Source organism: Nicotiana tabacum, chromosome 9 (assembly GCF_000715075.1).
Source record: "Nicotiana tabacum cultivar K326 chromosome 9, ASM71507v2, whole genome shotgun sequence".
NCBI classification, from domain to species: Eukaryota; Viridiplantae; Streptophyta; class Magnoliopsida; order Solanales; family Solanaceae; genus Nicotiana; species Nicotiana tabacum.
In genome coordinates, this window is record NC_134088.1 from 32,209,498 (window position 1) to 32,281,586 (window position 72,089).

The 72,089-nt window shown below is 37.5% G+C and overlaps 2 protein-coding genes across 4 annotated transcripts; one reads left to right on the plus strand and one right to left on the minus strand.

The window, feature by feature from the left end:
• The first annotated feature begins 13,819 nt into the window (after positions 1-13,819).
• On the plus strand, positions 13,820-21,680 carry LOC107832210 (auxin response factor 19). 2 transcript variants are annotated; one of them, XM_016660027.2, is made up of 13 exons: positions 13,820-14,523; positions 14,998-15,110; positions 16,829-16,927; positions 17,027-17,083; positions 17,232-17,387; positions 17,473-17,557; positions 17,656-17,746; positions 18,006-18,170; positions 18,273-18,471; positions 18,556-18,697; positions 18,791-20,586; positions 20,671-20,861; positions 21,118-21,680. In XM_016660027.2, the coding sequence occupies exons 1-13, from the start codon at positions 14,460-14,462 to the stop codon at positions 21,251-21,253; spliced, it is 3,294 nt and encodes a 1,097-aa protein (XP_016515513.2). In that variant the 5' UTR covers positions 13,820-14,459; the 3' UTR covers positions 21,254-21,680. The 2 variants fall into 2 exon arrangements, with proteins under 2 accessions (XP_016515513.2, XP_075077686.1); XM_075221585.1 differs by having other exon boundaries at positions 13,910-14,523; positions 16,829-16,893.
• Positions 21,681-21,785: 105 nt separating this feature from the next.
• LOC107832220 (L-arabinokinase) lies at positions 21,786-46,567 on the minus strand. Of its 2 annotated transcripts, XM_016660037.2 has the most exons (30): positions 46,521-46,567; positions 46,125-46,209; positions 42,853-42,960; positions 42,246-42,314; positions 42,041-42,124; positions 34,872-34,948; positions 33,806-33,872; positions 32,810-32,867; positions 32,540-32,607; positions 32,403-32,465; positions 31,937-31,990; positions 31,730-31,832; positions 31,535-31,644; positions 31,324-31,443; positions 29,688-29,744; positions 29,043-29,215; positions 28,773-28,935; positions 28,166-28,249; positions 27,673-27,792; positions 25,549-25,679; positions 25,388-25,469; positions 24,721-24,808; positions 24,255-24,298; positions 24,053-24,148; positions 23,891-23,967; positions 22,947-23,165; positions 22,698-22,863; positions 22,486-22,557; positions 22,215-22,403; positions 21,786-22,111 (listed from the first exon to the last, which is right to left on the minus strand). In XM_016660037.2, the coding sequence occupies exons 2-30, from the start codon at positions 46,206-46,208 to the stop codon at positions 21,992-21,994; spliced, it is 2,946 nt and encodes a 981-aa protein (XP_016515523.2). In that variant the 5' UTR covers position 46,209; positions 46,521-46,567; the 3' UTR covers positions 21,786-21,991. The 2 variants fall into 2 exon arrangements, with proteins under 2 accessions (XP_016515523.2, XP_075077687.1); XM_075221586.1 differs by lacking the exons at positions 46,125-46,209; positions 46,521-46,567 and having other exon boundaries at positions 42,246-42,322.
• Positions 46,568-72,089: the final 25,522 nt, after the last annotated feature.

A 72,089-nucleotide genomic window follows, 5' to 3' on the forward strand; every position in this document is an offset into this window, starting at 1 on the left:
ATGGTAACAGAGCCCTGCGGAAGACCCGAATTCAACAAAAAGAGAAGGTAGCCATTTTTCTTATACGCGAAGTAAAAATAAGATTAGCTCGAAAATTAACTTACCATGATTTTTGGCCTTCCACCGGTATTTGATGGCCAGTTCTTTCCACCGACGGGTCTTAGGTGTAGTAACATCCAAAATCTTTTGGACCCACTAGTCCAAGCCTTCAACCCTTGGTGGTATCCACCGAGTTGTTGAAATAATAAAAAGAGAAGGATCGGTAACATCATGAATTAGCCTTTAATTAGAGAAAAGACAGACGTTGAACTTACGTGTACAATTCCATGTTTCAGGAAAGGATGGAGTTGTGGCCGGGATGATATCTCTGGTGGCAACTACAACGAACCCATCCATCCATCCATGGTCGTTGTCGTCATCCATGCTGGTGAGCAAAGCATGATGACCACGTTTGCTAAAGTTTATCATTCCCCCACGGAAAAGCTTGGGGGAATAAATCAATCAAGCCAGAGTGAGCTCTTCCCTCGTCTCCTGCATAACCACCGAAGATAGGCTACTATCCGCCACACAAAAGGGCTCACCTGTGCCAAGCAGACTTGATAGCGGAAGCAAAACTCCAAGATTACAGAGTCAAGTCCACTGCTCAATGAGAACGGGCCCAAAGTGAAGGGGTACATGTAAACGTACGTAAAACCCTTCTTGGGGAAGGTTATCTGCTCATCTAGATCGGGAGCGATGATGTTCAAATCATAGCAACCACATTCTTCCTTCACATCAGGAATGCTAGAAGGACGGATGGAAGAAGGGTATGCACCGATAGCCCATGTGCGAGAGTTAGCATAAGGGGACTTCTTTTCAAAGTCCTTGTCTGTAATAAGTCTTCTAGGGATAATAGTGCTCATCGTAGGAGGATCGACATCATCAGTGCTTTCTTTGTTCTTTGAAGAGCTGGAGTTCTTGGAATAGGATGCCATGGTTAGCAGAAGGAAGTAAGAGTTTCTTTGAAGAAGAAGGTTAAAGAAAGTTAAAAGCAAGAGAGAGTTGAGTAAGAAAAGTTGAGAGAGTTCGAAAAATTGTAAAGTGTAAAAGGAGAAGAATGAAGCGTATAAGTAAAGGAATATGCGGCTAAAATCGTGGCTATGATTACCTCGAGAACCGGCAAAAGTATTGTTGAATCGTGGAGTGATGCGTGTTCGGAGCATTAAATGCAGAGAAACGTGAGTCTAATCAAGCGTCAGAAACTTTTCAGAAGGGATCAAAAAATTTTCCGCCAAGAAAGGTATCTTCACCAACTTCCCGATGACACAAAGATGTGCCACCGGGAAGCAGGGGGCTATATGTATAGGGTAAAATCGGTTCATATTAAAAACGTGCATAATAGAGCGATACGTGGAACCGGAGACAGATGGAAAGTGAGACAAGTGGAAACCAAGACCGGGGACAACAGCTTCGGTTAGTACCGAAAGAGCTGCTAGAGGGAATATTGCTAATAAAGACAAACGAATGCCTGTCACTCGATAGTATTTAATGAAGAATATTCTGTAATATTAAATACACAATCTGTTATAGAGAATTGTGGCATTCATAATCTGCCGTTACACATTCTTCAATGGCCCCCATAATTATCATTTAAGAGGGATTTGATCCTAGGACCTTGTTCCCTATGTACAACTATAAATAGTGATCTCAATAGCCATTGCAAGGGGACGAACTTTTTGACAAATTTATGCTATATACCATTTAAAAGCTCAATAACATTTCATTTCTTGCTTATTAAGATTCACATTGCTGCCTTCGGAAGCTCTGCTCACGGAGTCAAGCTATCTATTGTCTTACCTCAATTTCAACGCTAAGTCTTGCATTTTTATTTAATTTATTTATCATTTTGGGATCAAAACGATTCGCTCGTCTATAAACAACATATAAATTCAACTATACCATTTTACGGGTAAACAAATAGGCTTTTGTACAATATTTTGTTGAGTTGAAAAAAAATGAAGTTGAAGTTGACAAAAATATTAGATAGATGAAGATGTGTTTAACCAAAAAATTACTAGAATTTTTTTTTAAATATTTGTGAGTGATTTATTTTACTTGAAACACCCTTTAAATAATTTTACTGGAATTTTAATATTTATACATACTGATACTAAAATCAATATTTATAAATATTAAATTTAAGTATTGTTTATAGCCACAATTTCTCGAATTAAAAAAAAAAAAAGAGCTGTTAGCATTGCATCTTGAAAGGGGTCCAACAGCCGCCAACATGTCAGCCAGGTCAGCACACCAGATAATCTAAGCAAAATACACAAAGGAAAGCAATGCAGAAAATTTCCTTAGCAAAACGAATTTAAGAACTAAATTGAAAGAATTAAGAAAACACCGATCATTTTTAACATTATCATAAAGATTATTTTCCGTACACGTGACGTGAGCACAAAAAGTTAAAAGGAATTCCATCATTTTATTTATGGTCCATCCCAAAATACTTTTCTCATTAAATAGATAAGTTTTACCTCCATAATTAAAATTACTCATATAATATTACAATATTTGTTCGGAACTTCAATTTGACATGTTACCAATTGTGTGATTTTACCAAATTTCAAAATATTATTTTAAAACTTTCTTTACTATATGTAATGAAATAATCTAATTGAATATTTTAGTTCTAATATATGTGCCGATCACATTGAATCTACTTTATTTGCACTGAAGAATAAATAGTCTTTAGTTCTTAATCCTTTGAAAGGCTCTAACTACAATTGCAAAGGTATAATTCCAATTATTTTTCCCCAAGAAATTAAAATAGGAAGAAAATAAAAAGAAAGTCGAACTCTTCATCATAAACACCCAAAAAAAGAATAACAAAATAATCAGCTCAAAATTTCTAATTCGGACATCACTAGGTCTTTGCGTATGAAGTCGCATGATTATTTGCCATTAATTACCCTTTTGTTGGTATTGAAAATCAAAATTTAATGCGCAATTGACAACTATGAGTATATGATCTTAATTACCAAAATTGTCTTAATTAAGGCTGACTTTTTTCTCTTCACCTTGACTTAGTACAATCAATCTTAGGTCAAATGGCAGCTAAATGAACTAATAAAAAAAATTCTGTATTCATGTTGAGTTATTATATCATTATTAGTTAGTTAATTAACTTATTAAAAGAAGTGGCTATGTCTAAAATTCACATTGTTTACCCTAAAAGCAGATAACAATTGAATTTATATGTGTTTTTAAGAACACGTAATTTTACTTGGCATAAACTGAGAAAATATGCAAACTGATATTGAGATTGATTGTAAAGAAAAATAAAAGCAAACCAAACAAGATATGTAGCTTGGGCCCTCGAACCAAATAAAACAACAAAAGAAATATAAGCGAAGTAAGAGAGTATTGAGAACCTTGAGAAAAGACTATTATATTATTTTTTTACTGTCTGAGACCCCCTTTACAAATGATCAGACCCCATTTATATAGTAGGAGAGTCCTACTCTTGATACAATTCTAAATATAGCAAGGACTCTCATGATGGGCTAATTAATCGGCCTCTTCTTGATACGTGCCGTGATTTCCGCCGAGATTCTCTCCCTAATTGCGACCATAACGGCTTTTTGTTTCTTGGCTCGATCTTAATCCTGGCCAATCTCGATTTTAGCCTATTTCTATCTTGATCGGTCTCTGGGTCTTCGAGCTCGATCTTGACCGACCTCGATCTTGATCGGTCTCTGGGTCTCGAGCTCGACAACATATTTTTCGTACCATGGCTCGATATTACAATGATGAATCTTGAACCATCATATTCCAATCTCGATTAATCATACGATAGCTTTGATTTTATCGAGGTTGATCTCGATTCCCCGGTTGGACACCATGAAATCAAAAAACTTGCCCGAGCCAACTCCGAATGCACATTTTTCGGGGTTGAACTTCATATTGTACTTCCTTAATATATCGAAAGTTTCTTGCAAATGCTTTAAATAGTCCTCTGCTCGTAGGGACTTAATTAACATGTCATCAATATAAACTTCCATTTATTTTCCTATTTGTTCTTCGAATATTTGGTTTACTAGGCGTTGATAAGTTGCACCAGCATTTTTTAGACCGAATGGCATTACATTATAACAGTAGGTACTGTACTTAGTGATAAACGAGGTCTTTTCCTGATTCTCCGGGTTCATCTGTATCTGGTTATACCCGGAGTAGACATCGAGAAAACTGAGAGTCTCATAGCCGGCCATGGCATCGATCATACGATCGATATTTGGCAAAGAAAAAGAATCCATGGGACATGCTTTATTCAGGTCTTTATAATCTATACACATTCTAAGTTTGTTTCCCTTTTTAGGGACTACCACTATGATTGCTAACCATTCGGGTACTTTACTTCCCGAATGGATCCTATTTTGAGAAGTTTGGTTACCTCGTCCTTGATGAAGGCATGTTTGACCTCGGACTAGGGCCTTCTTTTTTGCTTTACTGGGCGAAATTTATGGTCCAGGCTTAGTTTGTGAGTGATAATTTCTGGTGGAATATCTGTCATATAGAGATGGGACCATGCAAAGCAATCCATGTTAGCTTTACGGAAATGAATAAGTTTTTTCCTGAGCTTGAGGGTTAGCCCCGTGCCCAGGTATACCTTTCGTTCAGATTGATGTTTGTCTAGTGTGATTTGTTCCAGCTCTTCGACCATTGACTTGGTGGCATCAGAGTCATCGGGAACTACAAAGGATCGAGGGATCCAGTAGTCATCATCTTCGTCGATCCCTTGCTCCTGCAATTGGGTCGAGCTGGTATATGTGGTTGCTATTTGGCCTCAAGTTTTCCCTTAGATCCCTTCGTTGATGAGAGTGCCGATACTGGTATCACTTCATCGTCTGAAAATATTTCCTTCACGGAGGGTTTCTCCCCGTACACTGTTTTGACTCCCTCCGACGTCGGGAACTTCAGAACTTGGTGAAGGATTGAGGGCACCGCCCTCATGTTATGGATCCAAGGCCTTCCGAGCAGGGCGTTGTACCTCATGTCACCATCGATCACATGGAACTTTGTTTCTTGGATGGTCCCGACCACGTTTATAGGCAAAGTAATTTCACCCTTGGTGGTTTCGCTTGCCATGTTGAAGCCGTTAAATACTCGAGCTGCGTGCACGATTTGATCTTGTCAAGCTGTTCTATGACCCTCGATCGAATAATGTTGGCCGAGCTACCTCGATCAATCAAAACACGTTTAACTTGAATTTTATTTATAAGGACATATATTATCAGTGCATCGTTGTGGGGTTGTAAGATCCCCTCTACATCCTCGTCGCTAAAAGATAAGGTCCCCTCTGGTACGTAATCTCGAGTCCGCTTTTCCCTCGTGATCAACACCTTGGTGCGTTTGAATACGACCCCCTGAGGAATATCAACCCCTCCAACAATTATGTGGATCACGTGTTGCGGCTCTTCTTGCTCATTCTGTCTGTTTAAATCTCTGTTCTTGAAATGGTTTTTAGCCCGATCGCTTAAGAATTCTCGAAAATGCCCTTCGTTGAACAAATGGGCTACCTCATCCCTCAGCTGTCTGCAATCTTCTGTTCTATGACCATGGGTGCCATGATATTTGCACATTTGATTAGGATTTCTCTGGGCCGGATCAGTCTATAGAGGTAGGGGACACCTCGTGTCTTTGATGCGCCCAATGGCCGATACAATAGCTGATGCATCAATGTTGACGTTGTATTCTGATAGTCGTGGTGCTTCTTTGGGTTCGACATTTCTGTCGAAACCTCTTTTACTCACGAGCCCTCGAGAGCTCTGTCTTTGATCAATTCTTCTATCAGTTCGACCGGGGTTGCGTCCAGGCCCACTGTTTCTCTGATCTCCACCGTATGGCTGATATCGATCTTTGTTTGACCGTGGTTCCCGGTCAATATCCTTTTAAACTCTGTCGATGGTCCTGTTTGGATAAACGGACCCGGAAGGAGTCCCTAACTAGTCATCCTCGACCCTAATCTTTGACTGGTACCGATTATGTGCGTCGGCCCATGTTACAACTGGATATTCGATCAAGTTCTGCTTCAACTATTGTGAGGCTACCGAACTTCGTATGTTTAGGCCTTGAGTGAAAGCCTGAACGGCCCAATCGTCGGCGACTGGGGGTAGATCCATGCGCTCTATTTGGAACTGAGATACAGACTCTTTGAGCATCTCGTTGTCTTTCTGTTTTACTTTGAAGAGGTCCGACTTTCGAGTCTCGACCTTTATCGCTCCGGCGTGCGCTTTGACGAAGGAATCTGTGAACATGGCCAAAGAATCAATGGAGTTAGGTGGTAAATTATGGTACCATATCATCGCCCCCTTTGATAAAGTTTCTACGAATTTCTTCAGTAGTACGGACTCAATCTCATCGTCCTCTAGGTCGTCCCCCTTTATTTCGCATGTGTAAGAAGTAACATGCTCTTTGGGGTCGGTAGTTCCATTATACTTGGGAATTTATGGCATGCGGAATTTTTTCGGAATGGGCTTAGGAGCTGCGCTCGGGGGAAGGGCTTTTGTACGAACTTCTTTGAATCCAAACCCTTCAGAATCAGTGGTGCTCCCAGAATTTGATCAACTCGGGTGTTATATGTTTTCACTTTTTTGTCATTCGCTTCAATCTTTTTCTCCCCTGATTCAATTTGCTTTGTCAGCTCCTCGAACATTTTTATGATAACGGGGTCGGTTTCTGACTCATTCCCATTTGACCTCCCAAGCGCTGGTTCGGCCCTGTGAACAATTTCCTGTGATGGCTCGAGTTCGACCCTACTTGGTGCGTGGTTCTGATTTTAAAGTTGTGCTATTGCAGCTTGTTGAGCTTGCAGCATTTCGAATATTATTCGAAGGCTGATTCCGCCTTCTTCGCCGCCTTGTGAGTTCTGACCGGCTGATCGAACGCTTCTGCAGATGCTGTTTTCGGGGGTCGATGCCCAGATTTGCATTCAGGGCAACATGGGAACTGACGTCGATGGGGTATGCAACTGGTACTCCCTCGGGGTCAACTGGAAGCGCTTCGTTTCCTGGGGCGGCTACATTGTCGTTTTCGTCATGAAAACCAAGGCCACTGTCGATGTGTGTGGGTACTGCTTGAGAGTTCGACATGCTGATCCTGGAATAAAAAATGCTTACAAGAACAAGTGTAAAGTAGTGTGTGTTATGAAAATTAGTACCAGGCAATCACTATTGTCTTTAGCCCCACGGTGGGCGCCAAATTGTTTACCCTTAAAGCAGATAACAATTAAATTTATATATGATTTTAAGGACACGTGATTTTATTTGGCATAAACTGAGAAAATATGTAAACTGATATTGAGATTGACTGTAAAGAAAAATAAAAGCAAACCAAATGAGATATGTAGCTTGGGTCCTCGAACCAAATGAAACAACAAAGGAAATATAAGCGAAGTAACATAGTATTGAGAACCTTGAGAAAAGAGTATCATATTGCTTTTTTACTGTCTGAGGTCCCCTTTACAAATGATTAGACCCTTTTACATAGTAGAGAAGTTCTACTCTTGATACAATTCTAAATATAGTAAGGACTCTCATGATGGGCAAATTAATCGGCCTCTTCTTGATACGTGCCGTGATTCTCCCTCTAATTGCGGCTGTAACGGCCTTTTGTTTCTTGGCTCGATCTTGATCCTGGTCGATCTCGATCTTAGCCGATCTCGATCTCGATATGTCTCTGGGTCTTCGAGCTCGATCTTGACCGACCTCGATCTTGATCGGTCTCTCGGTCTCGAGCTCGACAACATATTCTTCGTACCATGGCTCGATATTACAATAATGAACCTTGAATCATTATGTTCCAATCTCGATTAATCATACGAAGGGCAAAACTCGATTTTGATCGTATACACACGCTATTATAAGAAATGCAAGTATAATCGTCAAAATTTAAAGTTTTTGCTTATCGATACATATAGAAATTTCATGAAATTGTTAACAATTTCAATTAAAATTAGTTCTTTTTAATGAAATTTCAATTACTTTTCCCAAGGAAGAAGTCGAAAAATCAGCAGAGCAAATAATACGTAATTTTCATTGCAAAAAGAAAGAACATAATTTGAGTAGGTATACTCCCAAATGGTAAATCTTATAATTTCTACATATCATAAAGGCATTTTATTTTATTTGAGTTTTCCTATTCTATTTCTTTATACCTTATCTTGTTCAGGTGCCTTACTCTATTTCACCAACAACATTTGTTAGTTCTAATTTCTAAAGGATCATTCAGAACATATTCCATTTTAAAGATCATGAAATATATTCCCCATTTAGAAAGTTTATGTCCAATTATCAATAGTTTTCCGGTAAAAATTATTTACATCCCTCAATTTTGCTTTTAAAAATCAAACTCATCCCCCTATTTTGAACAATAATTATTTTCATCCTCCCATCCTAGCGCAATGTCTATTTTACCCTTCATACTTTTAATTTTTCATATATATAATAACTTTTTTATTATATATGATATTTTTAGTTCATGACATTATAAATAGAATAATTTTATAAATTTATGATAAAATCCATTACTACTTTGTTATGATTATTATTTTAATATTATGTGTATTAAGTATGCATATAATGTATGTCTATGTGCGTGTGTCTGTGAGACTTTAAGTGGGCGTTTGGACATAAGAATTATAAAATTTCAAAATAGGGAGAAAATATTTTTCAAGTGAAAATGGTATTTGAAATTTAGAGTTGTGTTTGGACATGAATATAATTTTGGATTGTTTTTGAAATTTTGTGAGTGATTTGAGTGAAAATTTTCAAGTGAAAATTAAAAATTTTATGAACAAACACTGATTTTGAAAAAAAGTAAAAAAAATTTGAAAAAAAAAAAATTTTCTTATGTCCAAACGGGCTCTAAATTCCTTTTCCCCCCTCTTATTCTCTACTGTGTATATAGACTTTTGAGTTTTAATTGTTATTAATAAAAATATTTCTAAATTGTAAAATAAAATTCATGTAAAGTATAAATAAATAGCTTTTAGGAATTTGTTATAAATTTTATTTTTTTTATTACATGCATGGACTAATTTACGGAAGTTTCACTTTCTTTTATTCTCAATTTTATAAATAGATTGTGTTTTGATTGTTATTAATAAAATTATTGATACGGGCAACTTATTTATTGTATTTTATTTTCTCAATTTCTTATTATCGAATACCATTATGCTTGATTACTACTTCTCATTTTTCTTTCCAAAATAATATTTATTTTTTACTGATAAGTTCATAATATAGATTAAAACAAAAAAGTATATTAAAAAGAAAGAGAAAAACATTGTAGAGGGTAAAATAGGCATTTTAAAAAGTTAACTTTAATGTGAGGATGATAATGATTATTGTTCAAAATTGAAGGATGTGTTTGATTTTCAATGCAAGCTTGGGGATGTAAATGATTTTCACCCATAGTTTTCCAATACCTTAAATCTAACTACCAATATTTGTTGAATATTTAATAAAGATTAAAAGTGTGAACTTTGGACAAACTTGAAAGATCAAAAATACTTAGGGGTATATTTAAGGGTCACTTTTAGACTTACTCCTAAATTTAAAGGCTTATTTTTATCATTAACTCTAAAGTTTAAACGTATATTAAAGACAATGTGGTGTCCTTGTGAAGTATACTTTAAAATTTATAAACATTTAAAATTTTGAATTGACAGGAGTGCACTAAACAATAAACCAACTATTTCGCTCTAGAGAAAAAAAAAAAAAGTTTCTTCCAGCTCTCATTGAGACGCTTATTCCACACCTGGATTTGGAATATTAATTGGATGTAATTTTATTTATTTATGGAAAAAACTTCGTTTTTAAATACTACTTTTTAGCAAATCTAACTTAGCCATACAAAATTACCTCAACATAGATATACTTGAAAGTGACAAATCCAAAAAAGTCCTTAAAAGTAGTATATGCAAAGTTGATAGTACTCTGCATTAACTTTCATTTTCCACATTACAAGAGCCAAAGTAGCATATGAATAAAAAGAGGACCACATTAACTAATGTTACAACCTTTTTTTATTTTATTTTATTTTTTACAAAAGAGCAAATATCCTATCATAAATTGATTATATACAATTACTCTGCATCACCTTTGAGTGTTTGACATGGATTTTTACATTACAATTGTTGCATTGACTTTACTCAGACTGTTAGACTAAAAATAAATCCGGCAATTTATTATGACTATATTCAATGAAGAATCAAACAATTCGTACCTGCAGTAGAAAAACATTTCTATCAAAGTTGTAGCTCAAAAATATGTCTTAGTGAATTTGTTTAGCATATATGTCATAAATAGCACAAATTAATAATAAAGGAGTACTTTGTAATAGCAAAAGTTGCAATGGACAAGTCGGAGTAACCAAATATACTCGGAGCACGTTTGGCCATGAAAATTTTTTCACTTTTTTTTGGAAAATTTTCAATTTTTTTTTTCAAAATAAGTGTTTGGCCATAATTTTTAATTTTCATTTGAAGGTGAATTTTAGAATTTTTCGAAAATTTAAAAAATTCTAAAAAATTATTTTTCAAAATTTTCACTCACATCACTCACAAAAAAATCAAAATTTTACAATTCTTATGTCCAAACGCCCAATTAGTATTCGTTGTGGAAATGCCATCAGGTAGTCACTTTTAAGCATATTGTTTAAAAAATATTCACAATTTATAATATATTTAAAGATTAGTCAATTTCGCTCAAACTTCAGGACACGACGTCCTAGAGTTTAAACCTCAAAGTTCAAACTTTAGGACATCGTGTCTTAAAATTCGAAAATTAACTCCACAAGTTCGAATCTTATGTCCTTAATTTTAAATTAGTAGTTCAAAAATTCAGTACACTTAGTCTTGAATTTCAAATTAGCAGCTCAAAAATCCAAGACACTAAGCGCCCGTTTGGCCATGAATTTTTTTTTCACTTTTTTCGATTTTTTTTATACTTTTTTTCGAAATCAGTGTTTGGCCATAAAATTTTCAATTTTCACTTGAAGATGAATTTTGAATTTTTCAAAATTTAAAAAATTACAAAAAGCTGTTTTTCAAAATTTCACTCAAATCACTCACAAAAACTCAAACAAAATTATATTCATGTCCAAACATAACTCTAATTTTCAAATACCATTTTCACTTGAAAAAGATTTTTTTTTTTTTTTGAAATTTTACAATTCTCATGTCCAAATGCCTACTAAGTCCTGAATTTTTCAAATTCAGGATATTTATTAGTCCTGAAGTTTGGGTGAATTTGGCTAATCTTTGAATACATTGTAAATTATGGATATATTTTAAATAGCGGGCTTAAAAGTGGCTATTGCTGCCTTCGCCCGTATTCGTTTGGTTCGTTTGGTTCCGGGATTAAGATATTAATTTAAGTATTAAATTTGAGATTGTATTTATTTCCTTTTAGTTATTCAAATAATTAATATCTTTATAAATTTATATCAAAATCTTAATATTAACTATTTCACTAGGATGCGAGATTATAATTCTGGAATAACCTCATTTCGAATTAAACAAACCCTTAGGTGTCATTTGACATGATGGATAAACAAAATTAATTTTGGGATAAAAATTTAGTAGCGCCTTATTCCTTGTTTGGTTACTAATCCTATGATAAATTATCCCAAGATTAAAAAAATAGAAGAATTAACCCAAATAGCCGCTCACCCAACCGTTTAAAAAAAAAAGCCGGTGGATGTATAATATATGCATAATTTATGTATTATATGTGAATAATTATGTATAATCAATGTATAACTATGTATATGGCTAGAAAGAGTAAATGATAAATGTGGCTGGCTATTTGGGTAAAAATCCCATAAAAATAGTACTAGATAACTTATACATGCCAGATGTGAAAAGTAATCCTAGGATAAAATACTCTCCCCGTCTCATATTAACAGTCGTGGTTACTAAAAATAGTTGTCTCAAATTATTTGTCACTTTAGAAGTTCAAGACAAAATTAATTATCTTTTTTTTTTACCCTTAGTAATAATTATTTTTGAAGACTACAAACACCTAACTTTATTCAAATACCAATGAAGAAAAATTAAATATTAAGACATGAATAAGGATAAAATAATCAAAATTTTATCCTAATTAATTTTTCTTAAAGGGCGTATACAAGATAATCATGACAAATAATATAAAACGGGGGAGTAGTAAAATTAACGATCTTAGAATTAATATAACTTACCAAATAATCAATAATTAATAATTCAAAGATAACTAATCATGACATAACTAATCTCAATACAAACTTGTCTTCTAACCAAATAACCCCTCAATATACTTAACATGTCAATTGTTGCCGAAAACTGTCGCTTATCAAATGAACATCAATACAGCTAATCCATAAAGTCAAAGAATGAAACTTTAAATTCTTTTTATACAGAAATTACCAATAAATATGTAAAAGAAATGAACTCCACATTTTTTATCTTGTGAGTTTGTGACATATAATTCTCTAATTTTCTTCTACTCAATAGTCATTGTCGTCATTAATGAGGGCAATAAGGTTAAAAATATAGCAGTGATAGTGATGGTCTACAGTCCATGAAGGGTCAATCGGACGAGAGTTGTTCATATCCGTTATTTTTGTAATTTTAATAAATTTTTATAAATAAATTTTTAAACCGTGTCGAAAGTTATGAGTTCAGTTAAACTCGTTAGTTGTTCACTACATTCGCCTCTGATTATACTTCTCGTCCTATTTTTTTGTGATAATCTTTGGCTTGGTACAAAGTTTTAATTCTTTTTTTTGAAATTAGTAGTCTAAAACAATTCTTATATATTTGTGTGGTTATAAATCATCTCATTAAAGAGTCGATTGGTTGGGAAACAAGTTATCCCATGATTAATTGTCCATCCTTCCATAGGGATAAAAATAACATTGCAATTCCGGGATAACTAATTCCAAAATTAGTTATACCGTAATTTTATCATAACCAATCATGGGATAAACTCTTTAATCCTCAACTCAATTATCATTTATCCCTCGTACCAAACGAGTATATAATAGAAACGAGCCCTAAGGGTATCATTTGATCATATTAACGGTTCCTAAGATAAACCCCTTTCCTCGCTAGCAGAAGAAGGTTAAAAAGAACAATAGCCTGTTTGGCCAAACTTGTAAAATATGCTTATTTTGAGAAGTATTTTTTACAAAATTACTTTTCAAAAAAGTATTTTTGGTGAGAATCGATTTGTGTTTGGCTAATTAATTTAAAAATCACTTTTGAACAGTAATTAGTGTTTGGCCAAACTGTTGAAAACTGCTTCTAAGTGTATTTTTCTCAAAAGTATTTCTGAAAAAAGTATTTTAGGACACAAGTTATATTTTCTATTTCTCAAAAACGGCTTATGCTTCTTCTCAAAATTACTTTTTTTTCCTTCTAAAAGCTTTGTCATACACCTTAATTTTTGGCCAAAAGTATTTTTGGTCCAAAAAAAGTTGGTCAAATAGGCTAAAATAGTAGAATTTTTTTTTTTGGTAAGAGGAAAAAATCGCAACCGCTACAATCTCTGCCACAACTTCTGTCCTTCGGGTGAGCACTGATAAATCTCCCCTGTGTAATAGCTTGCAAACCACACAGGAAATATAAACCGCACTAAATAAATCTTTTGCGACAGGCTCAACCAAGAATACATCGAGAGGGAAATGATCGTAAGTCAAAATCAACCAGACAACCCGAAGGGTTGAAAAAAAAAAAACCCAAAGAAAAGTTAATAGTATGTATATTAATCATAAGTACATACTCCTATTAAGCACCCATTTTAAGTTTCACCTCAATGGTCAACTTTGCTAGGCCACAGCCACAGACAGAGAATATAAAACCCAAGAAAAGGAAAAACACATTATATACATAAAATATTATTTATCCACCAAAGAGAGAGAGAAGGAATAAACAAGAGAGAGAAACAAAAGGCCATTTCTGAAAAAGGTTCTTTGTAAAGAGAGCTAAAAGAAAGAGCACATTAGAGTTGTTTACATATAGAGTGAAAGAAAGATATAGTGTGTGTGTGTGTGTCTGGGAGGTGTAGTGTAGAAGAGGGGGCAATTTAAAGTAAAATTGCAGCATTTGGTCTCTCCCTTCCTTAACATCCCCTTCTTTTTCCAAAGCTTCCTTTGTCCCCCCAACTAAACCCACCCCACCCCCTTTTTTCTCTTTCTTCCTCTTTTTCCGGCCACCCCTTTTCGCCGGAAAACACACTCCCTTCTTCCCGCCGGCCACCACCACTCTTTTTCTTCTTACCTCAGAGAAGCATAGTATAGTGCAAAAAGATTCTGTTTTTGATCTATTTTTGTGTTGCCGGAGTTTGGTGAAGTGCAGCTCCGATGAATCTCCGGTGAGCATATCTGGGCACTTTTTATGTTTTTAAGCTGAAGAAAATAAGCATAAAGGGAAAATGAAAACGCCGGGGAATACAGCCGGAGCTCAGCAGGCTGCTGCCAACGTTAATCCTGCCGAAGGTCTGTCACTATCTTTACATATTATACATATTAATAAATATACTATTATTTATATATTTATATAGAGAGAGCGACATACAAAAATATACGTACGTATATACCTTTCTCTAGTAGTAATAAGCAGATATTGTTAGAATAAAAAAGACAAGGCTATATCTCTTTCTGGGCTTTTGTCTATTCTTTTCTTCCATCCCAATGAAATTTTCCTGGAAAATATTTTTTTCCTTTCGGTTTTATTATATGCTTTTTCCCTCAATGACATCCAAACTATGCATTACACCTCTGTTGAAGAAAGCAAATGGTATTTTCTTGGAAAAGTTTGATTCTGGGTGAGAAAGTGATAAAAATCTTTACTTTTTCCATAGTCTTTCAATCTAGCAAGAATATAAAGGGTTGAATTTTATGGAAATAAAGGTGTATTGATTAACAATTAATGGTGGGGCAATATAATAATTTTTTTTATTTTTTTTGCAGGTGAAAAGAAGAGCATAAACCCAGAGCTATGGCAGGCCTGCGCCGGACCTCTGGTTAACTTACCGGCCGCCGGGACCCACGTCGTCTATTTTCCTCAAGGCCACAGTGAACAGGTCTCCTACTTTTTATATCCAAGTGACTGGCTTAATAATTTTTTTTTTTAATTAAAGCTCATAGAAGGATGTGGTTTAATATCAGTAGAGGCAAAAAAGAAAGTTGGTGATTTCTTTTTATTTATCTAAGTATTAATGATAATAAAGTTATATTTGCTAATAAAAGATATTATGAATAGTTGAGGTGCGCATAAAAAAGTTCTGTATGCGGCTATTTGCTAACGTGAACCAATATGGTGCACGTTATTGCCCTTCACCTTACTTATGTCAGGCTGCAGATGTGTATGGGGTAACATTATTGTTGATTTTGATAGTAGAATGCATTGTATTTATTTATTTATTTATTTTTCTTGTCCATGTTCTAGTAGGAGTAATTTACTTTTTTTATTTGTGGATCACATCTTATTTTTTCTTTCCACCTCTATTATGGTATCTCTGGAGTAACATGCACCTTGTGTCAGTATGTGTAGTTGTGATCTTTATCAAAAATTTGTTATTTGTTGTTTGTTTTGTTGGCTTATGCATATGCTTACATGTGCACGTGCATATATATATATATATATATATATATTTGCCACACGGTTTTTAGAAAAAGAACAAAGATGAAAAGATTGGAAAGGCATCATCTTTAGTACCTTTGACTATCATTTTGCCTATTAGCAGTTAGTGGGGTTGTTATGAGGAAAAAAGGGAATAAAAAATGTAACCTTTATGGCTGGGTTAAAGTGGCGTTTGCTTTAAAAAGGGAGAAATTTAAAAATAGACAGATTTACAAGTGATAATTGAAAAATAGCCACAGTTTCAAAAGTAATCGAAATTTAGCCACTTTTCATGTAAAGATAAATTTGAACGATAATAATGTTCAAAATCCGAAAAATATTCTAGCATAATATACTGGAATTCCAGTATAATATACCCGTCCAGCATAATATGCTGGAAGTTCATACACAGGTGCTCCAATCTCAAGTATATTATGCTGTAACTTTCCGCGTGTTGGAGTTCCAGCATACTATGCTGGAAGTTCATACACAGGTGCACCGATCTCCAGTATATTATGCTGGACCGGTCCGTGTTTCAGCAAAATAGAGGCTATTTTTCAATGACTTTGCAAACGGTGGCTATTTTTGAATTACCAGTCCGAAAACTGGCTAGCCCGTGCTATTTTTTACCTTTAAAAAAGTTTGAAGAAAATTTTCCTTATCTAAAAAATATTTCATAAATTCTTTTTAGACCTTAATGATGAGGAAGAAAATGATCCAAGTTTGTGGTCTAGCGGTAATGAAATGGAAAAAAAAAATCATGGGTGACCAAGATTTAAATTCCGGAGAGACAAAAAATGCTTGGATTTCTTCATATTTGACTCAGTTTTGGTAGACAGAGTTACCCAATACTCGTTCCTATGGAACAATTGAGGTACGCGCAAGCTCGTCCGGACGTGACCGTTATTGAAACAAAAGATTATGTGGAAGAGAACAAGAAGGAAAATTGGAAAATAGTAAGAAAGAAATGAAAAGTTAGCACTAATTGGAGTGCAGCAATGGTGAAGTGCCTTTTCCTTTTATTCAAGTTTTGATTACTTTCAAGAAATTCTTTTGTGCTGGAACTGAAGTAGTTGCCATATTTTAGCTAGTGTAGTATGGTTATATGGTTAAGATTAGTGGGTAAGATTAGAGTTAGTCATGGACCTAATTTGTTTCTCTTGCACTTAAAATTTTCAGGTTGCAGCATCTATGAAGAAAGATGTAGATGCCCAAATACCAAACTACCCAAATCTTCCATCAAAGTTAGTTTGTCTCCTTCACAATGTTACCCTACATGTATGTATTTTCAGACTTCACTTGCCTTAATGCAAACTTGTTTTTTCTTTTGAAGTCTCTGCTGCTCAACAATAATCAAATGTATTTTTTTGTCACTAGGCTGATCCGGAAACAGATGAAGTTTATGCACAAATGACACTGCAGCCAGTTCCTTCAGTATGTCCCTTCCTTGCTGTGTCTACATTTAAAGGCGATTATTTCGTATACTCAACAAATTCTTCTTTCTTTTGAGAATGAGGGTCTCATTTATAGTATATTCCAATTGAATGTAACACTGATTTAGTTAACCTTTGGTCTTGTGCAGTTTGACAAGGAGGCACTGTTGAGATCAGATTTGTCTATGAAAACGAATAAACCGCAAACAGAATTTTTCTGCAAGACCTTAACTGCCAGTGATACGAGCACACATGGAGGCTTTTCTGTGCCTCGACGTGCTGCAGAGAAAATATTCCCGCCTCTGGTAAGAGCACATGAAAATTTGTCATTTGATGCTTTTTGGTTGTTTCTCTATCTTTTGTGTGATAGGCTTGGTTGTTCATTATCAGGATTACTCGATGCAACCACCTGCCCAAGAACTTGTGGCTAGAGACTTGCATGATAATGTGTGGACCTTCCGCCATATTTATCGTGGTAAGTTTGTTTATTTGCTATATATGGATATACTACTCCAAGCATTGCCAGATAAAATTGCCTTGTTTCCTATCCCTTACCTATCTCTGGTGATCCAGGGCAACCCAAACGCCATTTGCTAACAACGGGGTGGAGCCTATTTGTCAGTGGGAAGAGGCTTTTCGCTGGTGATTCGGTCTTATTTATTAGGTAATGATACTGGCAATGTCATGCCACCTTGAATGTTATATCTCATTTTTTTGTGCATTTGAGGAAATAGTAATTGTAAGTATAAACTGATGATTGAAATAGAATGCTAAGTGAGATTCATAAAGGGAACCAACTCAGCTGTTGGATTCTCTTTGGTTCGTTCATAGATTCATAAAGGGAACCAACTCAGCTGTTGGATTCTCTTTGGTTCGTTCATATGCTTCGGTCATCCTTAACGCTCTTCAATCTATGTCTACAGGGATGAAAAGCAGCAGCTTCTACTCGGTATTAGGCGAGCAAACAGACAGCCCACAAACTTATCATCATCTGTGTTGTCAAGTGATAGCATGCATATAGGTATCCTAGCAGCGGCAGCCCATGCAGCTGCAAACAATAGCCCTTTCACTGTGTTTTATAACCCAAGGTCAGTGAACTTACTTTCTTAATAGGCATATGCATTTCTTATAGCAATTTATCTATCCTTGATCTTGATGATCTTAAAAATTTTAAACCTCTATATGAACAGGGCAAGTCCGTCTGAGTTTGTCATCCCTTTAGCTAAGTATTACAAGGCAACTTATAGCAGTCAAGTATCGCTTGGCATGCGGTTCCGCATGATGTTTGAGACAGAAGAGTCAGGAACTAGAAGGTATATGGGCACAATTACCGGCATCAGTGATTTGGATCCGGTGAGGTGGAAGAACTCACAATGGCGCAACTTGCAGGTACAGTTTTCTAACTGGTAATTTGACTGTTTTATCTTTACTTAAGGAATGTACTAACCCTTCACGCTTGTGAATTGTGATTAGGTTGGTTGGGATGAGTCAACTGCTGGGGAGAGGCGCAACCGGGTCTCAATTTGGGAGATTGAACCAGTAACAGCACCTTTTTTCATCTGTCCTACTCCTCCATTCTTCAGGTCAAAGCGGCCAAGGCTACCTGGAATGCCAGGTATGAGGAATTCTACAACCAGAATATGTCTCTCAATTCTGATGATATCTTTTGACATTGTTGGATAACTGTAGAAGATATCACTTGTTGCAGATGACGATTGTTCTGATCTGGATGGCCTATTCAAGAGGACAATGCCATGGCTTGGTGATGACTTTGGGATGAAAGACCCGCAAGGTCTTCCAGGCCTGAGCTTAGTCCAATGGATGAACATGCAACAGAACCCTTCAATGCCGCAGCCAAACTACCTGCATTCTTTGTCTGGTTCCGTTCTACAGAATGTCGGAAGTGGAGCAGACCTCTCACGTCAGTTAGGTCTACCTGCAGCACCTCAGCTTCCTCAGCACAACACCTTACAGTTTGGTACCCAACGGCCAAACCAACAAGGTCAGATGCCAGCTACCACATTGAGCCCTGTAGGATCCATTATGCAGTCGCAGCAGCAACAGTTGTCGGATATCAGTCAGCTACCAAGACAGAATCCAATCAACCAATCCGTGCCTACAAACCAAGTTCAGGCCCAACTTTTGCAAGCGCAGAGTCTTGTGCAATCTCAGAATGTCCTTCAGCAACAACAATCACTTCAAAACCAGCTGCAGAGGAACCTTCCTCAGCAGCAACAGATTATGAATCAGACTCAGCAGCAGAGTTTCATGCCATCTCAGCCTAGCGATCCACTTAGCCAACAGATGCATTTCTCTGATAACCAATTACAGTTGCAGCTTTTGCAGAAGCTGCATCATCATCAGCAATCACTTCTAGCTCAACAATCTGTATTGCAACAACAATCCCAGCTTGGGCCAATCCAGGATCAGCAGAAGCAGCTCTTGGATGTATCACAGAACTTTTCCAGGTCGCTTGCAACAAGCCAAATGCTGGATATGTCTCAAACCACGTCCACCTCCACGTCGCTCTCCCAGTCGCAAGTTGTCCAGCAGCAAATGACTAGCCAATCTAATTTTCGTTTTTCCCAGCCAAATCAGCAATCAAAACTTCACCAGCAACCTGGAATTCTACCAGAACTACCTGGACAAGTTGGTCAGAATCTACCACCGACTACTAATCAGCTTTCCACAAACTGTAGTAGCTTATTAACAGGAGCTGCAGGTGGAGGCCAGTCGGTGGTTACGGATGACGTCCCATCATGTTCCACTTCACCATCCACGAACAACTGTCAAAATGCGGTTCAGCCAATTATGAGTGGTAGGATTCATCGAGGCACAGCTGCAGGGGATGAAGCAACCCAGTCTTCTGTACCCCTTTTGAATTCCAGTGGATTCGAAGCTATGTCCACTAATAGCAATCTAATTAAAGATTTGCAGCACAAATCTGATGTGAAGCCCTCAGTGAACATCTCCAAGAGCCAGAACCATGGATTTTTGGCTCCTCAAACCTACCTTCACACTGCAGCGCCCCACATGGATTATCTAGATAGTTCATCTTCAGCAACCTCAGTCTGCTTTTCTCAAAATGATGTCCAGTTACAGCAGACAATGAACCCGTTGTCTTTCAGTACTCAGCCAGTCATATTCAGAGATAGTCAAGATGGAGAAGTTCAGGGTGACCCCAGAAACAGTGTTGCTTTTGGATCAAATATGGACAATCAGTTAGGACTGCCGATGATGTCTGATCCTTTGGTTACAAATAGCTTGATGGACTCAAGGAAAGATCTATCGAATAATATCTCATCAGGAGGCGGCATGCTTTCTAGCTATGAGAACCCCAAGGAAGCACAGCCAGAACTCTCATCATCAATGGTTTCCCAGTCATTTGGAGTTCCTGATATGGCCTTCAATTCAATTGATTCTACCATAAATGAAGGCAGCTTCATGAATAGAGGTGCCTGGGCCCCACCACCTCAAGTACCTCGTTTGCGGACATATACCAAGGTTGGTTAACTTACCAAATCTGTGTCCTACCTCACATAATGTTTTGAGTTGAGTACTAACTTTTTTGCCTCTATGCTCTCAAAGGTATACAAGCGTGGTGCTGTTGGAAGATCGATTGATATCGCACGTTACTCGGGCTACGAAGACCTTAAACAAGACTTAGCTCGTAGATTTGGTATAGAGGGACAACTGGAGGACAGACAAAGAATAGGATGGAAGCTTGTGTATGTGGATCATGAGAATGATGTTCTGCTGGTTGGTGATGACCCTTGGGAGTAAGTTCTTGAACTTTGCTTCTATCTAATGTTGTATTTGCATTTTCGATTTGAGCAAGCAGCATATGCCGTTCTCTTGGAAGCCAAGACTTCGAACTGAACTACCTTAGAACCATACAACCTTTTATCCAATTATGTGCGTCCCGTGGAGACTTGATCAATGTAGCCTAAAGCTGTTTCTATAATCTTTGCCCGTTTCTTTTTCCGTGTGCGTATTCGTGGCATGCTGACTTACATACGTAATATGATACTTCAGGGAATTTGTGAACTGTGTCCGCTGCATTAAGATTCTTTCTCCGCAAGAAGTCCAGCAAATGAGCTTGGATGGGGATTTTGGGAATAGTCTCCAAAATCAAGCTTGTAGCAGTTCCGATGGGGGAAATGTAAATTAGCTGTGGCTTAAATTCCTTTCTTAGAAGCTGGAAATTTGTATAACTTTAGGTGTTTATTGATCAAGCTTGGTGGAAATGTGCCACCATTGGTTGTTCTTCTCTTTATACACGATGGAAAACGCAAAGCAGCTCTCTCCCTAGGATCTTGGTATAAGGACCTTTCCTTGGTTGAACAGGAGACAAGAACACAGGTTGGATTTGAGTGTGCTTGATCACCCTGTGTGATTGCACCTGTCCAATTAGAGGGTTAGCTCGTGTTGGAAGGGGGAACCTGGTCTAGCCTAGGTAACCATAGATAGAGCTGTACGATGTTTGCTACGAGAGTTTATCCAAATTTTCAATATGTATGGTGTAGCGTTGGAATGTATAGTTGTTTAGAATGTTCTCTGATTTTCCCCTCAATCTCTTAATGAAGTAAATTTCAGTAGCTGAGGTGAATAGTGTAAATTTTTGTTTCAGTTCATGTTATCCCTTTTCTCCCTTTCTCAGGTGTTCTGTTGTAAGATGGCTTCTGCACAAGAATAAGATTAACTTGAATAAATATACTTTATGATCAACACTCAAAAACAATTATTGTTTCTAAAGAAAGAAATTTTTCCTAGAATTATTGATACCCAAGAATCTGCAAATGTTTTGTGATGTGTAAAAATTCCAGTGTCAAAACCCGTGCAATTTGCTTTTAATATCCATTCTTTTTGTCTAGTTTTCAACTACTAACTACATCTGCTATTAATCACACTACTCTTTAGAAGAGGATCGAAGGCGTATTTGAAGATGACCAAATTTTGCTGCTCCAGGCGAAGAGCCTTCAAACATGTATGGCAAGAATCCAGTGGCAGCTTTGTATCTTCGTTGAATCTGCAGATAGAAAGATTAACGTTAATGCCAAAAAAAGAAAGATTTTGAACTATAAAAGAGCAAAGAGGGATTGTATAACAATAATAAAGCTGTAGAAAGGTACCTCAATAAGTTGTTCATTGCTTCTTAAACAGTTCCTCCCAATAACACAAACTGTTCCACCAGAACCTCCACCAGTAATCTTTGCCCCAAACAAAGTCCCGCCTTCAGAGTGCTGCATTTCTTGTACCAAGCTAACCAACCTATCTGTACCATTTGACCCAAGCCCACAAGCGCTGTAACTGAAATGACACTGCAATATGAGAAACACTTGGTCAGAAAACTTCTATACAGGTATTCAGATTGAGACAAAAAGAAGCAAGCATAGCATATACCTGATACATCAACTCTCCAAGAGCAGATAGTTGATCATTGGAAGGTGCAGCTGATAATAATGCTTTAAAAGCCTGATAGCAATTGATACACATGTCAATGAATACGAGCAATCTAATAACAACAGGAGATAAAAAGTGAAATCTGACGTAAAGGACCAGAAACCTTCTTATTCAGACAAAGATGATTTGAAAAGGAAATTCAAATTATGGACCTTGACTCGGAAATTCTCATAGATGGGATGCCTAGTTGGTGCTCTCACAGCATAATTGCGCTCCTTATCAATTGTTGTTACAGAATCATCATGATCGAGATACTTCTCCACAAATTCCTGGCCAGATAAAGATTCCGGAAGTCTAGTTGCATAAGACGCCTCATATCTGAAATTAGAAAATATGTTAACCATAGTAAGCAAAACAGGAGAATAAAAGACGGAAATAAAAACTACATATGCATAACAAACCTATGAGGTGAGAGGTTGCACAGGTAATCCAGAGACGCTTCCGTTTCAAGTAGATCCTTGCTATTCTCATCAGCTTCATCAGGGTTGAACCCATTTATTTGCTGGGCAGAGGAAATGTTTGACAAGGAAGAGCGTAACTCTACCGACGCAGTGGACTTTATTATCTTCCTCCCTATAAAGGCACCAACTCTCACAGATTTGTAGTCTGAACCACCAACACTGCAGCAAACTCTCATAAGTACTGGAAGGAAAGAATGTAGACATAAGGCCAAAATGTATATCCTAATTTGGTAGAAATCAGTTATTCATTAGGCGGAGAAACTGGACCGCCTCCAGATAATTGGAGGGAAAGCGTGATTTTTAGTTTTGCACCTCCTGATGGACACTGCAGTCAGCGTTTTTCAATCTTGAAAGATACATGGTAAACTTGAAAAACATTGGGACCTATTGTGAACTGATCCTACAACAACAATAATAACATATCCAGTGTAATCACACGAGTAGGGTCCGGGGAGGGTAGTGTGTATGCAGCCTTACCCCTACCTTGTGAAGGTAGAGAGGCTGTTTCCGATAGACCCTCGGCTCAAGGAAAGCAAAATCACAGCAGTTTTCAAAAAGAAATACGGTAGGGGAGAAGCAAAAAGAAAGCAGTAACAACAGCAAGATAATAAGATAACTGGAGCACATGAAAACATGTGAACTGAACCTACATTTGGATATATTTTTGTTCTTCCTCCAAAGTTGAGAAAAAGCAAAAGTATTCTTGATCAACTCAGTGGAAAACATTCTTGAATTCGTCTATTTTAGAACTTTCTCCATTAAATAAATTCCATGGAAACTTTTAAATATGGCATGAACTGACGGTAATGCTTCACTTTAGATTGAAAACAAATTTGATGGAGATAAAAGACGGTTAAAAGGAAATACCCAGTGGGAAGTTTTACCTGTGTCGTATTCCAGAATCAATTCCCCAAAATCGGATGGTGGGTGGTATGTCAACAAGTCCTAGCACCTCAGCGGGCTAAAAGAAGAAGTGAGTGCTAATTCTGACATCGCGGTTGGTCCCAGTAACAATGTAACGCCTAGCATAAAGAGTTGCTGCTTACCTGACACACCATCGCGAGAAGCTTGTCGGCCTCTCCACATGTAGAAGCCATCTGATCCATCACCCCACAGGGAGCTCCAACAATATGATTCTCCACCTATTGAAGAGAATAAAACTTGAGATGGAGGGTAAGTTTTGCCAGTTGAAAAATCAGAACGAAAAATTTGGAAGAACAAGATGAGATAAGTATAAACACAACGTGCCTTTTGGCAAAGTAGAGCTAGATGTCGGGGGTCAATGTTCAATCCTGCAAAATGGAAAGAAATTTGTGCAATTCAGTATTCATTTAACATTAAAAAAAGAACCAGAAATTATTCATTGATTCCAACTTAAATCAGCCAGATCTTTCAAAGTTGGGATCTTTTACACAAATTTGGGAATCAGAATAACGGACTGCAAGAATTTTGCTAACTGCCCGCGCATTGTTCAAATTTAGCATCAATCTAAACAACTTGGCAATATAGGCATGTGAAACAAAATGGATAAAAGTTGTAGGAGACAGAGATCATCAAATTCCCAAAGTGACTGCTGAAAAATCATAAAGGATGTGACAGACATTTAAGTGTATTTGAGATAATGGTGTAGTTTGTGGACACAAATTCAGAATCATTAAAAAGGAAATATTTGTTGTTGTGGTGGAGCAGGGTATTCTGCAGATAAATGTAGTACCATGAGCAGCAGCAACAGCAGTCATACTGGCAACTTCTACAGCAGCAGAAGATGATACACCTTTGCCCTCCGGAACACCAGAACTTACCTGTGTTAACAGGTAATTGATATTTCAAAAAACTTTAGTTAGATGAACCAGAAAAGACAGGAAAGAGGCTAGTAAAGCTGTATGAATAGACCTTATTAGTTTATGTCTGACATGAATGGAAGCGTTAAGATAAACCACAGAAGCCTACATGAAATGTTAAAACAGAAAAGGTAATTTTTACATCCATTTAACTTGTGACTGGAACAGAAAATGGCCCTATCCAGAAAGTTTGTTAATGCTGATGGAATGAAGTATCACATGTCTGTAAACTGATTACAGTAACTTTAATTTGGAAAATAATTTGGCTCCGTACAAAATAGTCACCCTATCTAGATGTAAGGAATTAGCTTCACATTTGGCCATTCTTATTTTATTTGCAAATCCTAGTGGCCTACATCATACAATGAATTTCTAAAAACAGCTCATTAGAAGACAGTAACCATTTCCTTTTTCATCACTGGAAACATGCTTCATAGAACAACTAGTGCACATTCTTAGTTTCATTCAAACAGATAACTGCAATCTGTAGAAGACTTAAAATAAAAATTTGCAGAAGCTGTGAACACCTGAAAGGCTTACCAGAATGCTAATACTATCCTCAAAACGGATGCCTAATTCAGTCATCAGTACCAGAATCGTCCCAGCAACATATGCTGCCCACCTACAAAGGATGCTTCATATTTAAGAGCTGGTACCATCTAATTAAAAGCGAAAGAATGAAAATACAAGAGTTCACTTGCTTCTGGGCCGGGTCTCGGGCAAAATAATTGTATGCTTTCTCATATGTAATTGGCTGCCCGTCCTCCACAAAATCAGAAAGGTCCATATCAAAAGTTGGTCCACGATTACCTAATTCTGAGCCAAATGATACCTGGATTTGGATTCATCAACAGTAAGTCACAAACTTTCATGAGCTAAATAGACAATTAGATGTTGTAGCAGGCAAATGGTGTTAAAAGTACCACGAAAGAGGTTAAAATGCTAGCGAGCTAAGAAAATTTGTTTGCTCGAGTTTTTGTCGCAGATAGTATTTTTTATAAGGTAATATATTATTAATAAAGGTACCAAGATGGTACAAATACAACGGGCCAGCTACTAACACAAACAGATCTCCTTCCTACTTATCACCTGACTCCTCTAGAAAATCCATATAGTGTTCCAAATTTTCCATAACACTTCTTGTGTACCGGAAATACAGGTTCAAAACAGTTTCACATTTGGGGGCATTACCCTTCTAACTCCATACATATTTAGAAAGAGCTCCTACCATTGACTTGCCACTTGCAATGAAACAAGAGATGATCAACAGTTTTCTAAATCTCCTCCATATATATAGCATCTGTTACTTAGAATAATTCCTCTCTTTTGCAGGTTTTCCTGAGTTAAACAAGCTTCCCTTGCTTCCCGGATATGTACGTTAATGAACAGAAACCTTTTGACTTCCCAAATGCGTATTTAAGTTATACCCATTCATATACCTCCTCATTTTCGCTCAGAGCATCAAAAAAGGACAAAAGGAAAGAAAAAAGAACAAAAGAGTGATAATTTCAAGTTATCGAAAGAAAAGAAACTAGATGCTTCCTTTTCAGTATCTAGACTTGAAGCAACACAAGCTTCTTGCACGAGTAATAGAGACACTGACAGTTGGCTTGAGGATATACATGAATTAATGTTACATGGATTAACATCCGAAATTTATATGTTATTGTACTAAAGAGAAAGATAATGCTGGGGCAAACAGGTAAGTAGCTCAACAGCAGCAATGTGGAAACCACACATAACTCTAATACGGAGATTTCGACAAACTTCATACAAATGTGATGTATAAGATTGACACAAATTTACACATTTTAGCATCATTGGTGAAGAAATGTTACGCAGATATCAGACTATCAATATGGGAAGTTCTCCTTTGGTGAGGGGGCCAAAATGTTAAAACCACAGCAGCAATACTACTTCTTTAACCTTAAAAATTGTAGTGCCTAAGAAGACATGAAACAGTGTCTGTTAAACTAAAATGACTTTGAAGAGAATGTATATATAAATCTTTCCCAACAAAGGGAAGACAGCTAACTGTCACCATACATGAATGCACTGGAAACCATGGATCATGTGAAAGTCACATTTGTATCACATTTAGTGTTTGACCATTGAAAGTCACATTTCAGAATAACGTCTGGTTGCAAGATTCTATGTTTTTCTGGCATGTCAGGTGACTCGGGTAAAAAAAACATGAGTTTAGTCTCAAGTTTGATGAACAAAACAATAGATAGAAGGCCAAATAACCCCTAATCCTAGTGACGTGCCTAGATAAATGTAAAATTCATATCTCTGTCATATGTTACCATCCTCTTTATTTTCCTTGATACAAACTTGTCTTACCTGTGTTGGATGTCCCGATGCGTGCCAAAAACTGAAAGTAGTCAATGTAATAGTCTATGCCAGAGCTACTTAGAACCTATCTTCAAATATGCCATATGTGAGAAACATATAGCATTACTCCAAAATATTTACACCAATTGCCAACTGATGAACATTTGTGAACACTGGCCTTACACTTATAGGGTGTCAAGAGATTGGCGGGCATAAAGCATAGAAATTACCAATTTAATATCATGCATAAATGAAAAATATCTCATCATGGCCGAAACATGAAAACTATTTTCCAACTTAAACCTGAGAAAAACAAATTGCTTCCTCCTGATGGCAGAGCTATGTTTTTGCAATTATTTAATAGACCATTGTCTAGCAGTCGCAGCCACAGCATTTAAAACAATCAATTAAGGAATTAGGATGGTTGTATTTTCCTAATAACACAATATATCTCATGCAGTGCAAATATCGAAAGAGTCGATGATTCATACAATTTGAAGAACACCAGTAGGCCCTTCCTCGGGCTGCCTAGCCTTAGCATGTTTCCACAATTTTTGCTTGCTCGGATGATTTCTCTGGATTGCGACATGGCATGCCTCCCGGGTGGGCATCTATGGAAGAAAATGTTGACAACATATCGTTAATAGACAGCATGATCTAACATGACAATGATGCCTAAAAAATACTTCCTATATTGAGACACATTTTATATGAGGAAAACACACTTTAACAGTGTCGAAAGGAGCCAGAATGTTCTAGCTCAGGAAAACATCAATTATTTGAATATTTGACCACATTGAACAAGAAAATACAATGCAGCTCACTAGTGAGGAAGTAGGTGAAGATATTAAAATATGAATGGGTAAAAGAGTTTGAGCTTTTATAGGAGGCAAGGCATGCATTCAACAAGTCACAACATAAGACCAGCACAAATACTCCCCAAGCATAAACATGGAAAATATAACTAGGAAAAAGGAACTTTACCTGTAGAACTAAACTACCAGAATAGTCAGCAATTCCTCCCATTACGTCCAATCTTCCCGGTGCTCTTGAAACAAAAATCTCTTCCTACATTACCAGATATTGTCATATTTCCCGTTCTCAAGACATGCAACAAGAGAATCTAGAGGCTAGCCTCTCAATTCGAAATAACATGGTGATGCAGACCTCCATTAACAAACAAAAAAACAATGCTATCTCCCGTTCAAGGTTCTAAGTTCTAACACATGTATAAGCTGGGCACATTTCCCAATAGACTAGCCTGAAATCTGGTAATTCTGTAAGTCTTCTCGAGTTTGATTGCACCTTTACACATAAGTACCGTTACAAGACAAATGATTACTGTGGTAAATGAATCAATATCACAAGTTGTGAAGACCTGCAATTCATACGGATGAACAGTTGGAAAAAATTTCCTTCAGCAGTTTTCTCCCCTTTCTCGTTGAGTTATTTCAAAATGTTAATCATGTGAAGATTTCCTTCTTATTAATCTTATATATTATAATCAGATTTATAAACCACATACTGCGGAGAAACCTGTGAATCCATGAAGGAAAAAAGATTCTACACTGAATGAGTGAAAGAGATATACCTCCCAGTTGAACATTGCAGCAGCAGCCAGATGTTCGCGTGTTTGGAACTTGTTATTATATTGAGGACTACATGAGGACTGTATTTCAGCCAAGCTCTTCAAGAAACCAAGTGTATCTGGGAGTCCTTGATGATCTCCATGAAGAATTGCAAAGTAATCATTTCTGCAAAGTAATTTAGGCGAATATTTGATAAGAAGCATGCCTAAAAGTAGCTGTAGGACATAATAGACTATATATAAAGACAAGAAGGTAGGAATTAAAGAATTTACTCTTTTGTAAGACCGCTATTATCAACAACTTCCTTATTTGGCAATTGAGTACGTGAACTAAGTTCATTTTGTGCAAGCGAATACCATGCAGGGATAGCTATATCTTTCCCTATAATCCTTTGAAGCTGATAGCCAAGGACTATAGCGTCTCCCAGCCTCCGCGCTCCACTAAGCTGAAATGAAAGTTACATATACACGTTATCAGTAAAGCAAATGATATTGTTATGCAGATTTCGTGGAGTATCCTGTTTATATCCAATAAGCAGACCTAACATCAGTTCACTATTATGCATTTTCCAATCTCAATAATCAATATTTTTTCATATGTACTCCAAGTTACTAAATATCATATGATAGAGTTGATTTTACTTAGTAAAATTAACGTAATTCTTTAAAGTTCAATAAATTATTAAGCAGCTGCGGAAGTTCATATATGCCAGAACAAGATACCCAACATCATCTTTTGATTTGGTAAAACCCCACGCGCAAACCCCCCCACCGGGAACCCAATAGTGGCTCTTTACCGCCTTTGCTCGTTTGGTGAGTCGAACCCAAACCTTATGGTCGGTTCGAACAAAAATTGATAGCGTGGTGGCGCCCAAAAGTTGAGCACATCTTAAGAAGATGAATTTCGATGAATCTTACCCCATGTGAAGCGTGATATTGTCCCAAAGCTGTATCTTGTAGTAGTCTAGCAGCCACCTAAGATCCATGAGGCAATAGATGAAGAAGAATCAAATAACAAGATAATATTATTTCTTTAGAACCACAAAGTTGAACAATTCCATTAGGAAAAAGGAAACTTTTCTGGATAAGAATATACACTGAACTCGAAGAAATATGCCTTCTTTTTATTTTTTTAATCTTTTTTTTGAAAAATATGTTATTTTACTCTTTCAATAGAATTCAGGTATAATCTATGCTTATGCAACTTCTAGGGACAATGCAAAAAGGCTAAAATCCAGCTATCTGCTCTATATGAGCTTCCGAGAGACGTGAAGTGGAGATTTCCAAGCATTTTCCTGGGGACTTAGAAATCTTAGAGATGAAAACTGTGCAACGAACTAAGGGACAATAGCTGGTGACCCTTTAACAGCTATTAGGGTTTAAGACATGACACAAAAGATGCAGAAGTTTTCTCAGAGAATATCTTTACAAAGGGCTGCAATGTGAAACTTTTGCCTAACATCTTTTAAGTAACTTGATGGTGCCCAATGTATCTCCTGAACTACAAAAACTATGTTCTGCTGATCAAGAAACTAGGTCCTACCTGACATGCGTATTCGAGCATAATCCGTCATTCAATATGTACAGTGCTTATTCCAATATGTCATTCATAATTTACAGTGCTTACATAAACTAATAGACATGCATATTCGAGCATAATCTGTATCTTTCAGGAAGTACATAATAATTCAACTAAGAATACAAACATGGATGTCAGGTGCAGTTGTAATATTTTTTGTATAGTTAGTTCCCTTACATTCATCAGAAAACATATTGGAAAAACAAATTGAAAAAACTAACAGAACAATGCGAGGTTATTTTCACAGTTGACACATCAGCTTTGATTTTTAGGTATCTCTTGTGAACTTGCCTTTGGCTTTTGAAGAGCGCTATCAAGCATATAGATAAATGTTTTTTTTATATCATAAACCTTTGCGAACTTGCATTTGGCTTCTAAATCAAGCATATAGATAAATGTTTTCTTTTTTTAATATGGTAAACCTCAGCTCCCCCAAACCCCTACCCAGGAGCTCGACAATGATTGTTTCCCGCTTCGCTCCATTGGTGACTCGAACCCCAGCTTACTTGGAGGTGAAGAATCCTCACCACTAGGCTATCTCTCTCTTGTTATTAAGTAAATGAAAAAAATGTAGCATTTATGAATCATCATCAACATTTGATTGAAGTATCCAAGTAATGTTTTCTGAGTTATTTGACAATGATTTTAAATATGGCGCCTACCTGTTTTAGTGGTTATAAAGCTACACCATGAAATGGACAGAAATAAATACTCCCCGGTTTAAGTTCATAGCAAGAACACTCAGATGCTTTTAGGGGACTGACATCCATCGTTGAAGAGTATGCTGGTACTGGTTTCTTCTAATAGATTTTGTTTTTATTATATCCAGCATTTATGGAAGCTCGCTTCATTGGTTTTTTATAACATGGTTACTCAAGTGTTTTTCTATCAATATTTACTAACTATAGTCTAAAAAGAGCTGTTTTCATCACATGCCCTGTGTTTCGAGAATAATCATTCAGAAAGCAAAGGTACCTCGCCGCCATTGGCTCCTCCATCATAGGATGGTTTCAGTGCAACAGCGCGTTGAATATAGGGAGCCCAGCGTCCAGTGAGCAAATCCCTCCTAATCATCTCTACACCAGCTTGGTAATGCTGTGTTGCATATTCACACATGAGCTTTATAATCGTATTTTGAGTAAATCAGAGGTATATCAATAACAAAGAAATAGCCAATGCCACAAACCTCAATCATATTCCTCAGAAACGGTTCCTCATTAAAATAATCTCTGCGTACAAAGACAAGTGGCACCTTGTATGCCAAGGCTTCACTTGTTGTGCCATATCCTATTTTACCTGAAAAAAGTTCGTGCTTGATTTTAAGTGTAGTCATACGCTGAGAATAATGTTTTCAATCTTATAGAGCTTTAAGATACCGTACCAAGCATGACGTCTGAAGCTGCAATAGCATCAGGAGTGTAAAAGTCTTTAGGGAGTTTTACAAAGTTGGAAGGCACCTCCTGATCTTCAGAAGCACCACAGACCTTTACCAGCAACAAAGGCCATATTTTTGCGTGAAGCGCTAGCAGATGTCAAATGCAACTAGAATGAGCAAAGTAGAAACTGAACAGAAGATTATAAAACTAACCAAGCATATCCATCCTTCAGGTAGATATTCCTTTTTCAGCTTCCATCCAGCAGGCTGCAAGTTAAAATGCATATAAAGTTGTTATTAAGTGCACAAGAAAAATCATGTGACATCTACTAAAAATACCTTTATATGTTACTGAACCTCCAGGTGCATTTTTCTCAATAGAAACACCTTATATTCCACTCACTTATTCCCATAATCAAATGCTAGATATATTAATTAGACTATACCACCACCGCTTGATCATGAAATGACAACAAGATCTAATGTGAAAACTATAATTCAAAGGTATCAAAACCAATCTTCCAAGTATTCACTGATAGAAAAATAAAGCTTGAGTTGTTACTAAAATAAATAAATAAATAAAGCTTGAGTTGCTAGGTTGAGAAACCTGAGAGTAGTCTCTGGCAAGAAAATATATCGCACGAAATTTAGCATTATATCTTTAAAATGTGGCATCTACCTGTCCACCAAAGTTATAAATAAGGACTTTTTGGCTGTCTAGAATTCCAAGCTCTTTCCGAACCTGTATCACAATAAAATATTAATCACATCAAAAATCAGAACATGTCAGGAGGATGACTTAGGATTGCCAGTCACCTGTTCTCGAGTTTTGTGTAACCTTCTCACAACAAGGGGAACATCAATTACATCACGGAAAGCGGGCACTGCAAGGAGTGTAATTTTTCGTAAACAATCAAAATAGCTCTATGAGAAATGGAAAATAACAATCCAAAATTACTATATTGAGAACAGCACATCTATTTAAAATGTTGAATATTGACTATAAAACCAAAGCAAAGCTGAAAATGAGATACGGAAACAGGGTAAAATCAAGATGAATATAGTTGAGACATGGAAATTACATACTTGGGCAATATCCTGGCAGACGAATTACAAACTCACAGTGAGAATAATCCTCTGCTATCTGGATTATCATCATTCATCAGATCGCATTGATGTTGGATTTTCCAATGGCAGTCCGATCAAAGATAGAAGTATGAAATGAGAATATGTGCCAATATGATATGACCCACAGCAAAGTACACAGACAGAAATAGAAGAATGATTGCTTTTGTTTGAGCAGGACATTAGAGCAGGGAGTACAAACAAAACACCTGCTTTGATTATTTTACAAGTGCTTAAATAAAAAGTTTGGGGCATCGCAGCAATCGGATGCAACTCGTTAATAAAATTCCATCGTTAGCAGGTCCAGTCCATAGAAGGTCTTGATAAAATTTAGTAAGTATTCCCTCCATCCCAGTTTATATGATTGTCTTTCCGTTTTGGGCTTGACACCATTCCAAAAATAATAGTATATTCAACCTTCACAATTCTTAAGTAAGATCTATTTCTCCCTTGCCAGATGCCTAAAACATGGCCTACCATGGATTGTAAAGACAATGTAAACATAAAAAACAATTTAAAATGAGCAAAGAAGTGTCTATGATGTCAGAGAGATCAGTGTTAGAATGAGAAATACAACAACAACAACAACAACAACAAACCCAGTGTACTCCCACAAGTGGGGTCTGGGGAGGGTAATGTGTACGCAGACCTTACCCCTACCTTCAAAAGGTAGAGAGGTTGTTTCCGGTAGACCCTCGGCTAAGGATAGAATGAGAAATAATACACTAAAATTTCTGAAAGTCCAAATAAAGAAATCTACAATTTTTGATTAAAACTTCACAAGATGTTAGTACTAAATGCAAGACACTTTAAATGGATACATATATAGTGGCTTCAATAACCCACCTGACTGTTTTGATGGAATTTTTGAAATTAACTTTCAGAGTATTTTGGGTGGAAAAGAAAGGGTAGAACCCATTCGTGGAATACATATATCTATTGAAGATTAGTAATCACCTGCCAAATTATGGAACGATTGTGATATCCAGCAGCCATGACATAATCAGCATAGATGAAATCCCAACTGCCAAAGTTTTGAACAATGGAGAGCGAAACAAATTAACATCTTCCCATCTGTCTATATGATGGTAATTTTGCATTTTCAAACAATATGATAACCTCATGTATCCTAGACGATAAAAGAAATTATAAAGGACGATGAAACAGTATTCCTTTTTTCACCTTTCAAAATAACAGATAACAGATGCAGAAAACCCTAGAATATGTGGTACTCTAATTTCCTAAAGTAATGACCAATGAGCTCATAAAAGGAGAAAGTAGATTCAGCTACCCATTTTATAGAGAGGTCCTAGTATTGATTACTTAACTACTGGAATTTTTCATAACCACACAATAAAGTCACCTGACATGTTAATCCAAAGATATAACTGGAGAGTTGAAAAGGCAAGAAAAATATGGGCCAATAATGAACTGGTCATGAAAAAAGAAGGTAATCACTTAAAGTTCGTTAAATCGGTGACACTAAAATAATCGTCAGTGGAAAAGATGATAATGTGATATCAGAATCTTAATGCAGTATGTATTTCAAGACACTACGAAAAGCACATTCAGTCATCAAAAGAGCAACATGCTCGTACTCTTGTTCTCTCTCTCAGAGTTAAACATGCTAAGTAGCAGATGGACTCATAGCAGGAACAAGAACTCTAAAATTTTGGCAGACATGAGTACGAACTGGACAATAGTTCTCAATTGATGAACAAGGTAAAAATTGCCAGAAATATTCATAAATGTCTACAGAGGAAACAAGTAACTGCTACTTAAAAAGCCTCAAAATCACCTCTTTTGGCCTCAAGGCTCAACCTGACATAGTTTAACTTCAATGAAGTCTATTTGATAAAAGTCTTTATAAAGGGGTTTATGACAAAAACTACCCTACCCTTGATGCACAATATTAAGCAAAGACATCCGCACAGTCCCAGAATCCATGTGATAGTTAAGTATATAACACAATGGACAAAACCTAAACTCAACATCATGAGTGAACATCAATTCTCTGTGTTACCTAAAGTTTGTGCAACAAACTGCACGAATTCCAGCATCGGCAGCTGCTCGGCATGCAACAGGAACTACATCTGAGATCTACCAGTGAAAAATAAGAAGTTTAGGCACTTCAGTAGAATTATATCCAGCAAGAACCTATAGCCTTATTAACTAGCCAACACACAAATGCAGTGCAACTCTTTTCTTTATTTATTTATGAAGCATAAGCCTTGTAAGGCCTTCGTACTCATGTTGTACGTAGTATCCAAAGAGCCACATGTTTGACAGCTAAAGGTGTCTATTTCATATTTAAAATTCGTTCAGATTTTAACTACTGGACACTCTTGTCCTCTGCATGTTCTTGGCACTCAAATATGCCCACATATTTTGCCTTTTTATAAGGTTACAATTGATAAGAAGAAGAGGCGTAAATAGGAGAAGCACGGGGAAAAGAACAAGGGAAAGGTGAAGCACAAATGATTCCATAAATACACCTATGTATTACTGTTACAGAATGAATGTAGACATACTTTTATGTAATGTACATAGCTAGCAGAATTATAGGGATTCACAGCAAATTCATAGGATCTCCTTTTTTATTCTTTCTATAGTTAGGGCTCTATGTACTTGTATATATACTTGCTACTTCTTAAAATAATACACAAGGAGATTGCTCCATTTTCTCTATAGTTTACATGGTATCAGAGCAAATACATTTAATTCGCCGACGTTGCTTCAGAAAGTTCGCCGAAAGTCATAGACCAGGTCTGGTACGAGGGGATTAGTTCGAGATTTTATTTGTGATGTTGGCTTGATATTTTCGATCAGAATTTTGTGGTTTCTTGTTCATCAGGCTTCGGTTGGGTAGATTTCAAAACATTTCAGGTTTTGTCAATTTTGTTTTCTTTGGTCAAAATCATCTTCTTTTTTTTGACTTTACATTTGCTGATTTGGTGTTTGATTACTATCTAAGGGCTCCATATTCTTGGTAAAATTCTCCTCTGTGAATCTTTGGCTTGTTGAGCTTTATTCAAGTGAAGATCATTCTGGTGATTGGGCTAGAGGAGATTCTGTTACTTGATATTTTGGATATTTGTTGGGGTATCTTTTTAGTGGAATTTTACTGGTTCCTCTTCCATTATTTTAATACTTTGAGTGTTCTAGTTGAGCAAATTCTTGGTGGAACTTTTCAATTATATCAATTGGAACTATGAGTGTTTACCGGACGGGTTGGACATGGGAAAAAACAGCCCGTCCGGTTAGTGGGGCGGGCTGGTTAGTGGGCTGGGATTCCGGGCTGGTAGTGGGCTAGGATATTTCGGGTTTTGGTGGGCCCGTTCGGGTTCGGGCTCATCAGGTCTGGACCGGGCCGGGTTATTTTTTATTTTTTTTTAGTGTATTATGTTTCCTTGTTCAATGTAATTGTTGCTTAAGTGTTTGCAAACTTTTAAGTAATAAATTAAGTATTTTAAGGTATAAAATTAAACTTTTAAACTTTAAAATTTAAAGTTTTAAATTTGAAATTTGAATTTTAAAATTTGAAAATTGAAATTAAGTGGCTACATAAAATTATTTAATAAGACAAAAATGTAAGGATCAAACTTCAAAGGCTTTCATTTCATATTTTCATTGCATAATAATACTTCAAATTAACTTGTCTTATAAACTAACACATTAAACTTAAATAAGTCTAACAATTCAAAATAACCCAAATTGTCTCAAATCAACTTAAATACGAATTCATGGAGGACGAACAAGACAACCCTTGATATGCCTCCTTAAACCAGCTGTGCCCTCCCACTTTCGATGAATATTAAAGACTCGACCACAGTTCTAGCACTCTACTTTGCGAACTTCATTATTTTCTTCTACCACCTCAAAGTGTTCCCAAATATGTGAACGCACTTTAGAAGCACGGGGCATGATTTAACTTGAACCTAACAAAAATGGTAAGCACACTTCACTTGATAATTGTAATTTTGTAGTGGCTACCGTAGATAATTGATAAAACTTGAAATATTAATTAATTGAGAACTTGAGAGCAATAAGCAATTCAATAATCAAAAGGGAATTGAGAGAGAATTAGAGTAGAAGAAGAAACCAAGTTGCGAAAAAAATGAAGAAGAGGAGGCTATTTATAGTTATTAAAAGGCTAAGAATGTAATTTATCAATTATTGGGGGGTGGAGGGGCTATTTTAGTAAGGGGATAGGCCGAAATGGCTAAAAGTGCAAAAAATGGCCGTTGCCCAACGGTCATTTTTTATTTTGACCGGTCAGAATTTCAAAAAAAAAATTACAACATAAACCGGGATGGACCGGGCTGGAAGGGTTAGCGGGCTAGCCGGGTTTCGGTGCACCGGTAGCCAAAAAAGGCCCGAACCTGTCCGGCACAACCCCCTACCCTAGCTAGCCCGCCCACCCCTTACCGAACCAGGCTGAACCGAGTCGAACCGGGTTGTTAGTGGCCCGACCCGATTAACACCCTTAGTAGGAACTCTTTTATGTTTAATTCTCACTTATTCTCTGGTTCATTGGGCAAACTTCTAATTCTATATTCCGTGGGGTAACTTTATTTGTGTAAAGTTTTGGTTGTGGTCAGTTTGTTGAAGTTCCCTTTTGTTTACTGATTTTGTGGACTTATGGCTACATCTCCGAGTCCAACAATCTTGGTTTTAGATGAATTTCTAAAATTCCTTCATCAAAACTCAATTAAGGAATCTTTTTCGGCTACTGATTTTGCTGGGTCAATAAAACATGTCTTATCACCTCTTCAAATAAATGGGTGATTGATTTAAGTGCCACAAATCACATAACAGGTAATCCAAATATTTTTTCTAGTTTTCGATCACACAAAACAACCTCTCCAGTTACTGTAACTGATGGATCAACTTGTAACAGTGTTGGTTATGGGACTGATAAACCAACTTCCTCTATTACCCCATCATATGTATTAAGTCTATTAAACTTGGCCTTTAATCTGATTTCTGTTAGTAAAATCACCAGAGACCTTCATTGTTATGTCGCCTTTTTTCCCGACCATTGTTTATTCTTAGGTCTTACAAAGAAGCAGGTTTTTGGTAAAGGATATTTATCAGGTGATCTCTATATCCTTGATGAATGGGAGCCCCAGTCTTTTGCATGTTCCAGTGTTGTGTCTCCTTTTGAAGCACATTGTCGATGGGACATCCCTCTCTACCTCTGTTAAAGAGGTTGTGCCCTCAGTTTCAGAATATTTCTTCATTGTAATGTGAGTCATGTCGATTGCAAAACACCATCACATCTCATTAGGTCCAAGGGTTAATAAGCGAGTTGAGTCAGCTTTTGAGTTAGTTCATTCTGATGTTTGGGGACCATGTCCTATTGTTTCCAAAATCGGGCATAGGTATTTTATCACTTTTGTAGATGATTTTTCTCGAATGACTTGGATTTACTTTATGAAAAGTCGTTCTGAAGTGTTTACTCACTTTTCTGCCTTCTGTGCTGAAGTCAAAATTCAATTCAATGCTTCCGTGCGTATTCTAAGAAGTGATAACAGCTAAAGTATACATGTCAGAGTTATTTCGGTCCTACATGAGACAACATGGTATACTACATCAGTATTCATGTGTTGACACACCCTCTCAAAATGGAGTTGCTGAGAGGAAGAATTGACATCTACTTGAGACTCTCGCGCACTTTTGTTCCAAATGAAGGTCCCTAAACAGTTTTGGGCTGATGCAGTCTCTACAGCTTGTTTTTTAATTAATCGCATGCCATATACTGTGCTTGGTGGTAATGTACCTTACAATGTTCTTTTTCCAAAAAGTCACTGTTCCGGTAGAACCTAAGGTGTTTGGATGTACATGTTATGTTCGAGATGTTCGACCATTTGTTACCAAGTTGGATCCCAAAGCATTGAAGTGTGTTTTCCTGGGCTATTCTCGCCTTCAGAAAGGGTTTCGATGTTATTCTACTGAACTTGGCAAAAATCTAGTGTCAACTAATGTGGTATTTTCAGATACTACACCATTATTCTATGCACCTCCCATTTCTAATGCCCAGGGGAGTAAGATGAGTGGCTAGTATATCAGGTTGCCTGTACTTTGACAAAAGAACCAAATGTTCATCCATCTCCTAGTTCTTCTATTGAGCAACAATCGACTATTATGCCTTCAGCACTTGTTCCAACTGTGTTAGCAAGACCGCCAACTGTTCAAGTTTACTCGCGGAGACTAGAGACAAATGATACAATGTCCTGCAACAGTTCCTTCGTCATCAGATCCACCTCCGCCTGATCCAGTAGAAGACCTTGACCTTCTTATTGCTCTTCGCAAAGATACACGTACTTGCAAATCCGCATATTCCATTGCTAATTTTGTTTCCTATGACCACTTATCCTTTACGTCTAGAACTATGATTGCTTCTCTAGACTCCATCTTATTACCTAAAACAGTGAAGGAAGCTTTGAATCATCCAGGACGGTCTAATGCAATGCTTGAGGAAATACATGCCTTGGAGGATAACCACACGTGGGATTTGGTGGATTTACCCAAGGAAAAGAAACCAGTGGGATGTAAGTGGGTCTTTACAGTTAAAGTTAATCCAGATGGTTCTGTGGCAAGACTTAAAGCTAGACTTGTGGCTAAAGAGTATGTTAAAACTTATGGGGTGGATTATTCTGATACCCTCTCCCCGGTTGCCAAACTCATTTCTTTCCGCTTATTTATTTCTCTAGCTGTTTCTGAGAATTGGCCTTTGCATCAGTTGGATATCAAAAATGTGCTCCTTAATGGGTGATCTTCAGGAGTAAGTGTATATGGAGCAACCACCCGATTTTATTGCTCACGGGGAGTATGGGAAAGTCTGTCATTTGAAGAAGTCCTTGTATGGCTTGAAGCAAAGTCCTCGAGCTTGATTTGGCAAATTTAGTGAGGTAGTTCAGGAGTTTGAGCTAAAAATGAGCAAGTGTGATCATTCAGTCTTCTATCGGCAATTATCGACAATCAACAACTGGAACTATTCTTCTTGTAGTATATGTTGATAACTTGTTATCACAAGAAGTGACTATGCGGGGATTTCTTCCCTTAAGTCTTTCTTGCACACCAGGTTTTATACAAAGGACTTGAGCATGTTAAAATACTTTTTGGGAGTAGAAGTAAATCGAAGCCAGAAGGGAATTCTTTTATCTCAGAGAAAGTATATTCTTGACTTGCTTGCAGAAACTGGAAAGTTGGCAGCTAAACCCTGCAATACTCCAATGGTTCCTGATGTGCATCTTATGAAAGATGATGGCGATCCTTTTGATGATCCAGAGAGATATAGGAGGTTAGTTGGAAAATTAAACTACCTCACTGTGACTCGTCCAGATATTGCTTTTGCGGTAAGTGTTGTTAGCATGTTCATGTCCGCACTAACGGTCAAACATTGGTCAGCTTTCGAACAGATTTTATGTTAGGAGCTCCTGGACTTGGCATATTATATAGTAATCACGACCATACTCGCATTGAGTATTTTGCAGATGCTGATTCGGCTGGATCCAAAATTGATAGAAGATCTACTACATGCTATTGTGTCTTTGTTGGAGGGAACCTAGTATCGTGGAGAAGTAAGAAGCAAAGTGTTGTATCTCTATCCAGTGCTCAATCTGAGTACATAGCTATATCTCAGTCTACGTGTGAGATTATATGGATATATCATCTTTTGACTGAAATTGGATTGGAGCATCCAATACCAGCAAAACTCTGGTGCGACAATCAAGCTGTCCTCCGTATTGCGTCAAATCCGGTGTATCACGAAAGAACTAAGCATATTGAGGTTGACTGCCATTTTATTTGTGAGAAGATTCGGGAGAACATAATATCCACAGGCAGGAGAGCATCCAACTGATTTATTCACAAAGGCGTTTGAATAAAATTCGAGTTGATTACCTTCGTCACAAGCTAGGCATGATCAATATTTATGCTCCAGCTTGAGGGGGAGTGTTACAGAATGAATGTAGACAGAATGAATGTAGACATAATAAATGTAGACATACTTTTATGTAATGTACATAGCTAGTAGAATTATAGGGATTCACAACAGATTTATAGGATCTCCTTTTTTATTCTTTCCATAGTTAGGGCTCTATGTACTTGTATACATACTTGTTACTTCTTGCAATAAGACACAAGGAGATTGCTCCATTTTCTCTATATCTTACAATTACAAATGAAAATATTTAAGATACAGATATCTATATTAGCATATACTGCATGTGTATATGCTCTTATAATTGTATTTACATTGTTACACAATTGACAGAAAATATATGAAGTAGTAATGTAACCCTTTAGCGTCTTGATAGTATTGCATCCCACATATTTGGGAACAGCCAACAAAATAGATTGTGTGTACAAGACACTATCTTGTCGGAGTGCACATGCTATGTAATGCAGCAAAATATACTGGACCCTTTAGCTATAGGCAGACAATTTCCTCTTTGGTTTACATTTGTTTAAGTCAAAGGAACTTCACTAATTATGTTGGTTTCACTTATCAAGATTACATTTCTGGGATATGTCCACTCAGATGAAACAACATTAATGTTTCTAAAACGTTTTACAGCTTTTGATAGACAAATATTGAAATTCACCAACTATATTTTGTAACACTAAAGATCCCACTTTATTAGATTTCCCCTCGAATCAGAATCTAGACTCTTCTCATTATGCAAGTTCAACCCCTAGTGGGTTATCTGCATTTTCCAGTCCTACTTACAGTTCAAACAATGATATCTCCTTTCAGATTAATGAAAAACACAGATACTTTTGATTAAGAGATAATGCCATCTTAAATTAGACAAAATTCTTTTCATATGGGAAATTTTACTTTTATCTAAAATTTATTTGTTTCTTAAGGTAGAAACACGTTCTCGGATTTTGATAATGATGTTTTCATGTTTCTGTTTAATCCAACTGGTCAGTGTAAGTACTTTATTAGATTTTTATCAATTCGCTTTTTGTCAGACATCTAAAAGCATTTTTCTCCCTTCAGCAAACTTCACCAGCATGAAATGCCATATGCTTTCACTCTTAAAGACACTGCAATACCAAGTAGTACTTCTGGATAAAGCAGAAATAGATCTTAGCTAGCTTGTACTAATAATACAGCGATGGTTGGGATTTTGAAACTAGCAGTACAAAAGAAGAGTAGATGTCGCAGTTACATATTACCACTAAGTCAGCTTTGATAGATTTCAACCATTCAACTTCCGTGGCCAAGATCGAATCCCTGGGCAGTACGGCTGTCTGGATATACTGGATAAAAATAAGCACAAGTGGCACTTTCAATCAAAATGACTGATATGAATAGAAATCGGATAGTTAGGTAATTGCTGCAATAGAACATTTTGCCCTCATCATGGACTATGTGGCCCACCTTTTCCAGTGAAGCAAGACGGTCAACTGTCAAAGCATCTGCTTGAACAGCTCCACAATCCAACAGAACCTGATACACTAACATCTCATCCTTAGTAAAATTAGGGGATTTGTACATAAGGTTTGATGGAAGGTCAAAATGCTAGTGCCTCAGACTTTCTAGTTAGACGGAAAATGTTAAAGCACATTCATGCCCTTGCCAGTGGAGACTGAAATCAATCACTTAAAAGAAGAAAAAATTCCAGCTTCCGCACCTTGACACCATTTGCTGAATAACTATACATCCATTTGCCCTTTTTTTCCTCTAGAAAACTTTAAAAGCTGAGATCATCACGCTTAGACAAATTCATCCTTAAACATAATGTAATTGGAAAGGAAAATTTTGTTCTGCTTCTCCACAGGATTAAAACATCAGTAGAAGTCCCTATTCACTGCAGCTCTAAGTTGATTATTTCAAATCAGGCAGCAAAGGATGAAATCATGCATTACTAGCATACCAATAAAGTTGATTTCATAGAGAACAAGCATTTGTGATCCCCCCCCCTTTCACAAGAACCAAAAACATACAGTCACCCCATGCAACGCTCAGTTATCTTAACCTAACTAACCTTACGGATAAAAATTCGAGGTGATTGTATCTCAGTATTATAAACATAGTCAGGAGCACCCGTAACCACGTGAACTTCATGTCCTTCTTGAATTAGATGACGGACAACCTCGCATTACAAAAAAATTGAAATTAGGGAATATTGGTAAGCAAAACGAGCTAGTACTTACAAATTAATGATCATCGCAGGCAAGCTTCCAAGTTCCACAAAATAAACCTAAATGTGATGGTCTCTTTTCCTTTTCTTTTTCTTTTCTGTAACATAAACATGATGGTACAACGAAACAAAGAAAATAGCAGAGGTGTCGACTCCTTATGTTATCTAGTCCCATCACGTTGTGCAGAACACTAAGTTCCTTAGTACATCAAAATGATTTCAATGATAGTCAACTAAATTCCATAAGTAGAAGAGGCAAAGATCCTACACAAGATGATATGGAAGGGTCAAGGCTAAATCCTTCTCGATAGTTATCCTGCTACACGAAGTTGTCAGAAGGAAAAGTTAAAAAGGAGGCCTACAAAATGGTCTATAGCACCAAATCAATAAGGAATGAAGGCACATTGCTTGGTGTATGGTGCAAGATGCCATCTTAACATTTAAGAAAGAGGAGGAATTGTGATATGGTGCTCCTTATTTAAGAAGTCCAAAGAGAACACAGATAATCTATTGCTGCACTGTAGGATAGCATCACAGTTGTGGACACTTATGTGCTCAATGTTTAGGTGTCACAAGGATTGACAGCAAGAGGGAGGTAGCTTGGAAAACATTGCTGATGTCCTTTCCGGATAATGAGGAATTAAAGAAATAGGCAACTGTTTCAAAACAGTAAGAGTAATGTAGGCAGTATATAAGATATTTATTTCACTCGTACTTTTTGTGTTAAGAGAGGATACCTTGTTGTATTGGTTGTTGAGAAAAGTTGACAGATGACTGTGGGTAAACCATATACTCATTTTGTACTTGTATTTGACACAGTCTTGGTGTTTGTTTATAAGTAAAAATCTTCGGACTTCACCAAAAATAAAAAGCAAAAGAATCCAAACCATTAAAAGATGTTTTTTGGGCCTAACTCAATCCTAAAAGATTGTTAATGAGCTGAAAATTACCTGAGACCTAATAAGGAGACACAACCCTTCCCTCAGACCAACGTGGGACATTTAACACCCCCGCAGGCTCATCCCAGCCACTGAAGCGTGGATAACATAACATGAGGCCCAACATTGAGAAACACAATAACATGGATGAGTCTGGCTTTGATGCTATGTTAAAAAATGGTCCTTGAGCCTAATTCAAGCAGAATAGCTAGCTCATGAGCAAAAAATTGCCCAAGACTATACAAGGAGACAAACAACCTATCTCTCAACCAATGTGGGACACTTGACACATACAAAAGAAATACTATCAAAAAGTGCCTAGCTTTGCCATATCCACAACAAGTAATAATTATTAGCCAATAAAAAAGTGACGATAACCGGCCTTAACCTTCCAACAGATGAGGTCACTGAACAATTACTCCATCTAGTTCAATTTATATAACACCATTACCTTATTATGCCGTTCCAAAAAGGACACATTTCTGTATTTGAAAGCAATTTAACTTTAAACTTCCCATTTTACTCTTAATGAGAAGCTTTTATAGCCACATATATGTTATGGTATATTTTAAATCACAAGTTCTAAAAGTCCTATATCCACACAAATGTTATGGCATGTCTAAGACCAGAAGTTTCAAAGTCTTTCTCTTTTTCTTAAACCCCGCGCCGAGTAAAATTACGTCCTATAAATTGGAACAGAAAGAGTAATTGCTTACAATATTAGACCTCTTGATTGAAATAATAATACATATCTATCAAGTACATGCAAATACAACAAACAAAGCTACGACACAAAAATAAATCTCATAATATAAGCCAAATATCTAATGTTATATATAAGAAAAATAAAATAAGGTACCTTTTTAGATCCTGCATGTTAGGTAGGCTAAGCAGTATTATCTTTTACATTATTGGAGAAGTATGCACTCTAATCTAGAGCACTTTTAGCTTCAAGAGCCAGATGAGTTTACTGAAGTCTCTGCGATTCACCTTAATAGTAAGAACAAAAGATTATGCTCTCCCAAGGCTTAATCTTTGGGTAATTCTGTGCAGCAAGACTTGGCAGACAGGAAAAATTAACCTAGTTTGGCCACTACGATGATTCAAAACCTTGGTTCCCAACATAGTTCATTTCTTTGGCCATTAGGCCATACCTAGAGAAGAACAATATAAAATAAATTGCAATAAATCGAATTTGACATCTAAGCTTATTTTCAGTGTATTCCGAGTCTCCGACACACCACTTGTTACCAGATATGCATTTTTAAAAAATGATTCTTGAGCTCCATGTATGTGTACCCCTCCTTTTGTCTTTCACATTTTTAACAAGTACTATACCAATAAATGTACACAATTTCTCAACCAATGTTATAGATATCTCTGTTTCAAAACAGTACTTAGTGTTGCTTATTCTGTTTAAAGTATAGTTTTAGTGGCTTATGTTTTTTTATTAGGCCAAATACTTGTACCAAGATTCCCTGACAATAAAGGAAGGAACTTTGTCTTCAATTAATTTTGAGAACATCATCCAACTTGACTTTGCAGTACCATCGTGTAAATTTAGTCCTAAAAATGATTTGATCACATTATGCAAGTAAACCCGACTTGCTTGGAATTGAGGCGTAGTAGTTGGTGTATGCAAATAATCGCCCTCAACACATTCAGTTTATTCACATTTCTCAAACTCTATCGCTCCAATTATCTTAACTGCTGCCAAAGATTGTTTTTTAAAAGCATGCTACCCATCTACAAAGTTCACAAATCACAACGCGATATATAAACTCATGCCAGCACATTGAACAAATTATAACAAATTAAGAGGAATAAAACTGGATCAGTAAATTAGAACACACTATCAATTGTTGCTAATTCCAACATTACTAAATGTAGTTAAAAAAACACCCAATTAGCAGATATTTCTTCCGTTCCAATTTATGTGATGCACTTTTTTTAGTCCGTCCCAAAGAATGATACATTTCCATGTTTAGAAACAATTATACTTTAAACTTCCGATGTTTCAATTTTTATTTTTTTTGGTAAACTACATACCCAGTCAAACACTGGACGGAGGGAGTATATAAACTTGCATTCACAGGAAAAAATGAACAAAGGTTTCAATGCAGTTCAAAAATATTACCAAATAATCATAACAAATTGAACAAAAGAAAAAGAATGTACCTCAACAACACGGGTGGCGTGGCCAAATCCATGACCAGTAACATAATAAGCAAAAACAAGTGACTTCTTCTCTGATCCCGCCATTCTTTTTCTCCAATAATTACCAAAAAAAAAAAAACTTTCTTATTATGTGTGAACCCCAAATGGATTTAATGTGGATCAAGTGAATGCAAACTGAAAAAATCTTGGAGAATAAAATCAGATCGAACGAGATTTTTGGGCCAAATGTTTATCTGATCTCAATAATTATATACAACTGAATGCTGATGTAAATGTATTTTGGATTATTAGATAATAGGTAACAAAATCTGGATAAATCCAAATATCTGTTAGTAGGTATTTAATGTGAATTAAAAAGAAAAGGAGAAATATTTATATGATGAACAGAAATAGTACATCGAAAATAGTGAGGGCGGGAGAGTGCGGGACTCTTCTGATTTTAGTTGTTGGAACTACTACAAACTACTGACTTTTCCATGTGTATTTTTTTTTTGGTCTTTCCAATTTTTGCCCTTAAATTCGTTTTTTTCTTTCCTTTTGAGTCCTTTAAATCAATGCTGGATTATATTTTTTTGGTCAACCTTTTTTTATCTTTTTTAATTTTAAGCTTTGTCCAGAAATATCCACCAGAGTATGTGAAGAATGCAATTAGGAGCATATGGCATGTTAAAGCTTGTGTACAAGCAACTAATTCTCGGGGTGTGCAGATTTTCTGACAAATTGAATATTCACAAACATGGATATCCCTGAATTTTAATACCTAAAACTAGGGATTACGATTAATTTTTTGACATACGTGACATAAAACAGAGAAGGCACAAATGAACAATAATAAAGTCTCTAGAATTTAAATTTATGATATTGTAATTAAAATATCGAAGAACAAAAAAAATAGTAATTATTAAAGCACATCAACAAAAGCTTGCAAATAAATAAATAAATAAATAAATAAATAAAAAAGAGCCCAACATGACCATGTCATGGATTTTGATTTTGGGGAAGGGACATAAAAAATAATAATAACAAGATGTTGATGATACATAAATAAGTATAGATTTATCAAGAGCATTTTATTTTTCTTCTAACAGGGTAAATCAAGATCCTGGTATTCAATTTTTATCTTTATGTGTTTCTATTGCATTTATTTGCAACAACAATAATATATTCAATAAAATCTATTGCATTTACTTATTGTGGGGTTATTATCTTCATGGTAAGTAATGGAGTTACGCACAATTAGTATTTTGGACTCTAAAATTTTTAGTTGAAATGAAAGCAATTGTTACACTCCACGTTCCCCCCCCCCCCCATAAAGTTGAAAAATTGATAAGTTTGGCTTCAAGGGCAGCCAATCGGCCGGTGACACATTATGGGAAATAAAGAGGTGATTATATTTTATCAGATTGCGCCAGCAGCCCCACCGGGTGCAGTGGCCGGTGTGGGGCGACCCGTTTGGCACTTGAGGCGGTGAAATTTCTAGAACCTGATATAAGAAGTAGGGTAACTTCTCTCTCTTTCATTCTATGAGAATCTTACTAGCTTTAAGCTTTTCCAAAACGCTCCTAAACTTTCTAAGAACTCTCAAGCAATTCAAGGCTAAATCAAAGGTGAATCTAGTGAAAATTTAACGTACAGAATCTCGTGATCATCACTGTATCCTTTGACTTCTTGTTATACTGATTTTGGAGATTCCTTGGAGGTGAAGACAATCACCATATGAGTGTAAGAACTCAGGAAAAGTAGTTAGCACTTCAAAAAGATATATAGGGAAGCCTTCTTTCTTAGCATGACTTGATGTAAGCTTTTTCTTTATAATTAATCCTTATGTTGTAAGCGAGAACTGTTCTAAGCCTTTCTTGATAATGTTGTTCGTGTTCTTGTACATTCTATGTCGGTGGCAGTTTCTTTCAAGTTGGAAATGTCCCCGGTGGTATCTTGAGATTGGGAAATGTAATTCAGTTTGAGTCTAATTTTGATATCTCTTGTAATGTATGTGTGTGTGTGTGTGTGTGTGTGTGTGTGTGTGTGTGTGTATATATATATATATATATATATATATATATATATATATATATATATATATATATATAAAAACTTCACCAAGCCCTCTATGAGGCCGGTACGGAATGAAATATTATGTGATATTACCGATCCTCTTGAGGCCGATTACACTGAGTTCTGTTGAGACTGGGTACAATCGAGATCCGGGTATGACCGAATACTCCTAAGGCCGGTTACGCCGAGTCTTGTTGAGGTCGGGTACAACCGAGACCTCTTGATGTCGAGTATGATGTGATAAAGACATGAGACCTTACTAACTCCTATCCAAGGCCGGGTACGATATGATATGAAATGCCCCAACGAGTGGCTGAACATTATATAAGATGATAAGCCCCAAAGAGCGGCTGAATAGTATTATATTATATATCTAATGCATAGCCCCAATGTGTGACTTGATTTTTACAAAACTTGCATACATTTATGATTCAAGATTACCATATTGTATATACCCCCGGTGGCATGTATTCGGCATTCAGGTTAAAATTATGTATCTGTATCTCTTATATTATGTCTTTAGTTTACTTACATTATCCTCCTTATATATTCAGTACATCTTTCGTACTGACACCCATTTCTTTTGTGCATTGTGTTCATGCCCACAAGTATAGATAGACCCGGTGATGTACGTCCCCACTAGGGTGCACATTTTAGCTGTTGGTTGTCACATTTCACTTCTCCGGAGTAGCTAAACAGAAGTCGGTAAGTACTAGAGACATGTACTCTATCATTTTGGGTATGGTGGGACCCTGTCCCGATCAATTTGTATATTATGTACTCTTAGAGGCTTGCAGACTAGTGTCCAGTGTGTATGCAAATATGGTTATGACTCTGTTGGCAGCGATTATGTATATATAAGATCATAAAGTCTATTTTGCAGTCAATTGTGAGCATTTTTATAAATTTTAATATTATACTTGGAGTCCTAGTTGGCCCAAATTTCATGTTGAAAGGTCTAAGTATGGACGTTTGTTCACACGGGCCTTCAGGCGTCGTGTGCCGGTCACCCCCTCCCCCTGAGATTGGGATATGGCAAACTTGGTATTAGAGCATGTTTGTCCTAAGGAGTCTGCAAGCCGTATCTAGCAAAGTCTTGTTTATGGGTATGTCGTGCACCATACTTATAATCAGGAGGCTACATGATATTTAGGATGGATACCTCTCTTTCTGATCTGGATCATGTGATAGAGCGAAGTCGTAAGTGTTCCCTTGTAATCCTTATCTTGTTTATGTTACTAGTGATACCTACTACAAGACGTCAGGCGGATGTTCAGAGATTAGATGAAGAGGCTGGGGAGGGCACCAGTCGGGTGCCACCTTCCCATTTAGATCAACGTGAACCTCACGATGAGACTAATACTCGGGTTTCATGAACAACACCACTACCTCTAAAACAACATAGAGAAACTAACATACCTTGATTCCTCCCTGGTTGTTCTTGATCAGGATTTAGACATGAGAAGTGTTGTGCACTTGTTAACTCGATTAGTAGCCTTGTAGGCCCAGTGTCAGGCCCCTAACACCTCAAATAGAGCGGTCCGTGTGAGAGTTCGAGATTTTGTTAACCTAAACCCCTTGTATTCACAGGAACATATTCGAATGCAGATCCCCAGAACTTTTTAGATTATATGCAGCAGACTTTACAAGTCATGCATGCCACTAATACTGAGTCTGTAATGCTTGCTTCTTATAGTTTGCGAGATGTTGTTGTATCATTGTATGAGACTTGGGAACAATCTAGGAGACTTCTTGCCCCACCGACAGGATGGATGGCGTTTTGTAAAGCATTTTTGCAGCAGTATTTGCCTATTGAGCTCCGTCGAGCCAGAAATAATAGATTCTTATGGTTGGGGCAAGGCAATATGAGTGTCCGAGAGTAATAAATGCAATTTAGCTCTTTGGCTAGGTATTCCCCTTCGGTTGTGACTGAGATGAGTGATCGGGCACATCAATTTGTGGGTGGTCTGGGACCACATTTGATTAACGAATGTACCACTCCTAATTTGAATCCGAATATGGATATCTCTCGTATTCAAGCCTATGCACAAAACTTGGAGGATCAAAAGAGGAAAGAATGAGCCGCTCGAGAGCATGATAGGAGCCAACATAAAATAAACCAGTCCATAAGCAATACGGGAGAGTTTCGAGGTGGGTTTAGACCTCTGTTTCCTCGGCATCCATCTTATCCGATAACTAGTGCAACATTACAGTTCCAGGATCAGCGTCGTGATCGGACCACTTATTCCGGTTAGGGTCAGAATTCTCAGGAATAGAGCTCACGGTATAGTGGAGATTCTAATAAGATGAGACCCCCGATGTAACACCCCGGAAAAATTTTGAAGTACTTAAGCGCTATTAAGAATGTTGATGTGCGCTAATTATATTATTTTATGTGCAGACGAGGACTATTAATATAATAAATATCAATTAGATATGATAATAAGTGTACGAGGCATATAATAAGTGGTGTAGGATCTAAGGAGATCCCCAAGTCCAAGTCAAGTTGAATTTTTTTTGATATACTAAAGTTTCAAATGGGTACGCACAAGATCAAATTTTGGATGAGCATATCTCTCTCTCTATATATATATAAGGAGTTATGTGATGATCAACCTATCAAATGAAATATCTTTGAGTCTAATTTCTAACGCTTTAAACCGTTTGTCATTTGGACACTCCTACAAGAAGTTATGACTAAATTACCAAAGGCTGGAAGAATGTGATTCTATGGTCAGATGTGCGACCGCAGAATTATTATGCGATCGCGAAACTGCTTCTGCGACTGCAAAACTGCTCGCAGAATGGACCAGTACAACCTAGTTTTTGGCATCATTTTTGCGGTCAATTGTGCGACCCGCATACCCATTCTGCGGTCCATTATACGACCATAGACCTGATTTCGGAGGGTTAATTTTTTTATTTTCATAACCGACCCCATTTTGATAAATAGGCTTTGGGGCTTATTTTGGGGCAATTATCTGAGTATTTTTAGAGAAGTGAGAGTGTTCTAGAGAGAGGAAGTAGATGAAGTATTTTGTTCATCAAGATCTTGCCCAAGTTTTGAAATCCAACAAGGAAATCTCACAAGATCTTCATCTAAGAGGTAAGATTCAAACTCCTAATCTTTAATTTCGAGTTTAGGGTAGAAGATGGTTGATTAGGAGTGTGATTCTTGGGTATGAGAGTATTATTTATACATGCATGTACCAATAAGGTTTGTGAGAAGATTGTTGAGCTTAAATAAGTAAAGATTAGGTTGTAGAATGAAGGAAATCTTGTAGAAGAACCTTGTAGCCAAATTTGCACACCTAGTGTTTGATAAAATGCTCAAATAAGCCGAAACCATGAATACCTTCCTAATTTGTATTCAATTTTGTTATGTATCAAAATATATTGGGATTTCTAGAATTTTCTGAACGTTTTAGTAATTAAAGAAAAGCTCAAAGCGAGGTATGTTGGCTAAAATTCTTTCCCAGAATTGAATTTTATGATGTTCTTGTAAGTCCCGAGTTTTTCTTTATAAATCAACTATTCCAAATAAACTTTGTGTTGAAAGATATATGTTCAAAATGTGTTTCAGATGCTCTTATCATATGATGTTATCCTTCGGGAATGTGTTCAAAGTAGGAGTTGGGTATAAAAATATTATGACTCCAAGTAGTGTTTCAAGTGAAGGCTTTTATGCCAAATTATGTAAGAAGTCTCAATGTGCTTAAGACTCTTAATTGCTTATAGGTGTACTAAAAGTCATGATTAGAGATTCTTTGTTGTCGATAATCTATAAAGATGCTTGAAAGTGAAAGTAGTGAGTTGGGGGATATAAAGTATGAACAATGTGCCAAGAATGAAAGTTATATTTGTGGCCAATAGCGCCAACGAAATGAAATGATGTGTGAAATATTATGAAATGAGCCTTGATTCAACTATTCCAAATTGACACCAAAAATAGAATTATCCAAAAGCTTATGTACTCAAGTCATGTCCAAACGTGGTTGTTATAACTAATGCTATACTTGGTAGGTATTTCCAATATGTTTTGATTCTTACATATTCATGAGTTGAAATTGTGTATTGCTCTTTTCGGGAAAAAGTATTTCAAGAGTATTCTATATGATGATGTTTATGATGATAATCCTTGAAAGAAAAAAAATGAAAGTGTGGAATATGATATACGACCACAGTGCCATAAATGAAGAATAGTATGTAATGCCAAGGGAGCCAATGAAATAATGATGTTGTAAGTAGTTGAAAGTAAGTGTGAAGTGATATATGGTGTGGAAGGTTATGAGATGAACGTATTTGTACTTATGTTTCCAATATGGTATAAGCTCCTACGCCCTCATGAGGAGAGGCTATGGTGTTCCTAAATATTTTAAATGTTCTTGATGTCTTATGATCATCCATGGAAAGTACAAGTAAGTGATGGTATGAACATGAAATGTGGCCGTTTGCCAAAATGAGAATTATGAGGTGTTGTATGTCCCTATGGTTTCAATGATAGTATGTATTCTACTAAAATAATTAATGTAAATGACTTCGACATTAAGTCCCCAAGAGCCATGAACTTAGCAAATGGCCACAAGATGTCAAGTGAGTGAATGACGAGGTGAAAGGGAGATGTCCTATGCTAAATGATGATAAACCTTAAGAAAAGAAATTGGGACCATGTGCCATTGAAATTGACTTAATTATTTACCATGTATGTGCTAATGTAATGAGTTGTGTTTCTCCATGATGAGCATGAACATGAAGTAATCCAATGATGTGAGAAATTACGACCTTAAATGTAATGACAAACTATGTCGCTTTGAGTTTATATATGGTATTGTGATTGAGATTACACCTCCACCCGCATATATTGGGGTGAGGTGGTAGGATCGCTTTGTGTAGGGATTGTGGTATTGTGATACACCTCCACCCGCATACATTGGGGTGAGGTGGCAAGGCCGCTTTGAGTAGAGATTGTGTTATTGTGATACACCTTTACTCGCATATATTGGGGTGAGGCGGTAGGGCTGCTTTGTGTAAATATTATGGTATTGTGATACACTTACACTCATATATATTGGGGTGAAGCGGCAAGGCCGTTTTGTGTATATTTTTGGTTTTGTGGAATACACCTCCACCCACGTACTTTGGGGTGAGGCTGCGAGGCTGCTTTGCGTGGAGTTTCTAGTATTGTGATTGCATGTCCACCCATATATATATTGGGGTGAGGAGGCAAAGCCGCTCTGTGAAAAAAGGTAGTTGTAGAGAATCCCCGACTGAGAATTTATAAATGTTATTTGAAGTTCTTAACAAATCTGTTTGACTTTTATAGGTATCTAAGCCTTATGATTGTTACCATTATTCATCATATTCATATTGTATTTTAAAGCCCTTGAATAGGTGTATTTGTATTGTATAGGTGATACTGTGAACGGTCTATGAGACGCATATGTGTATAATATGATATGTGAACACTAATGATGGTCTATGAAATGTATATGTTTAAAATAAGAGAGGAAGGTGCCATTTTCATTGGCCTTGTTTGTACATGTTGTTACAATTACACTATATTATGTATTCCACATATATTCATATGACTCAGTTAATCCTAAAAGAAGTTAGAATGATGCAAGTATAATAGGACTTGAAATGTGATTCTATGAGATGTTTCGTAGTCTCTTGATGGACTTTATTTGCCTCTTATTTGAGTTACCGTATTTTCATATGTTGTTTTGACTGCCTTACATATGAGTAATATTCCATATGTACTCATGTCCCTTTTGTCGGGGGCGCTGCATCTTTTAATGGATACATGTATACTTCCACAAGATGATATGGATCTTTGATAAGGATCTTCTGTGCAACAGATTATGGTAAGCCCGCTACAATTTCAGTGGGTATTCGAGTCTAGTTGGTTTTATGTACTTAGGTATCTATTGTCATAGAAGCTCCATTTACATTGTGGGTTATGTAATTAAGTTTTGAGTTTCATCATGTATTTATGTTCACAGATATTTACAGCTATTTATAAAGTTGTGTACCCACCATTAGAAAGCATTTTAGGCCATTGAGCCAAATGTATTCATCTTGAAAGTCAAGATCTAATTATGTTATGATAAATCATGCATGAGTAATGATGAGAGGTTAATGTAAATTAGGCTTGCTCGACTGTGTTTACTCGGTTGAGCACCGGTCGCGCTCCTTGAGTTCGGGGCGTGACACCCGATACCGTATTGTGGCCGATGTGGTAAGAACCATTTTGGGCCATGCCGCCAAGGTTCAGACTTATGTTGTTCATGTGGGCAACCCGACCACATTATGCACTTCTGCCCAACGAGAAATGAGAGTAGTATGATGCAACCGACAGGATCAGTAACAACTTCTTCATTGGGATGTCCTCATGAGCAAGGCATGCAACCATATAGGTAAAGAGGTGGAGGTAGAGGTGGAGTGTCTAGCTCATGTGGACAACAGAATCGCATCTATGCATTGTCAGGTCGACATAACCTAGAGTCATCACCGAATATGGTTACAGGTATAATATCCGTATTCTCCACTAATATGTATGCTTTGATAGATCTAGGTTCTACCTTATCGTATATCACCCCATTTGTTGCTTGTAAATTTGGTAAAGAATCTGAATTGTTAAGTTAGGCATTTGAAGTATCTATGCCTGTAGGTGAGTTCGTGATAGTTAGACGAATAAATAGAGGGTGTGAGGTAATGATTTATGATCGTCACACCTTAGCTAATTTGAATTAATTAGAAATGGTGAAATTTGATGTTATTATGGGAATGGATTGGATGGCTTCTTGTTATGCTAATGTGGATTGTTGGAAGAAGGTCGTTCACTTTAATTTTCCAAGAGAGCCCGTCATTGAATCGACGGGCGATGTCGCAACACCTAAAGGGAAGTTTATTTCTTATCTTAAGGGTCGGAAGAAGATCTCAAAAGGATGCATCTATCATCTAGTGCGAGTGCAGGATGCGGAGGCAAAGCCTCCAGCCCTTCGGTCGGTCCCAGTTGTTAACGAATTTCCCGATGTATTTCTTGATGAGCTCCCGAGTATCCCTTCCGAGAGGGAGATCGAGTTTTGTATCAACGTGCTTCCCGATACACAAACAATTTATATTCCTCCATAAAGGATGGCCCCTGCTGAGTTAAAGGAATTGAAAGCCCAATTGAAAGATCTTCTAGATTAGGGCTTCATCCGACCTAGTACTTCCCCGTGGGGTGCCATAGTGTTATTTGTTCGTAAGAAAGACGGTTCGTTAAGGATGTGTATTGATTACCGACAGCTGAACAAGGTAATTGTTAAGAACAAGTATCCGTTTCCAAGGATTGATGACCTGCTTGACCAATTGCAGGGCGCTAAGTATTTTTCGAAGATCAATCTTAGATCTGGTATTATCAGTTAAGAGTCAAGCAATAAGATGTTCCAAAGACAACCTTTCATACCCGATATGGCCATTATGAATTTCTCATCGTATCCTTTGGCCTAACCAATGCACCTGTGGCTTTTACACACCTGATGAATCGATTGTTTAAGTCATTTTTAGACATCTTTGTGATCGTGTTCATAGATATTATTTTGGTGTATTCTTGGTCAGAAGTGGAGCATGCAGAGCATTTGGAACGGTTTTACGCACCCTTTGGGATCGTAAGTTGTACGCTAAGTTTTCTAAATGCGAGTTATGGTGAAACTCAATGGCTTTTCTTGGGCACATAGTATCAGATGAGGGCATTAAAGTCGATAATCAAAAGATCGAGGCAGTTAATAACTTGCCAAGGCTCACAACTCATACGGAGGTGCATAGTTTCTTGGGTTTAGCTGCTTATTATCGAAGGTTTGTAGAAAACTTCTCTTCTATTGCTTCTCCATTAACGAAGTTGACACATAAGGCGGCTAAATTTTAGTGGAGCGATGATTCTTAAAGGAATTTCTAGGAGTTAAAGAACAAATTAACATCAACACCTGTTTTAGCTTTACCCGAAGGATAAAAAGGCTACGTTATATATTGTGATGCTTCTAGGGTAGGGTTAGGCAGTGTTCTGATGCAGCACAGAAGGGTTGTTGCATATGCTTCAAGGCAACTAAGGAAACACAAGCATAATTACCCAACTCATGACTTGGAGTTAGTGGCTGTTATATTTGCTTTGAAAATATGGCATCACTATTTGTACGGATTTCACGTTGATGTATTTATAGACCATAAGAGCTTACAATGCATATTCAGGCAGAAATAATTGAATTTGAGACAGCGGAGGTGGCTCGAGTTGTTAAAGGAATATGATGTTAATATTATATACCACCCGGCTAAGGCAAATGTTGTGGCTGATGTGTAAGTCGAAAATCAATGGGCAGTCTAAGGCATGTGGAGATTGATAAATTGGAAATGACTAAGAGTTTGTACATAATGGCCAGTTTACGTGTACGGTTGCTTGATAAGGTGATAGAGGAACCATAGTTTAGAATATCGATGAATCCTCATTAGTGGCCGAAGTAAAGTCACGACAATTTGACGATCTAGTCTTGGTGAGGATAAGGGAAAACATCCCTTTCAGAAAAAGCGGTTGTTCAAATTATCCGAGGATGGAGTCCTTAGATATAAGGACCGGTTATATGTACCCGATGTCGGGGGACTCCAAGGACAGGTTCTGGTAGAGATTCACCAGTCCAGGTATTCCATTCATCCGGGGTCTACCAAGATGTATCATGATATTCGACAGTTATACTGGTGGAATGACATGAAGAAGAACATCACCAAATATGTCGTTCATTGTCCAAATTGCCAACAAGTTAACCTTGAACACCAGAAGCCCGAAGGATTTCAGAATATTGAGATTCTGACTTGGAAATGGGAGATATCAATATGGATTTTGTTACCGGATTACCACGATCTCACCAAAAGTTTGATTCCATATGGGTTATTGTGGATAGACTCACCAAGTCAGCTCATTTCCTATCTAATATTTTACATATGTGTATTTGTCATTATGTGACTTGCGAGAATGGTTTGGTTTGGTCTCGGGGGAGTTTTGGATTGAATTGGGACACTTAGTCCCAAGGTTGGAAGCTTAACTTGTGAGGGTTGATCGGAGTTTGACTTTTATTTAAACGATCCTGGAATGTTATTTTGATGGTTCAAATAGGTCTGTATGGTGATTTTGGACTTACGCGTATGTACAGATTTAGATTTGGAGGTTCCTAGGTTGATTTGGTTCTATTTGGTGAAAGTTAAAAAGTTGAAGGTTTGAAGGTTTGAAGGTTCATAGGTTTGACCATGAGTTAACTTTGTTGATACCGGGTTCTTATTGTGGTTCTGGGAGTTGGTATAGGTTCTTGTGTCATTTGGGACTTGTATGCAAAATTTGAGGTCATTCCGAGTTGATTTGATGTGGGTCGGCATGCGTTTTGGGAAGTTAAAAGTTTATTAGTTCCTTAGGCTTGAATTGAGGTGTGTTTCATGATTTTAATTTTGTTTTGCGGGATTTGAGGCTTCGAGTAGGTCCATGTTATATTTTGGGATTGGTTGATGTGTTTGGACGGGGCCCCAAGGGCCTTAGGTGTGTTTCAGATGGATTGCAGATCCTTTCCTTGATGTTTGGCAGGTTCGGTCTGCTATTTTCATACTTACGATGGGTCTGGAAGTCCGCAGAAGCGAACCAAGGGTCCTCAGATGCGGTGCATGACTGGGAAGGCTGAGCCCACATATGCAGAGTGGGGAGCGTAGATGCGCAAGCGTAAGCGCAGAAACGCAGGTTCTTTAACTGAAACGGACGCGCAGGTGCGATGGAGCGTCCGCAGAAGCGGATGGTCGGGAGATTAGTGCATCCCGCATCTGCGATGGATTTTCCGCATATGCAGTACCACAAAAGTTATGTTTTGTACCGCAAATGTGGAATCGCTGGGCAGACTATTATATTTCTAGGGTTTGGTCATTTTCATTATTTGGAGTTGTAGAGTTCGGCTAGAGGCAATTTTTGGAAGGATTTCACTACAATCGAAGGGGTGCGTACACTTTACTTGATTTTGATGTTAGTTATTGATTATCATGGATTATTACTGTCACGCCCCCAAACTGGGGTGGGACATGATTGGCACTCAACTCTTACCACTCGTTGAGTGAACCCTGTACTATTTGTAACAAACTTCAAGTTCAATAGCAAAGAAACTAACATGTTTAAATATTAATTCTAATCAAATTGCAGTTCTTAAGCCGACTGATAAAATATGCTCCCTCCGTTTCAATTTATGTGAACCTATTTCCTTTTTAGTCCGTGCCAAAAAGAATGACAAATTTCTTTATTTAGAAAAAATTTACCTTTATTCAATGATTTATAGCCACACAAAGTATTTGTGATTTATTTTACACCACAAGTTCAAAAGTCTTCTCTTTTTTCTTAAACTCCGTATCCAGTCAAATGGGTTCACATAAATTGAAACAGAGAGAGTAATAAATAAAGGATAAATTCCAAAATATTTTAATACTGACCCACTAACAAGTCATAAGCCTCTAGAATATGAAAAATAAAATTTAAAATACATAGCCTACAGGGGCATCCCCCAGAAATAAAATAAACGTAAAAAAAAGTTATAAATAATAGTCTGAAAAGGGTCCGCTACCACTGGGATGAATCAACGGAGTCTGTAAACTGAATCTAGAATATCTCCTCTAGCCACATGCCTTGTTACCTGCGTCCTTAATACCTTCCACACGACATAGCAGGCCCAAACAAGCTATGTACCACCAAAGGATACCTAGTAAGTCTCATAAGCTACCTCCTAAAAAGGCAGAGTGAGACCTTCTGGAAAATATAAGAAAGAAAAGGGATATACGGAAAATCATATAAATCATATAAATTTTACAACCAAGTAATAATCTGAAAACTGAAACTGTAAGCTAAACTGTAAGCTAAAACGGAAATTTAACGTAGAAATTGAACCCATAACTGATATCTGAAATAGAAAGTGAGTTATATATATATTTTAAGATATAACTTTGCAAAGTTAATTGTTACGCATAATGGCCCTGCGTACGTGAGCATCTGGGAATACGTACGAGGGAGTGTCGATCTATCTCCCCAATAAACAGTTGGCACCTGCGAGCGTGGGATAGGTAACCCTGACATCATGGCACTCACGCCGGGGGAGGTTCGTCACTTCTCCCTATTGAAAGTGAATATCAAAAATAAAGGCACATAACAATTGGTAATACATATAAATATGTATTCATGTCACATATAATGTCGTACTGAATAATAATAAGTGAACTGAGTATTGGATCACGAGAAGACATGACTTAGCTTTATCTAATATATAGAGAACAAGAGTTAGAATGGAATTTCCTACTAGGAAAGTAAACCTCAACTCACCTCAATTTGCCTTTCGGTCTAATCGTACATTCAAGATGACCCGCAATTCAATTTTAAAACCGTCACGATCACGATACTGATAAATAGAATAATTAGTGAGCTAAGGAAACAATCTTTCACTGGCAAGGGACAAAAGAACCTTTGCTGGTTCAAAATATCTTACATGCCTAACAAGGAAAATCATACCAATTAAAATTCTTTACTTCTTTGTCCAACATATATATATATATATATATATATATATATATATATATATATATCTCAACAAGGTTTAGTCCTTTAGCAAATTCCTCAAAAATATCCTAAAACCACTAGTACAAGAGATCATGACCAAATACCTTAGCTTTTCTAACAATTGTTTTCCCCAATGTACTGTGGATGTCATTTATTTCTTTGTATAAGAGTTAATTCATCTCAATCTTATCACTTTATTATTTTAAAATTTCTCCAAATACACACTTAAACCTTAACTCTTGTCTACAACTAGAATATTTATCTCCATATATACTTGGTAATTAAAGAACAAAGGAGGAACTAAGAGAGAATGAAACCTAGTGCACTGTGTCAACAAGGAGATGTTACATGTGTAACTCGACAGAAGTTGTACGCCGTTCTCCTTAAGATTTTGTTTCCAATCCTTAAAAAAATATTTCTTTCCTTTTTCTTCCTTTTTCCAATTGCCAACACTTATTGGGATTGTTGGTTTCTTTCCCTTTTACATATGCCATTCTCTTTAATTTTTGTACCCTTAGCTAGTGGCCCGCGTAAATATTACTTAAATTCATATCTTAGTAAAAATGGTCATAACCTACTTTAGAAAAGCAACCAACAGGCTCAGAGAAACGTGACTTTCATTCTTCTTTTAAAAAAAATATAAGTCTAATCATATTCATTAAATTTGCCACCTATGCTCTCCATGGACATTGGTCTAACATTTACTATTCGGTGATATACCCCTGGACAAATACAACATACTATGATCACGATAATAAATATATCTCATTCATATCATTAGGCTAGTAATCGGTGTATTTAGAGTCTAAATATTTTCGGGGCCTTACAATTACACCTAGTTTATGTGAATTAAATGTGGAATTTGGGGGCTTTTGACTATGATTTTGGAGAGTGAAAATTATGATTTGGGGATTGATTTGAGGTTGGATTTGGATGAAACACATATATTTGGAATCATATCAAAATGGGTATTTGGGATTTGTGAGTTTTTTCGGATTCCGGGGTGCGAGCTCGAGTTGACTTCTTGGGTTGATTTTGTATAATTGCATCAAGATCATAGCTTTTATTGTTTGGGGTTATTTTCTATGGTTTTTATTTATATTATTAAGTTGTTTTGGCTAGATTCGAGCAGTCCAGAGGTTTATTCACACGAGAAGGGATTTCTAGAGTACTAATTTAGCTCGCTTGAGATAAGTATTTTACTTACACTTGGTTGAGGTACTAGTTTCTAGAGTTATTAGTGATAGCTACGTGCTATGGGTGGCACACATGTGAGGGGGTTAAGACCATGTGTGTGCACCGGGGTATTATCCATGCTCGGGATAGTGATTAGGCTATTATATGCCTTGAGTTGATTGCTAAGCTTCATGTTATCATACTTCTTATGTTGTATTCTCTTTGTGAGCTATTTGAATCATGTTAGAGATTATTTGTTGGTTGATCTCCTATTCAAACGTGTTAGTTGCTATTCTTATGGCGTAATCGCCTAACTAGAACTATGGCATCACACTATGCATATGACTAAACTTTAGCATGCCATTTATATCAGTTCATGAGCATGTAAATCTATATACATTGTTCATGTACATGTATCCTATATATGCTTTCTGTGTGATATGGACTGGATTGATAGCACGTGAGTTACCCGTGCAGATCTGAGCTGTGTTAGCAAAAGGGTTATCCGTGCGGTGGTTATATATGGCATGTGAGTTACCTGTGTAGTGTGTGGATATGGATCCATTCCCCTAGGATCACCCTCTTATGTTTCTCTCTTGATGGTGTACACGCGGTATGAGGAAAAACTGGCTTGTGTGTGTTTTGGTTATTGCATTTCTTCCCTATTAGAAATTTCCTTGGATTACATGTTTTATTCACATATCTTCTCTATATGCTTAGATCAGGAATATATACATGCCTCGTTTTGCATATCTTCTCTATATGCTGGATTGTTAACTGAAACACAGCATGTTACATTATCTTTGTGCTCCGAGGAGGCTTTACCTGTGAGTTATGATGTGATGATGTTCTTGCTGCATACTCGTCATATTTTTGAACTGTACAGGTTATTAATGAGTATCATTAATAATTCTTGCCTCTATGACCTCACCAAGGTTAGTTATGATACTTGCTGAGTACATGGGGTCTGTTGTACTCATACTATACTCTGCACTTAATTCTGCAGATCTAGGTGTTGGATCGAGCTGTGAGTAGGAGTGATTCGTTGCTGAGGATTACAAAGAGACGAGGTAGAGCTGCAATTCAACCACAGTCTTTGGCGTCTCTTTTTATTTATGTATTGTTGTTTTCATTCAGACAGTATTTTACTTTGTATTTCAGATTTGTACTTCCGTTTTAGAGCTCATGACTCTGTATTTACCAGTTTTGGGGGATTTTATGTATTGACGTAGTTATTTATGTTATTGTTTTTAGACTTGCACTAATTTTGTTATTTTTGTTATCTTGTCCGCTTTTATTATGTTTGGCTTGCCTAGAAAGTGAATTTGCCGCCATTATGACTGATTGGTGGTTATGGGTCGTGACAGGTTGGTATCAGAGCCCTAAGTTCATAGGTTCTATGGGTCATGAGTAAGTTTATTAGAGTTTTGCGGATCGGTACAGAGATATCTGTACTTATCTTCGAGAGGCTACTGAATTGTTAGGATAATATCACTTTCTTGCATTCTTATCGTACAGATTTATTATTTTCAAAGTATGAACCTTTACTCTTTTATTCTCTCATAGATAGCGAGGACACGATCAGCCAGATCTGATGGACAAGCACTGGGCAGGACCGCGAGAGGCCAGGGCTGAGGTGAAGCCCATACTACAGCTAGAGCAACACCTGTGAAGCCACTAGTAGCTCTAGTGGAGGAGTAGGTTCCGGATATTATTGAGCCAATTAGACCAGCTCAGACACTTGTGAACACCTGTGAACACTTGTGAAGCCACTTAGCTCAGGCATGTATGATATTAATTGCACCAGCTACCTCTCAGGCTGGGGGAGGAGCCTAGACTCCCGTTGTCCGTACACTGGAACAGCTAGCTCAGGGTTATCAGACACCAGGGGTGTTGCTAGTTCAGCCAGTTGTTGCTGCTCGAGCCGAGGTTGGACAATCTATTACTGATGAGGAGCAGAAGAGGTTGGAGCGATTTCAGAGACTGTATCCTCCCAATTCAATGGAGGAAAGTCAGAGGATGCTCAGTGTTTTCTTTATCAGTGTCACCAAATTCTTCACACGACGAGTATTGTAGACTCTAATGGAGTCGACTTTACCACTTTTCAGCTCACAAGGCCAGCCTACAGATGTTGGCAAACCTATGAGTCAGGTAGGCTAGCTGGCATAACACTATTCACATGTCATCAGTTCTCAGTGATCTTCTTAGAGAAGTTTATTTCATAAACTAACATAAATGAGCTGAATAACGAGTTTGAGCATCTACGCCAGGATGGCATGACTGTGACTCAATACGAGATGAGATTTACGGAGTTAAAATGCTATGCAATGTTTATTGTTCCTACTGAGAGGTAGAAAATCATGAGGTTCATTGATGGCCTCAACTATGGTCTTCGGTATGGTATGGCTCAAGAGTACGAGATGGATACTATAACTGACCTGGTAGTTGAGATTGCTAGATGCTTGGAGCATGTTTGCAGGCTTGAGAGAGAGGAGCGGGATGCCAAGAGGTCCCATAGTTCAGATGGTTTTGGTGGTGCCTCGTATGGAGGCCAGTCATATTACAGTAGAGGTCATCCTTTTAGGTCCGCTCAGATAGCTCGTCAAATTCCCCGTGGTTTATCAGTTAGCTATAGCTCGTACAATGCTCGCCTTGTTTAGTCATCATTTAGTGCACTGTAGGCACATAGTTCTTGCCGTGCTTCATCTGCTCAGGGTTCCTTAGGCAGTTATTCGGGTTATCAGGGTTAGTAACCTCGTCAAAGAAGGGGTTGCTTCGAGTGTAGAGACTTGAGTCAACTCAAGAGGGATTTCCCTGGACTTCTTATAGGTGCACCACAACAGAGCACACAACCTATGGTTCCAGCACCAGTACTTCACCACCCGTACATCCAGCTAGGGGTGGGGCTGAGTCGGTTCGAGGTTGCCCTAGAGTGGGAGGTCACTAAGGTGGTTGACAGGCTCGTTGCTATGCATTTTCCGCCAGGATAGAGGCAGTTGCTTCTGACGACATGATCACATGCATTGTTTCAGTGTGCCACAGAGACGCTTCAGTGTTATCTGACCCTGGTTCCACTTACTTTTATAATTCATCGTATTTTGCTCGTTATTTGGAGATTTGATGCGGTGTGGGTTATTGTGGATAGACTGACCAAGTCATCACACTTCATTCCAATCATGACTACCTACTCATCAGAGCAGCTGGCTCAGATTTTTTCTTCGAGAGACTGTTCGCCTTCATGGTGTGCTCGTTTCTATAATCTCGGATCGAGGCACTCACTTTACATCGAATTTTTGGAGAGTAGTGCAACATGTTTTAGGCACACAGGTTGAGGTGAGTACAACATTTCATCCTAAACTGATGGGTAGTCCGAGCGTACTATTTAAATCATGGAAGACATGTTACGTGCCTGTGTTATTGATTTCGGGGTTTTATGGGATCAGCTTCTACCATTAGCAGAGTTCGCCTACAACGACAACTATCAGTCGAGTATCTAGATGGCTCCGTATGAGGCCTTATATGGGATGCAATGTTGTTCTCTAATTGGTTGGTTTGAGCCTATGAAGGCTAGGTTATTGGGCACTGATTTGGTCTGTGATACGCTGGAAAAGGTGAAGTTGATTCAGAAGAGGCTTCATACAACGCAGTTGAGGCAGAAGAGTTATGCTGACAAGAAGGCTCTTGATGTGGCATATATGGTGGGTGAGAAGGTTCTACTCAGAGTTTTTCCCATGAAGGGTGTGATGAGTTTCGGCAAGAAGGGCAAGTTGAGCCCTCAGTACGTTGGTCGTTTTGAGGTGCTAGGGAGAGTTGGAGAGGTGGTCTATAGACTTGCCTTTCCACCTAGTCTATCGAGAGTTCACCAGTGTTTCATGTTTTTATGCTCCAGAAATACTATGATGGATTCATTGTATTGGACTTCAACACGGTTTAGTTAGATGAGGATTTGACTTATGATGTGGAGAGGGTGGACATTTTAGACTGGCAGATTCAAAAGTTGAGGTCGAAGAATATAGAATCGGTGAAGGTGCATTGGAGAGGTCAGCTAGTCGAGGAGGCTACTTGGGAGACTGAGCAGGATATGTAGAGCAGATATTCTCACCTTTTTGATACCCCAAGTATGTTTCTAGACTTGTTTGAGGATGGACGTTTGTTTTAGAGGGGGAGAATGTAACGACTCGACTGGCCGTTTTGAGTATTTTAGCCCTGTTTCCCTATTATGATGTCGTACATATATGTATTTGTTGTTATGTGTCTTTTGAGGATGGTTGTTTTGGTTTTAGGGGAGTTTTAGATTGAATTGGGATACTTAGTCCCAAGGTTAGAAGCTTAAGTTGTGAGGGTTGACCGGAGTATGTCCTAATAGGTCTGTATGGTGATTTTGGACTTAGGAGTATGTCCGGATTTGGATTTGGATTTGGAGGTTCCTAGTTTGATTTGGTTCTATTTGGCGAAAGTTGAAAAGTTAAAGGTTTGAAAGGTTCATTGGTTTGACCGAGAGTTGATGTTGTTGATATCGGGTTCGTATTATTGTTCGGTAGTTGGTATAAGTTCGTTGTGTCATTTGGGACTTGTATGCAAAATTTGAGGTCATTCCAAGTTGATTTAATGCAGTTCGACATGAGTTTTGGGAAGTTGGAAGTTCATTAGTTCCTTCGACTTGATTTGAGGTACGGTTCATGATTTTGATGTTGTTTCGCTTGATTTTAGGCCTCAAGTAGGTATGTGTTATCTTTTGAGATTGGTTGGTGTGTTTGGACGGGGTCTCGGGGGCCTTGAGTGTGTTTCGGATAGGTTTTGTATCTTTTCCTTGATGTTTGGTAGGTCTGGTATACTATTTTCGCACCTGCAATAGGTCTGGCCGGAGATGCGAGTCCGTAGAAGTGGACCAGGGGTCCGCAGATACGGTGCATGGCTGGGAAGGCTGAGTCCACACATGCGGAGTGTGGAGCGCAAATGCGCAAGCGCAGAAGGGCAAGTTCTTTCGCAGAAGCGGATGCCAGGTGCGATGGGGCGTCCCCAGAAGCGGATGATCGGGAGATTAGTGCTTCACGCGCCTGTGATGAATTTTTCGCAATTGCGGTACCACAAAAGCGATGTTTTGGACCGCAAATGCGGAATCGCTGGGCAAACTATTATATTTCAAGGGCAAACCCTAATAATTTTCCCTATTGGCCTCAATTTTCTTGGAAAAATCTTGATCCAATTTCTTCATATAATCTTCATCATTGTTGCTTGACATGGTTAAGAGTAAGTATGAATTAAAAATTGGATCCATATGCGTTAAAAGTGAGTACACGTTAAAAATGGCTTTGGTTTTAAAGATGTAGCAGTATGAATGTCGAAAAGTATGGTTGAAATTTTGCCTCCACTTATTTACTTCTGATAATTTTTCTTGGACAAAAATCTTCATTATCATCAAATTAGCTGAAACTTGATTTGAACCCGCCTTGAACCTATCTTTAACCTCGCTTAACCAATACCTTTGATATCACTTATTGAGACTGAAATAACAAGGCATAAAAAAACTGTCACGACCCAATCCCGCCTAGTTGTGATGACATCTAGCTCAACCTGGTAGGTAAGACATATAACACAACTTGAACAAAAAATCACCAACAAATAATATATAAGATTGCAGAAATCAATACAACTATCCCAAGGACTGGTAGTACAAGTCATGAGTGACTAAGAATAAGAATACAACTCTGATATGAAGAAAGATTACATCATCTGTTTGAACAAAATTGTAAGTCCTAGACTACCATGAACAAAGTGGCAGCTTGTATTTGGAATACTGGTATATTTAATGCTATCCTTCAGCTCCAAAATCTGCAGGCAAGGTGCAGAAGTATAATATGCGCACAACTGACCCCATACACTCATTAAATATCTTGACTAACCTCAGTGAAGTAGTGACAAGATTTTTTAAGTCAAAAGATACCCACTTTATATATAACCTGCAACTCAATAGCATGTATAATAATAGACAAATATCTAAGTAACAACCAAATAACATCGGATATTGACGAGCGCAAAACACATACTTAAATTATGCTCGCTAATCAAAGATAGTATAGTGTAATATCGTATCCAAAGAAACAACTTCCAAGGCCCAAACCAACAACAATGGCGACCTCAAAACAATCAAGGCAGCTGGAATTCTAACAATCAAGATAACTGGAGCAGAAACAACAATCAAGGAAATTGGAGTGGAAATAACTAAGGAAATAAGGGGTAACAATCAAGCGTATGGAACAACAATCAAGGAAACCAGGGGTCGGGTTTTCAAACGCCCTCGGGGTATCAACAACCGAGCAACCTGCCTCCTTATCTTTCCCATGGTCCAAGTCCTTCAAACAATGAAATGGGGCGTATTAAAAATATGTTCAAGCAAATGATAGAAAAGAATGCCTATTCAATTTGCCTCACACAACACATCAATCCGTAAATTAGAAGTTCAAATGGGTCAAATCTCTCAAGCTCTAAATTCTCATTCTAAGGGGGCACTACCAAGTGACACGGTAGTAAACCTAAAGGGTGGTAACAACATGGGTCATGCTATGGCCGTACCATAAGAAATGGAAGAGGTGGGAATACACTCACCTCAAGTCAAAGGCAACTTATTGATGATGATCAAGTGATGCAAGAAGAAGAGATCCCGAACAATATGGTACAACCTAATGAGGAAATCCGGATTGATATTGATGATAGTGTGAAAGAGACTCAAGAGAAGGTGAAACCGTCTAGGGAACACATTGTTGACATACCAGAGCCAGTAGTACAAAAAGCTAAGGCACCATTACCTAAGCCTTCACCTCCATACCCTCAAAGACTTGCCAAGAAAAATGGTGAGAATCAATTCAAGAAGTTCATTCAAATAATGAAGAGTCTCTCAATCAGTGTGCCATTAGTTGAAGCTTTGGAACAAATGCCTGATTATGCAAAGTTTATGAAGGATCTCGTGACAAAGAAGCGGCCAATGAATTTTGAAACCATCAAAGTCACTCATCAAGTGAGTGCAATTGTGCATTCAATGGATCATAAGTTAGAGGATCCCGATGCTTTCACGATCCCTTGTTCAATTGGAAGTGCCGAGTTTGCTAAAGCTCTTTGATCTTGGGGCAAGTTTTAATTTGATTCCTATTCGGTTTTTAAGACTTTGGGAATTGGAAAACCAAGACCCACCTCTATGAGATTGCAAATGGACAACCGTACCATGAAGAGGCCTTTGGGTGTGATTGAAGATATCTTGGTTCATGTTGATAAATTCATTCTTCCGGCGAATTTTGTCATTCTAGATTGTAAAGTCGATTATGAGGTGTTGATTATTCTTGAGAGACCTTTCCTTGCTACGAGGAAGGCTCTTTTTGATGTTAAAGCCAGAGAACTTACCTTCCGGGTTGGTTATGAAAAGTGGTATTCCATGTGTGTAAGTCCATGCTGCAACCATCTAGCAATCAAGTGTGTTCTTTTATGGACTTAGTGACCGATGTTATTATTGATGAAACAAGTGCTACAATCAATATTGGTGATACGTTGGAGGCCGTCTTGCTCAACTTTGATGATGACGAGATGGATGGCTTTATGGAATGTGTGAACTCTTTGCAAGGAATGGGGTCGTACAACTATGCACCCCGAAAATTATCCTTGGATCTTGAAAATAGGACAACTCCTCCTACAAAGCCTTCTATTGAAGAGCCTCTTACCTTGGAGTTGAAGCCATTGCCTCCACACCTTCAGTATGAATTTCTTGGTCCTTGTTCTACTTTACCGGTTATTCTTTCCTCTTCTTTGACTAATATGTAGGTAGATTCCACATTGGTGGTGCTACAAAAGAGGAAGAAAGTTATTGGATGGATCTTGGCAGATATTCGGGGGATAAGCCTTGCATTTTACATGCATAAGATCAAGTTGGAGGATGGTGCCAAACCATCCATTGAACATCAAAGGAGACTCGATGAGGTTAGTCAAGAAGTTGTCAAAAAGGATATTATCAAGTGGTTGGATGCCGGGGTTGTCTACCCCATCTCTTATAGTTCGTGGACTTCTCCGGTTTAATGTGTCCCAAAGAAGGGGGCATGGAGGTGGTCACCAATGACAAGAATGAATTGATTCCTATAAGAACAATGACCGGTTGGAGAGGTGTGTATGGATTATCGCAAGCTCAACAAAGTCATAAGGAAGGATCACTTTCCACTTCTTTTCTTAGATCAAATGCTCGATAGATTGGCAGGCCGTGCTTTCTATTGCTTTCTTGATGGGTATTCAGGCTACAACAAAAATTTTATTTGCTCCGGAAGATCAAGAGAAAACAACCTTTACATGTCCCTATGGTACTTTTGCTTTCAAGCAGATGCCATTTGGTTTGTGCAACTCACCGATGATATTTCAAAGGTGTATGATGGCTATTTTTACGGACATGGTGGAGGACTACCTTGAAGTCTTCATGAATGACTTCTCGGTGGTTGGAGATTCCTTTGATGATTGCCTTGCAAATTTGGACAAAGTGTTGGCTAGATATGAAGAAACAAATTTGGTGCTCAATTGGGAGAAATGTCATTTCATGGTCGAGGAAGGCATTGTCCTCGGCCACAAAATCTCAAGAAATGAAATTGAAGCTGACAAGTCAAAGATTGAGGTAATTTCTAAACTTCCACCTCAACTTCGGTGAAGGGTGTGCAGATTTTCTTAGGCCACACGGGTTTTTACCGGCGTTTCATCAAAGATTTCTCTAAGGTGGTGAATCCGTTGTGCAAGCTTCTTGAGAAAGATGCAATTTTTAACTTCAATGATGATTGTATGAGAGCTTTTGAATTGTTGAAGATCAAGTTGACAACTACTCACATCATCACCGCTCCAAATTGGAGTATACATTTTGAACTCATGTGTGATGCAAGTGACGTAGCGGTTGGGGCTGTTTTGGGGCAACGCATCAACAAAAATTTTCATCCAGTCTACTATGCTAGCAAGACTATGAATAGTGCCCAAGTCAACTATACTGTTACGGAGAAAGAACTCCTTGCTATTGTGTTTGTAATTGAGAAGTTCCACCCGTACTTGATGGGTGCAAAAGTCATTGTCCACACGGATCATGCGGCGCTTCCTTATCTTATAACCAAAAAGGATTCCAAAGCTCGGTTTATGAGATGAGTTCTCTTGTTACAAGAATTTAATATTGACATCCAAGATAGGAAAGGTTGTGAAAACCAAGTGGCGGGCCACTTGTCTCATTTGGAGGAGGAGGGTAGGCCGTATGATGGCCTAGAAATCAATGACTCCTTCCCCGATAAGCAACTCTTGACAATTTCAATGAAATAAGTGTTGTGGTTCGCGGATCTAGCAAATTTCCTTGTGTGTGGAATCATTCATGATGAGTTCTCTTCAAGACAAAGGAAGAAGCTCAAACGGGATTGTCAAGATTATTATTGGGATGAACTATACCTTTTACGTATTTATACGGATGGGGTGATTAGAAGATGTGTACTAGAAGAAGAGCAAGGTTAAATTCTTGGGGCTTGTCTTCTTCACCATATGGGGGTCATCAAAGGCGGCCAAAGTGCTTAGTTGCGGTTTTTATTGGCCCACTCTTTACAAGGATGCAAGTGAGTTAGTGAAAACATGTGATGAATGTCAATGGGCTGGTGGAATCTCAAAGAAGAATGAAATGCCTCTCACAATCATTTTGGAGATTGATATTTTCGATGTGTGGGGTATTGACTTCATGGGCCCTTTTGCGCGTTCTTGTGGAAATACCTACATTTTGGTCGCAGTGTATTATGTGTCCAAATGGGTCGAGGCCGTTTCTTTGCCCAACAATGAGGCGAGAAGTGTGGTGGATTTCTCGAAGAAGAATATTTTTACAAGGTTTGGTACTCCGCATGCAATTATAAGCAACGGGGGTCACATTTTTGCAACAAGGCTTTCGACACTTTACTTAGCAAGTATGGTGTTACTCACAAAGTCACGACTCCCTATCACCCACAAGCTAGTGGGCAAGTGGAAGTCTCCAACCGGGAGATAAAAAGTACTTTGTCCAAAATGGTGAATGTTAATCAAACGGATTGGTCCAAGAAGCTTGATGATGTATTATGGGCTTATCGGATGGCTTACAAAACACAAATCGGAATGTCGCCATACCGGTTAGTGTTCGGAAAAACCTGTCATCTTCCGGTGGAGCTAGAACACAAGGCCATGTGGGCTCTAAAGAAGTTGAATCTTGATTGGGATGTAGCCGCTAACTTGAGAGTTGCACATTTGAATGAATTGGATGAGTTCCAATACCATGCTTATGCAAGTTCGTCCTTGTACAAATAAAAAAATAAAATATCTTCATGACAAATACGTTTGGAATAATGAGTTCAAGGTGGGTGATCTTGTATTATTGTTCAATTCAAGGTTGAGGATGTTTCCCGAGAAGCTAAAATCCAAATGGAGTGGTCCTTTTGAAATTGTGGGTGTGACACCTTTTGGTGCATTAGACTTGAAGAACAAAAACAATGAAGTATTCTGAGTAAATGGTCACCGGGTGAAGCACTACTTGGGAAAAGTTGGAAATGGCCACGTCGTGACAGTCATTCATTTCACTTGAGGGTATTCTGTGTCGTGCCGCGGCGTTAAATCGGGTGCTTCTTGGGAGGCAACCCATGTTTCTTTTCCTTTTTCTTTTGTAGTTAGGTGTTATTTTTGTTCTAACTTGATTTGAAGTGTGCTACAGGGATGAGTGTGACTTCCAGGAATTGTGGACAAAATATGGCTAAGTATTTAAGAATTGTGCGGATCGCACATTTCTATGTGCTAGAGCAGAAGAGCATTGCGATCACACATTCCTCTTGCTAACTGCATAATTGAGAAGTCAATAATAACAACTCTCTGAGGAAGTCCCACCTTGGTTAGCTAAGATTCTAGCACCACTAGGGTCCCACCACCATGGATTTCCATCGGGTTCCCATTCAGCGAAACACTTTGAGTTTTGAGACAAAGGGTGGTAGATATTTGTGTGCAGCAACTTAGATCCGTGCCAGAATGAAACTCACCTTCCTATTCCTCGAGCAATTTTTGTGGCATCTATTATGGCCGGGTACCCAATCAATGTCGGTGCTGTGATGTCGGCCAACATCTTAGTGATAGCA

Coding starts and splice junctions, on each gene's coding strand:
- LOC107832210 (XM_016660027.2), top strand. CDS start 14,460: ATGAAAACGCCGGGGAATACAGCCGGAGCTCAGCAGGCTGCTGCCAAC. Junction 15,111..16,828: donor CTCAAGGCCACAGTGAACAG/GTCTCCTACTTT, acceptor TAAAATTTTCAG/GTTGCAGCATCTATGAAGAA. Junction 17,388..17,472: donor AGAAAATATTCCCGCCTCTG/GTAAGAGCACAT, acceptor GTTCATTATCAG/GATTACTCGATGCAACCACC.
- LOC107832220 (XM_016660037.2), bottom strand. CDS start 46,208: ATGGCGGGATCAGAGAAGAAGTCACTTGTTTTTGCTTATTATGTTACT. Junction 24,299..24,720: donor TGCTGTTGCTGCTGCTCATG/GTACTACATTTA, acceptor TCCATTTTGCAG/GATTGAACATTGACCCCCGA. Junction 22,112..22,214: donor GCAATGAACAACTTATTGAG/GTACCTTTCTAC, acceptor TTCTATCTGCAG/ATTCAACGAAGATACAAAGC.